Here is a 70,696-nt window from a genome sequence, read left to right as displayed (position 1 = left end):
AAGACACAGACAAAAACAGAGGAACAGAGATGCAGTCAGAAATAAAAAGGCCACCACAGGCGATGAATATTAACTGTTTATTAAACACCTACCTGGTGGTCCACACAGCAGGCTGATACAAAGTATTAGTGAGCCCTTGCACTCAAGGCACTGATTACTCTAGTAAGAGAATAAGACATAAGCATGGATACTGTCACCTACCATGTCATGAAAATTGCATTAGAGAGGTGCAAAGTTCTCTGTGAAGTCTGAGGAGCAATTGCTGTTAGGGTTTGGGGATCAAGGAAAGCTTCCTGGAGCAGATAGCATTTGAGCTGGTCTTTGTATAGAAAGTGAACCTGAAAAGTGAGAGAGGGAGGGCATTCCAGGCATAAGGAATGACAATGAGCAAAGACATGGATTCAGGAAAACACACAAGGTGCATACCAACTGGTTGTTTCTGAAGGGAAAAAAAGGAAGCAAGCAAGCATTTATCAAGTACCTACTATGTGCCAGGCTAAGCACTTTATAATTATTCTCCCATTTGATCCTCATAACAACCCTGAGAGGTAGGTGCTATCATTATCCCTATTTTAAAATTGAGGAAACTAAGGCAGACAGAGGTGAAGCGACTTCCCAGGGTCACACAGCTGCTGCATTTCTGAGGGCAGATTTGAAGTCAGATCTTCCTGCTATAGCCATCGTACCACCTAGAAGCCTTCTGGCAAGAATATAGAAACAGACAAATAAGCAGGAGACACAAATACAGGGTCACAAGAGAAGAGAAATGTGGAGAGGTCCCCTCAGAGTGGGGTAATAACTGACTTCTCTGTTACAGTAAAGCTAGAACCCCCAATACTTCAGGCTGCTGAGGCCAGGCTTGCCCCAGGCTCCTCCTTTCCCCAGCCTGGATGCCTCCAGCTTAAGTGGGAAAAGGCCAGGATGAGCAAGCATGTGGAGCAGATGTGTGAGCTTCAGTACCAGCGTCCTGGGGAGTTGTCCTGGGTCCTGGTAAGGCTCTCACCCCCACTTCATGGCAGGAGTTCACTCTGTGCTTGGGGGAGGGAAACTGCATCTCCTTCACTGAACCCTCAATGTCTTCATGAAATCTTTATCCTTCTCCCTGAGTCCCCTAACTAAGCTCTCATCCTCACTGAACACTCACCTTCCCTCATTCAAAGTTCTCATTCCTCCCACTCAGCATCCACCCCCTCCTTGATCCTTTGCCATTCTCCTCCTCCATTGAGCCTTCATCCTCACCATAATGCCTTATTTCTTTATATCCATATCCATCCTGGTTCTCTGAGCAGCCAGGATCCTCCTGTTTGGTCCTGCGTCCAGGGCTCAGGGTTTCCTTGATATGGTTTCTGACCACTTTCTTGCAGGTGTCACCTTTCTGGAATTCAGGTCCCCAACATGAGGGAAAGTATGACCTCTGTGGCCTCCTCTTTGCTACCCACTATGTCCTACAAATGCGGTGTGTCCGTTCGTCCTTGGGTGGCCAACTGGGTGGTCACTGGAGTGACTGGAGCCCCAGCCTGGAACTCACTACCAGGGAGAGACGTAAGTGACCAAAAGTGTTGATGGAAATAGGTAGTAGAGACTACCTGTGGTATTCTTTCACCTCCTCTCATTCTCCTTAGTCAGCCACGACTCTCTCCTATTTCCCAGGTCCCATGGTCAGACTGGATGTGTGGTGGAGACGACGAGTACGGAAACTGGACCCTACAATAATGGACATCCAACTTTTCTGGAAGGTAACACCCTTTCACAACCCTCCAAGGGTGATCCTCTCCAGTCCCTCCTCTAGGAAGCTTGGCCCCTTCCCAAGCTTAGAGAAGTGACACCAAGAAGCTGGGAATCTGTGAGAGACAGACAGGCCCTCAAGTCTACATAGGTTCTAGGTTGAATATTCTTGTCCCTCTTTTTAGATAATGCCAGTCACTCAATAAGCATTTATTAAGTGATGACGACATACACAGTATATAAAGACTTCTGGGGCTAGGAAAAATCTTAGAGATTATACAGTCCAACTCTATCACTTCACAGAGAAGAAAATCCAGAGAATGGCAGAAGGAACTTTTCATGGTTGCCCACTGGGCTAGGGGAAAAAATAGTAGGGTCACAACTCCTGGCTGTAGTGAGGAAACTGAGAATCAAGCTAGTAAAAGTCCTTAAGCCAAGATCGGATGATCACTTGTCTGTTACGTAGTAGAAAGGATTCCTGGTCAGATATAAGTTGGACTATGTTGCCTCTGAGATCCCTTCAAATTCTGAAATGTTGATCTCTTCTGAGCCTCCCAATAACTGTGAGAGGTGGTTTTTGACAGGCATTATTATCCCCATTTTACAGATGAAGAAACTGAGGCTCAGAGAAATTTGGTGATTCACCCAGGCTCATATAGCTAATGTCTAAAGCAGAATTTGAACCCAAGACTCTCCTGACTCCTAGTACAAAACCCTTTTTACCGCCTCACATTACCTCTAGGTTTGGATTAAATGCCCTCTGAGGTCCCTTCCAATTGTCCTATTCTGTGATTCCTTAAAGAGACCAAATCCCCTTGTGTATGTCTATACAGCCAATGCCCACAGAGGAAAACAGTGACAGGATCCAAGGTTATCTGGTCTCCCCGAGTCCTCCAAGACAAGGTGGGGAGTCCCCACCCCTCTGCAATACCACGCAGCTGAGCTGTGCCTTCCCGCTGCCAGCGAGGGTCCAGGAGGTCATCCTCACAGCCTACAACACAGCCGGAGAATCTCCCCCAACCACCGTCATCTTCTCAGAGTGCCAAGGTAAGAATGAGACTTCTCCTGCCTTATCAGAAGAGGCAGCAGATGCACTGTTTGATCTTCAGGCCCACAGCACCCCTCTCCTCCGGGTCCATCCTATTCTCTCCTCCTCGGAGATGAGGAGGGAGATGAAGAGGCAGCAGATGCACTGTTTGATCTTCAGGCCCGCAGTGCCCCCCTCCTCCGGGTCCATCTTATTCTCTCCTCCTCGGAGATGAGGAGGGAGATGAAGAGAGTCTGCAAGCCTCTCTAGGTAGAGTGCGGTTTTAGGCTGGAGCATCTTGAGGCCCTACTAGAGCCACATCTGGGTGAAGCTGAAAGTCCGGAATCAATTATTTGTTACTCCGGACCCCACTGCATTCATTGAGGGGGAGTTTTGGGGCTAGGAAGGATGCCATGCCCTTCCTTTACTTCCACAAGACAGGTTCTATACCATATCCACATCTGCAGGTGCCTCTCTGTCCAGCATCCACACCTCTGCCCCAGATGCTCACAGCCTCTGGGTAGGATGGGAACACCCCCGTGGCCAGCCCCTCCCCCGAGCCTATGTGATAGAGTGGTGCCTAGCTCCAGCCCAAGAAGGTGACTGCAATGGCAACTGGAAGATGGAGTCCAATGGGAGCAGCACTGGGACCCTGCTGGATGGTGAGGGCTCAGAGCCTACAGAGGAACTACAGCTCTTGTACTGAAGGTGGATCCCTTACAGGGTCGTCTTGTCCCATGGGCTTGGCTGCCCTCCCATTTCATCACCCCCATCCATTCTCCTGCTGGAATTCCGGGCAAAGCAGCTCTTGTCCCAGCCTGGATAAGCAGGGTCTCTTAGGTGATAGACTTTGAATAAGGAAGATCTGAGTTCGAATCCAGTCCCAGATACTTACTAGTTGTGTGACCCTGGGCAAGCCACTTAACCACTCTCAGCCTCAGTTTCCTTATCTGTAAAATGGGCACAAAATAGCACCTCCCAGGGTTATTACAAACATAAAATAAGTCAATATTTGTAAAGCACTTTGCAATCCTTCAAGCACCATATAAATGCTAGCTATCATCATGGTTGCTGTTCTTTTCCTCGGGGGAAGAAGAATCTCTAGATTTTCTCACACTACTTATTGTTTCCCCATCCCCATATTCAGAGATAGGAAGTTCTTCCTGATACATTTCCTCTGCCCCTCCTACTATAGCTGTATCCCAACAGTCCAGCTACCATCATTCACGTGCTTCTCTCTTAGCCAGCGTCAATGGTTGCAGAAAGAAAGTACAGTGGGTGGCCCCTCCCCTTCCCAGGACTTAGCCCCTGCTCTTCTTTCTTTGCAGAGAACATTATGCCCTTCCAGCTGTACAAGATCACTGTGTCCCCCCTGTACCATGGCACCAGAGGGCGCCCCCAGCACGTATATGCTTACTCCCAAGAAAAGGGTTTGCTATCAACTTACTCTCATTCCCAAACTCCTATCCCCCCTCCCCCAGCTTCCTCATGCCCTGGTCACATCCATCCCATAACCCATCCGTAGCCATTAGCCCAGAGAACACAAGCATGAGAGCCCGATAAGGCAACTTCCCCTTTGATTTCAAGCATTAGGCTTGTAAAAATCAGGCAGAAGACTTGGAAGAAATTCCATAGGTGGTTGAGGGCCATCAGTTCTAAAATGAGCTTCCCTTCTCTCCCCTTGGTGTCTCCCTGTTCAGGGGAAGGGGAAATGGAGGGACTAGAAGAAACCAGAAAGAAGGCTGAAGCAAGGGACAGCAGTACTCAGAGACAAGATCACACTGGCCTCAGGAATTCTCCCTCTGGCTTAATCTATGCCCCACCTCCAACACATATCTGTGGCAACCAGCTGCAAACACCTGGGAACTGGAATCCAGCCCCCTATCTGTTCTTCCCCCATCCCAGGGGATAGACCTAAAGGCAGGTGTTCAAAATACATCCAGGCTCCATGGATACCCCCTTCTCAATCCACAGCCCCATCCCATGCCCCTAAGCTGAAGCTGAAACATATCGGAAGGACCTGGGCAGAGCTGGAATGGGAGCCTGGGGCCCCAGAGCTGGGGAAAAGCCCCATCACCCAATACACTGTCTTCTGGACCAACACTCAGGATGAAGGATTCTGTGAGTACTACCCCCTGTCCCTCTCTGATCCCTACCCCCAAGGCAGCTAGGGTCCAAGGAATTTGGCCCACTATTCTTTCAGGAAGATCCCTGACATCCCCACCACAAGCCTCATGTCTCCCATACCCAATACACTATTCTTTGAACCATTTCCAGATCAAGGAATTTTGCCTGTCCCCCTCTGACTCAATCTCCCATTGCTGCTTCCTTCACTCAGAACCTTGGACAAGGGCCCCAGAACACATACCTGGTATTTTCAGGCTATCCCTTTCCAGGGCCTTCCCATATCCCCCACCCATGTCCTTTTCAACCACTTTTGGACCAATGTCCAAAACCAGAGATTCTGGAAGGACTATTCCCTGCCCCCAAGGGATATGCTTTTTCAGACACCAGGATCAGAGCCCAGAGTCCCAGAACTCAGAAGCCAGAGGTGGAAAAACCAGAGCCCCCATGGTCCTAACCCCAGGCTGATTGCCTCTCTCTCTCTCTCTCATTCTCTTTCACTACCATTTCACAGCCATCATCCTAAATGCCTCCTCTCGAAGCTGCATCCTCCGTGGCCTAGCACCCACCAGCATGTACCGTGTCCATCTCATGGCTTCCAATCAAGCTGGAAGTATTAACAGCACAGACCTCACAGTGATGACCATAGCCCTGGGTAAAAACAGCCTCCACGGGGGTGGCCAGAGCCCACCAGCCAACAACCAACCAACCTACAAGTACCTACTATGTGCCAAGCACCATTCTAGGTGCAGGGGATACAAGTCACAAAGGGAATGATCACTATGTGCAAGGAGTTCACATTCCAATGGCATAGACTCACTACTACTAGGACCAAACCCCTGTCCTAATTACCTGGGGAATATCCAGAGGAAAGACACATCCTATCCTAAGGGGAATTCCAGTCTGAAGTGGGGAAATATGGCCCTGCCTTCAGGAAACCCTAGTCTGAGAGGGAAAGTCATGGTACCAAATGGCACATCAGGAAGTGTCCATTCTGGGAATTTAGAAATGTTTCTGTGCTCGAGGATCTGATCTTCCTTCCTTTGGTGCTTCCTCCCCTAACCCCTCCCCCACAGAGGAGAAAGATATCAACGTACTCTTGATCCTGATCGGCCTCTTCTCTGTGATGCTTTTCTGTGTTATAATGCTGATCTTCCTCCATAAGAACCACAAGTGAGTGAGAGCCTGGGGCTGGTGGGACAGGGATGGGAATGGGATGCTGAGAGGGGAGGACAGAGCTCACCAGCCTCAGGGTCTGCCATTATCAGCCTTGCCTCCTTCCATCCATTCAGGCCCTCCAACTGGGCAGTCCTTCCTCACATCTAACTGAAATTTCTCCTAAGCCTATCTCCTCCCCTGTGAATCATGGAATCCAGGATGTAGGAACCTTAGAGAGGAGACTTTGGAGATCACTGGTTCTCTCTCATTTTACAGATGAGGCCCAGCAATTTGCCTGGCTTCAGATCCAAGGCTTCTCTCCAATATACTGGATTGAGGAAAGACACTGAAGGCCAAGCTTCATCCTATACAGTCTATAATGGGCCTATCAGGGTCTTAGCAAACAGGACTCAATTGCCCTGTCTTCTCTTCCCCAAGACCAGGGATTCAAGCTTCCCTTGACCTTGAAGCAAAGCTACGTCTTTTGGAGGACAAAGGGAGTCCCTCATCAAATATAACTCACAGGAACCCAGGGTCAGTTAGGAGAAGGGAATCCTTGACACCAGAGCAGGGCATCCCCAATGCCTGCCCCAATCAAGGTGCTCACTTAAACTTTTCCAGGATGAAGAATCAATTCTGGCCAAATGTCCCAGACCCAGCCCACAGCAGCCTGGGCCAATGGACCCCCACAATCCTTCCTGGGGTAAGACATAGGCTGGAGGGACGGATTAGGGTGGGACAACAGGACTGGGAGCCTAAGAGGGAAAATAGGTGAGGGGGAAAGATGGATACACTGATTCCTACTTCCCTACTGTATCTCCCAGTCCTCCCTATGTGCCTTCCCCTCTCCCAAAGGGAGTAGTCTCCTCCCAACTAACACTGGGCAACCAAAACCCACCTTTGGCCGCATGGAGGAGCCATTATCTGGGTATCCCCCTCCAATCACTTTGATGCTCCCATCCTTCCCAGGAGACCATTCATCTGTCAAGCCTAAGGGACCCTGCCATGCCCCCTGTCTCCAAGATCATAGTCCTGAAAGAGGAGGAGAAGAAACCACCACCACAGACAATGGAGACATATGAAGAGGCTAAGAACCTCCCCCACTTGGTCCAGGCTTACATTCTCCAGGGGGACCCATTCCTGCCAGAACCCCATCCCAGCTCCAATGGCTCCATCCAGTATGGGAAAGTGATGGGAAACCAAGGGTACCAGAGCCAGCACAGAGCCCCTTCTGGGCTCTACCTGCGCACAGATTCCACACAGCCCCTCCTGGTTGATCTAACCCCAAGTCCCAAACCATATGAGAACATGTGGTTCCAAAGAAGTCCCCCTGGATCTAAGGTTCCCAGCTTTCAAGGCTTCCCAGAAGAGGACAGTGATGACTCTGCCTTCCTTCCCCACTGCCCACAAGGACCACTCCCTGATTTTCCCCTTCTGCAAGGTCTGAGGATTGAAGGAGCTGAAGGACTGGGCAGCATTTAGAATCCCTTATAAACTCTCACTTCAACCTCCTTCCATGCTGTGGGATGTCCTCCCATACCTGGACCTGGGGTCAGGGTCTCCATGGGAGGAAGAATCCCAGAGTTTCCCATTGTTCTCAGAAGTAGGCAAGAGACTGGTTGCCCTAATGGGAAAGACAGTTCAAGACCTCTCCAGCTGAGTTATGATGAGGGTCTTTTATGCACAGTATGGGAAACCAGAGAGGAATCACTAAAAGAGCCTGGAACCTACCCATCCTCAAAAGAACTGCCCTCTCCTCCAGCCCCCTCTTGTCCTTGCCCAGAAAGATGTTCCCTGCCTCAGGGTAGCATGGCCCTGGCTGCCCCACCTGCATCAAGTCTGTTCTGTGGGCCCATATCCTGACAAGAAAGGACTATGAATATTTCCTAAAGTCAAAGACTCCTACCCTTGTCCCTTTTTGTACCTGCCATGTGACTTCCAAATGGACAATATTTTAAACTGATTCTTTCAGACTCTAAGGTGTGTCTGGGCTCTCTGTCCTTGCTGTCATCCACATGAGTGAAGGGGAAAGGGGGAAGTAGGGGAGGGCAAGGGAGAATAGGCATTATCAGTTACAAGCCTCATCTGAGACATTGTATGACATGGTGCTAGGGAAAGACTAGTGAAGACAGAAGAACCATGGAATCTTAGAGTAGGAAAGGATCCCAGATATTTTCTAGTCCAATAACCCCCCAATGCCTATTTCATAAAAGAGAAAACTGAACCCTAAAGAGACCCACATAGCTAGTGGCAGAACAGGGACCAGAACTCAAGGCTCAGACACATACACCATGCTGTCATGGATGGTATCTGGAGGCAACATTTTGTTCAGGCATTGTCCCAGCTCAGAATGGGGTTAAGTGGGGAAGAGGTTAGTTCACAGGCTCATACAGACTCGCAAAGAGCATATGAGGGCCAAGCACAGGTTATCTAGATAGCAGTTACCTCTGGACCCTGTCATCAGGAAAAGCCTCTGTGGGCACTCTCCTCTCAGCCACAATGGGATTAATTATGAATTAATGCCAGAAGGATCAGACGCAGAATATGGGACTTGGAAAAAAATCATTTCCCATGACTTCAGTGATTACCTCTGTCCAACTGATTCTTCAGTCACCAGCTCCAGCCCCAGTCTCTTTTCTGATTTCCAAACTCAGGATATAATAGTAGAATAAAGAGCACTAGATTTACAGTCAGGAGATATGCATTTTGTTAGTCATTAAATAAATGCCTACTACAGGCACTGTGATAAGTGCTGGGGGCCCAAAAAAAAAAAAAAGGCAAAAGAAAGTCCTTGCCCTCAAAGAACTTACAATATAATGAAATCTAATAACCCAGGGTGGGTCATTGAACTTCACCATCTGTAAAATGAGGCAGTTGTATTAGGGGATCTCTAAGGCCCTTCCAGCTCTGGATTTATGATCCCATTATCTCTACCTGTGAATACAATCCATCCGTATGCTGGATCTGTCCACTCAGCTCCCCACTCAAATTCAGCAGGTCCAGAACTGAAGCCATCTTGTGCTTCCACCTATATCTGCCTTTCCTCTAAACTGTTCTACTTCTATTGCTGCCCCCCAAGTCTCCACCCCCTATGTTTGAAACCCTGATGTCTTCTTTGAGTCTTCCCTGTACATCACATCCAGTTAGCTGCCAAGTCCTACTAAGTCTGCCTCCACAACATCTTTTCCATTTGTCCCCATCCTCCACATTCCCATTGCTCAGGCCCCCAACAACCTAGAATATTGTAATAGCTTCTCAATTCACCTCTCTACCTTCAGTCTAGGGGCAGCAAGGTGGATAGAGTGCCATGCCTGGATTCAGGAAGACTCATCTCCCTAAATTCAAATCCAGCCTCAGAAACTTAACTAGCAGTGTGACCCTGGGCAAGTCACTTAATCTTGTCTGCCTCAGCTCCTCATCTGAAAAATGGGCTGGAGAAGGAAATGGCACACCAACATCTTTGCCAAGAAAACCCCAAATCAAGTCACAAAGAGTCAGACACAACTGAAACAAGTGAACAATAACAACAGTCTATTCCTTCTGCAATCTATTTTTCTACTTAGTTGACTAAATAATCTTCCTAAGGTACAGGTCAGACCCCATCACTACCCTACTACAAAACCTCCATTGGCTCTCTATTGCCTCTAGGATAAAAATTCAAAACTCCTTAATCAGACATTCAAGGCCCTTCACAATCTGACACCAATTTGCCTTTCCAAGATTATTTTACTTTAATCTACACTTCAGGCCAACTGGAATACTCTGAAAATATTCTGAAGAATGTTTGTGGATCTTGGCCTATCCTCTCCTGATTCTATGCATTCAGAGTCCATTCCCTGTTCCTAGAATGCATTCCTTCCTCATCCCTACCTATCAATCTTTCTCTTCCTTCAAGACTCAACTAAGATACCATCTCCTCCACGAAGTCTCCTCAAATCTTCCCAAATTAAAGTTTTCCAGATTTTCTTAGACACCATGGGAAAGCTAAGATGGCAGGGTGATAGGAAAGAGTATAGTGAGCTCTTCTCCATAAACCTTTCCTAACATATCTAAAAAAGATTGAATCTTGAAGTGGAAATACACTATAAGCCACAGTGAGTCCTTTGTCCAGCCCAATTTGTCATAGAGAGAACAGACAGGGAGGTCTTTGGACACTGGAAATGGGTACAGCCAGGAGCACACTTCCTGGAGCATTCTATGTAAGTAGCTGTGCACAAGGGAAGGAGAAGATCTCAGACCCATGCAGGAAACCCCCAGACTCACACCAGGGCACCACCAGACACCCACAAGGGCACTGCAATGGGGACATGTGCCAACTGGCCACTATCCAGTCCCAGGTCACAAATCCAGCATGGAATAAGAAGGAGACCCATATAGGCAGGGCAATGGCTTTCCCCAGTAAGGAGGCTCTGGGTAATATACAGAGAAAGGAGCAAGTTCAGAAGCCAGCATCAGCCGACAAAATGGCTCATACTTTGGGTGCAAAGCAAGGTCTCACTTCAGCCTAGCCTGCAGAGAAATAATCAGAACAAAACCTGACCAAAGGGGAGCCTACAATTCTGCTATTCTGAGCCAACAGAGCTTTCCACTTGGCCTGTCAGGGTAGAATCCTGCAGCATTTACTCTTGCTTAGAACCAAACCCAGGTCAGGAACTCACAGAGCTCAGACCGGCAGTCAACAATCAGACTTTGCGCTGAGATTCTCGAATAACACAAACCCCTAAAAAGTAGCAACAGAACCAGCCCAGATCTTCCTTCCCGAAATGCCACAGAATCCAGCCCTAACATCAAGAATGAAGTCAGAAAGTTGTCTGGAAGAATGAACAAACAAACAAAAAAAAAACCTCACCATAATGAGAATGGTGATAATGAGCTATTATGGTGGCAGGGACACTCAGTACACAAACATAAAAGAAGAGAATGACTCCAAAACATCTACAAGCATTGCCTCAGAGGAAAACACAGCTTGGACACAAACTCAACTAGAATTTCTGGGAAAGATGAAGCAAGGATCTAAAAAATCATCCTTAGCTCTACTGCCTCAATGAACACAGGTCCAACATTTAGGTCTTGCTTCAGGAGAAATTCCCTGTCACAGTTATTGAAATCATATCCCCAAGTATCCTGTTTTCATGCCTAAGTGCTCTAGTTCATTATAACATCAACAAAATAAAAGGCAATTGGGAATCTGGATTTTTTTTCAAGAGAGAAGGAAGGTAACAGCACTGGAATTTTTTTGAAGTTTAATACATCAGTTAAGACAGTTGTTTTATTTAGGAATTAGGCAGAGACTGTAAGTCTGTGACTTGATTCTAAGCTGTGATTTGGGTAGGCAGTGATTTAGGACAAGTAGCTGGGAAGAGCAACAAAGCCAAGAAGCTAGGAAGCAACACTGGAGAGAATGAATTTGGGATCTGGGGTAGTTGAAAAAGAAGTCATGGAAGGGGGATGGAACCAATCAAATATAAACTACTCAACCACAGAGACTGTTTCCAAGGGATTTGGGGATTGTTTGAAATATGAGATAACACAGGTAATGCACTTGTAAACCTTAAAGCCCTATAGAAGCCCCACAGCCTAGAGCAGGGCCAGGCATATGCCAGACACTGAAAAGAGGCTTGTTCTTCATTCTGGAACCCAATTTGTAGTCATGCTAAGAGGGCAACTAAAGAGATTTCACCACTAAACATATGCCCCAAAGAGGGTGATAACTAAAATAAAGCTTCCTTTCCAAAATATACATAGCAGCACTTTCTGTAGTAGCAATGAAATGGAAACAAAGTATATGTCCATCAGTTAAGGAAATGAATGGCTAAATAAGGTGTAGCACCTGTACATAATGGAATATCACAGTGCTTTATGAAACAATGAATGTTGCATACAAAGAAGACTGAGGAAGACATGCACAAACCAATCCACACAAGGTGAAGTAAGCAGAACCAAGAAAACAACATGCCAAATGCCTGCAACTATGTAAATGGGAATGAACAACAGTGAAACCATGGAAACTGAATGCTGTGAACAATGACTAAATCTGTCCCCAAAGATGAGAATTCACCTCCCTCCCTTCTTTGCAAATGTAGGGGAACTAGGGAAAACTAACATTCAACCTGGTTCATTGGTTGGTTAGTTCTTCTGACCCTTTGTTTTGTTTTATTCTTTGTTATAAGAGATAATTCTCCAGGAGGAGGGGCATTTAGGGTACATTGGGATGTTTAAAAAAAAAAAAGATATCCATCTCAAATGTCTTTAAATACTTGTTGAATGAATGCCCAGAGTCAGAAATTCCTCTGGAATCATAGAATGTCAGAGTTAAAAGAACCCTCTTTCCCTCTTTTGCTTTATCTCCAATTTATCCTGCATATAGCTTTTTGTACATAGTTGTTCAAATGTTGTCTCCCCCATTAGAGTGTGAGCTCTTTGAAGGCAAGGATGTCTTTTGTCTTCCTTTATATCCCCACTGCTTACCACAGTGCCTGGCCCAGAGTGGAACCCTTAATTAATGTTTATTCGGTGACTCACAGATGGGGGAAACTGAGGCCCAGGTTGGAGAATAGATCTGCCTAAGGTCCAGCCGAAGGCTCCTGCCTCTCAAGTCAAGGGACCACCACCAGGATCAAAGATGATGATGATGATGATGGTGGTGGTGGTGATAATGATGGGTAGTATTTATATAGCCTTTCGGGGTTTGCATTTAGATACAGAAAGGGGGGAGCGCAGGTTTAGAAGAGAATTGAAAGACCATCCGAGCCCACTCCCTAAGACTTTTTAAAAGAAGCCACCGAGGTTCCATCGATGCGCTCGACCATCCTCTGCTCCTGGCCACAGAGGCACTCGATTGGCTGAGCCTGGGACAAGATGGCTGCGCCCATGTGAGTCGTCCGCTCGCTCCCTGACGTTCGGCGGCGGCGGCGGCGGCGAGGCCCGAGGCCAGGCTGGGGAGCAACACAGGGGGCCGCGGGGGCCAAGATGCTGAGGGGGGCGCGGAGGGCGCTCCTGTGGTGCCGAGCTCAGGCCCCGGCCCTGGCCTGCGGGCCGTCGGCCAGAGTAACCGTGGGGCCTCCGTGCGCCCTGCGACCTCCGGGTGAGGGGGAGGGCGGGGCGAAATCAGGCGGCGAGGCCAGCGAGAGCGAGACCTGAGAGAAAGCGGGCGGAGGGAACTGGGAAAAGCGGGGAAGGGGGTGGGAGAAATGGGGCGGACGGGGAGGACCATGAGCAAGGGCTAGGGAAGAAACCAGGCGGCGGGGCCCGAGAGTAAGATGGGGGAGAAGTGGAACAGTGAGGACGAGAAGGAAGACTAGGAAAGAAATCAGGCGGAGAGGTCTGGGGGAGACGAGGGACAGAGGAGAAGGGCTAGGAAGGAATCAGGCGGAGAGGTTAGGGGGAGAGGAGGAACAGAGAAGAAGGGCCAGGAAAGAAGTTGGGCAGGGGGGCCAGTGAAGAAGGGGGAGGGGATGTGAAATCAGAGAGAGAAACAGGAAATCAGTCTGGTAGCTAGACCAGTGAACACTGGGGAGGAGAGAAATGAGGCCTAAGGAAAGGTCAGGGGATGAGGAGGGGTATGCTACCCAGACCCCAGCAGTCTGGGCTTTTAGGGGCCACTTCCAATCCTCCTCCTCCCTTTCACTTTCTAGGAAATGGCCTCCTCCTCCAGGCAGCGAGAGCCTATGCAGATAAAAAACCAGGTAGGTGACCCCTAGAGGCTCCTGCCCAGACAGGGCTGGGGTTGTCTGAGAAACTGAATGGGAAAAGCCCGGCCCCAGAGGCTTTAAGCGTGTCTTGGGGAGGAGAGAGGGGAGACTAGGGACGGACTCAGTGTCCCCATAATGGATCCCATGAAGGCAGTGGCTGTCTTTTGCCTTTCTTTGTATCCCTAACACTTAGCACTGGGCCTGCCACTGATTAGGTATGGAATAAATGTTTATTGATTGACTGATTTAATTGGGATACATAGATAGAAACTCTTGAACTTTAGCACTAGAAAGAGGCCTTAGTTCCCGAACATCATCTGAGCCCCTGCCATCTCCCAGTTTTGCACATAACTAAGCTGAGACTCCTAGAGACTAAATAACTTGCTCAGTCTTTTCAAATCCAGTGATCTACTTGGCCCCCAAGCATCCCTGGGGTCTTTTGGGGTTCACTGGGTGTATGGGCAGGGGTGAGAGCTGATCTCCTATGGTTTCCTTCTGTCCCTCTTAGTGACCCAGTCCAGCCAGATGGATGACCTGCCTTCCTCCATTTTGCTAAAAGATTACCAAAACGTCCCAGGAATTGACAGGTATGTATTATGTAATGGTCTGGAGGCAGAATGTGGGAGAAAAGAGATGGAGAAAGCCAGTTTTGAAGAACTGGATCCCCATTATCACAGACTTTCATTCTTTCTGCTGTTCAAGCATAGGAAGCTGGTCCCAATTTGGGGAAGTGGTTGAATGGGACTAGTTGGTGAGGACCCAAGATAACCAGAGAGCAAGCAGAGTGATCTGGAGAGATGGAGGCATTGGCCATTCTCTTCACTCACTGACTTATCATTGTGACAAGTAGAAAAATAAATGATCTGTGGTTTGGGGTATGTTCGGATGATCTTTCCTATATTCTGGTTAATATTGAAGTCCTGCCTCCTGTAACAGGACAGCCTCAGTTTCTTACTGTCATCCCAGTAGATCATTCTGTGTGGTCCTCCTAAAAGCGTAATCTGTCATTCTTCCAATTCTTAGGGAGGAAACCTCTCTTCTCCAGAGAGTTTACTGATCTGCTTGGGAAAGAGGTTCTAAGTTACCATGATTTTCCAGACTGACCAGAAATACGGGATTCCCCACCACCACCGCCATCCTGTCTGAAGTTCTTTACCATTGTGGTCTCCCTACAGGGTCGATGATGTTGTGAAAAGACTCTTGTCTCTGGAAATGGCTAACCAGGTGAGTACTTTCTCCCCTTTTCCAGGCTTTTTTTCCCTCTGCCATTCATCTGTGGCTCATTGTCAGAACAGGTGTGCCATGGAGTCTATCGTGTTTTCTCTCTGGTGTTTGTTTCTGTTAGCTCTAAACTCAGGCATAGATATGTTGCCACACCAAGTGTAGCTTGCCATCGTGAGATTGACACCGCTCAGCAGAATTATTTAAATTATTTCTCTGGGTTCATTTGTTTTGTAAGAGGAGGTGGCTAGAGGATTACTTTGGCCTCAGGAAGCCTGGGTCCTAACCCTGGGCCTGCCACTTTGTGATCTTGGACAAGTCACAGTTATCTGGGCCTCTATTTCCTGATCTATAAATCAAGGAGAATAGGCTCATGGATTGTAGATTTAGAGCCAAAAGGGCCTTCACAGATCAGGAAGTGCAACCCCTATACAAAGGAGGAAACTGAAGTTTGGGAAGTACAATGACTTGCTTATAGTCACATACTAAGTGGCAGAGCCAGGGTTCGAACCAGGGTCCCCTGACTCCAAAATCAGTGCACTTAATACTGTATTACACTGCCTCCCCAGTCACGGTCACACCTCCTCTGTCACAGGGAAGTGAGAAATAAATGAGACTGAAGTGATAAAGCATTTTCTATACCCTATGTGAAATGATACCTGATTTATAATTAAGTAACGGGAGGGAAGCACAGGTCCTTGCTTCTGATGATGGGAATGGTACTCCTCTCGCTTTGCTTTCCGTCCCCAGTGTGATGTCAGGCTCGTGTCCACCAACCTCAGTACATTATTTATTAAGGATTAACCTCAAACCCAGTTCTTCTTGGTTCCAAGGCCAACAAATTTAGCCACTACACCATATGGCCTCTGACAGATAGTGGCTGTGTAACTCTCAGCAAGTCACTTGGGCTCTCGATGTCCTAGGTCAGAGGTGTCAAACTTGCAGCCCACAGCAGTGCCGATTGCAGCCAGAAGTAGGTCAAAATGTAATTCAAAAATATTTAACAAAATGAATGCAATAAAACATAGATAATATTACATTTTTAAACTAAGACATTATGCATCCCACAAGGGTCCTTATATACATTTAGTGGCCCCCGTTTCCCTTTGAGCATGATACCACTTCTCTAGTTAGATCTCTTAAGATTCTTAGTTTTAGAGAAGGTACCCTCAGAAGCTCTCTTGCCTCTGTACTCTGGTTGCTTTTTACTGAACTGCCTTGGAATCAGTCATCTGTAATGCCTGGGGAGCAGTGGTGTGACCTTTTCCAAGACAGCCCTTAGAGTACAGTGCCCCAAGAGGTTTGAGAACATGGGGAAAGGAGGTGGAGTGTGTTCTGAGGATGAAAGGGCTCAGACTTTTTGGTTTGTTCCCCTGTCAGAAGGAGAAAATGAAGATAAAGACAGAGCAATTGCTAACCCAGATTACCCTAAACCCAGAAGATACCACATCCCTGGAAGCTCGAGGTTGGTCCAAGGGTGAATGGAGGGTGGGGGCGGGGAATGACCTTCCTCCCAACGCACATTCTAGGGTCCTCTTCAGCTCAGATGGTTATAGGAGCTGAAATCTGGCTTGGGCAAGGAAGAAAGAGAGTGACCAAGAAAAATGAAACTATCTTCTGTACCCAAAACTCTACTGGAACAATATTTATTAGCCTTGGGTGCTGTGGGTGTCACAGTTCTGTGTAAAAGGATGGTGATCTCCAAGGCACCTTTAAGCTATTAGTCTATGCTCTGTGTTCCAAGGTTCCTCCCAGCTCTGACATTCTGTGTTCGAAGGGCTCTCTCAGCTCTAACATTTCTGGGTTTTAAGGTTCCTTCCGACTTGAATTTCATTCTGTGACTGTTTAAGTCCCCTCCCCTCTTTGGGCACAGTCTCGTCTGTAAAATTAAGGAATTGGACTTGAGTGTCTGTAAGGTCTTTCCAGCTCTTGTCATGCCACTATCCAGGTTCTTGTCCCTTCCCCCACCTTGGCTCACTCCCACCTCCTACCTGGGCATCCAGCTGTTTATTACAGTTTCTTTTGACTTCCTCTCCTGCCCTTTGGCCAGTTTCTGTTTACAAGATGGTGAGTTTCTAAGTATCAGAGAGACCCACATGCAAGGTCTGAAGGGCCTGCCTGCAGAGCCTCCTAGCCCTGTGTGGGCAAGGTGACCTCAGCTTTCCCACTAGCATCCCACCTGTCTAGTCTGAGCATCACTGGGATGGCAGCAGAGCCGTAGCACCACCTGTCCCGCCTTCCCCTGCCTTGCTACTAAAGTACAACTCTCAGGACTGATAGTAAAATGTCACGTAATTTAAACAGATATTTTCTAAGGGCAAAGAATGTACCCAATCCCTTTGTTGTTGATGAGACACCAATAGGATTATTAATTCCTGCCAAGAACAAAATGCAAGTATTAATTCAGTCAGCAATACTAACCCGTGGACCACGTGTGAGATGCTTCTTAGCCACGTTTTGAGAACGTTGCTTTAAGGGAGCTGGTCCTTAAGCTAATCCTACCCCCAACCTCTTTTCACCTGAGCACAGCTCACTTCAGCTCTAGTTTTGAAAAAGCAGTGTCAGTCTTGAGAGAGCCCCGTTAGTCAGTGGTTTCTTGGCAAGGAACCATCGCAACCCCCTCTCAGAGCCACTTTCTCCCACATCTGCCAGAGCTGGGTTGTCATTGTTTTGAGGGCTTTTCCTCTGCGCCATCTTCTGCTTTTTCTGCCCTGCTTCGGAAATAGTAACATCATGTACCCACAGAAATGAAGCAAGAACTTGACAGAAGGATATGTTGGGGGTACTGGGGGCAGAGTGGGAACTGACGAGTGAGGAGGAATCGTGCGCTGTTAGAGCTGGCAGGAGCCTTAGAGAGTATCAAGCATCCAGAACCTTCCAAGAGAAGCAGGCAGAGAACCAGAGAAGGGAAGTGATTTCTTTGTCCAAGGTCCTGCAACTCACTGGTCTCCCATCTGGCCCTCAAGTCTAGGTCTCTTGACTCACAGGCCAGGCCTGTTTCTGTTGCCCCCCACCCTGCCCTCCCATCCAAAAGGCTTGAAAAGGGCCAAAGACCACTAGGGCTCCCGCAGCCATTGGGATTGTCAGGCCACTGACAGGTTGCAAAATATTAGCAGTTTACTAGCATTGCAGAGTGACTAGAGAGCTGGTTTTGGTTCATGTCAGCCTCTGATATGTGTATACTGGCTGCATTACCGTGGCCAGTGCTCCAGGCAAACCCCTAAAACTGAAGAGCTGAGGATCTGAATCCTCTGGGGAAGTTTCCATGATAGGATTCCATCCCTACCCTACAGAAGAAATGGTGGGTAAGGAGGTCAAAGTTACCTAAGTCAGGTGGCATTTGGGCTTTGATCTCTGAGCTCACCCTCAACTCTGTCAATCAGTAAACATTAAGCACCTACTGTGTGCCCAGCACTGCTAAATGCTGGAGATACAAAGAGAGGCAAAAGTCAGTCCTTGCCTTAAGGAGTTTACAGTCTAATAGGGGAGAGAACATGCAGACAAGTTTGTACAAACAAGCTATATAGAGGATAAATGATAGATAGGAAATAATTGACAGAGGGAAGACCCTGGCATTAAGAGGGGTTGGGAAGGGCTTCCTGTAGGAAGTGGGATTTGAATTGGGAATTAAAGGAAGCCAGGGAGCTCAGTAGTTGGAGGGAAGGAAGGAGAACATTCCAGGTCTGGGGGACAGCCAGAGAGAATGCCCAGAGGAAAGAAGTGGAGTGTCTTGTTCATGGAACAGCCTGGAGGCCAGTGTCACTGAATCAGAGCAAGTGTAAGAAGATTCTGTGACTCTTGAGTTCTGGCTGCTTGCTATCCTCACCTGTTGTGGTTTGGTATTATAGTTATAAAACTGACAGTCAAGATCCGAAACTATGAAGAACACATGCAGAAGCATCACAAGGTGAGCTGCCCCCTCCTTTCCCCTCCCACCTTTAATTTCCCCTCCCATCTTCCCTTCCCTCCTCCTTCCATCCCCTCCTCATTGGAGACAGATCTGATAGCACCTGAGGTCAAGCAGTCCTGGGTTAAGCTCCCACTTTGGGGAGGGGTTCTCATTAAACATTTGTTGGTTGGGAAAATGTGTTCTTCTTTACAACTAAAGTAAACTGGATATAAAATTTTGGATAGCTTGGATTAATCCTATTTCTTGTGCATAAAGATGCACACCCTTGCTTGCAAATGGGTGTTTCTCCTTGACATCCAATAGGATTTTTGCCCAGACATCAGCCTCTGTCAGATACTCAGAAATTAACTGAGTTTTCCAACAAATCAAACTAAATGTAATTTTATGGAGCATAATTGTATGATTATGAAACATAGCTTATATTAAATGTCCTTAAAATGCTACTTGACTATCTCTGTCAGTTTGTGCTAATTAAGATGACACTAGGTGGCACTAGTTGTCAGTACACTGGCTGTGTGACCACAGAACAATTATTTGACCTCCCTGAGCATCATTTTCTCAAATAGCAAGACAAGCACCTAAAGTATGTCCCTTCCTAGGTTTTGAAGATAGTGAAATAGAGTAGGTGACACACTTTGCAAACCTTAAAGCGTTCTCTCAATACAGCTGTTCTTGTTATTCTGTTCCTTCTGGGGAGCCTCCATCACAAGGGAAGGCTGAGGCCCAGACCTTGACTCCAGAGGCTGCAGGGTAAAGTAGAAAGTGGGCTGGATTTGGAGTCCAGGGACATAGATTGGAATCTGGGCTCTGCTGCTTAACCAGTTAGGGTACCTCAGACAAACCTCAGTTCCTCATATAATATAAAGGGATAGTGTAAATGACTCTGAGGCCCCTTCGCCTTTACATCTGTGACCCTGAAAATCTCATTGGCTACAACTCTTGAGTTTCTCTGCCTCTGCAGCATTGAGGCAGTGGGTAGATCCTTAGCTCTTTCTAGCTCATATCTGAGCTTGCAGATGAAAAAAACTAGAGTCTGCCCATTGGAAATTCATGCATTCAGCAGCTGTTATTAAGTGCTAGGAGATGGAACCTTACATTCTACTAGGGGAACCGAAACTCATTCAAGAAACCAGCCCCTACCACTCCTTTGTAAGGAGGAGCACAAGGCTTGATTGTTAAATCACAAATGGCAAGATTGCTATGTAGAGTAATGGCAGCCTAGGTCATGAGACCACCAGAAAATCCCATTGGTCATGGACCAGCCTTCCCTCACTCCCTTGACAGTTGACTGTTCACTAACTTGATGCTTTTACAGGACAAGGCTCACAAGCGATCTCTGCTTATGACCATTGACCAGAGAAAGAAGCTACTGAAAAAACTTCGGCAGACCAACTTTGAAATGTTTGAGAAGATATGTAAAGAGCTGGATATTGAATACACGTTTCCCCCTCAGTATCGCCGACCTGCACACCGTCGATTTGTGGCTAAAAAGGCTTTTTGTATTAAGGTAAGGATCAGAAGTCACTTTAATTGGGCTGGTGTGGAATGGGTTAGAGGAATAAGGAGCTCTCTGTTAGCCTAGTAGTACCGTGGAATAGCCTTCGTGGGCTTTGGTTTAGATGACTTTTTGTCATTTCGGCTCTTAAAACAATTGACCTACCAGAGAGGTGGCAGGTAAGCTACCCTGCAGGTAAAAAGGATGGGGCTTCACTTCCATTAGGGGAAGGTGCCCTAAGGAGAAAATCTGAATTAGGGGGAATTGAGTGCTGTCTTCAAGTATGAGAAGGGCTGGCATGCCAAGCAGGTGACAGATTAGACTTTTCTGCTTAGCCTCAGTGGAAAGCCAGAGGGTGAAGAGAAAATGAGGTAGAGAGAGGCAGGTTTTGACTTGATCTGTCAGCGGGATGCCCTACCTCAAAAGGCAGTAGTAAGTTCTCTGTCGCTGGAGACTGAATGATGACTTGGGCTGCAAGGGATTTCCCTATTGGGACCTCTTCCTCTTGATCAGGACTCCTCCGGATTCCATTTAGACACTTCCATGGATGAGGTGTTATTTATCCAGAATTCAAGGACCATTTCCTCCCATTTTCTCCAATAGGTTTTCCAGGAGGTACAGAAGCTGAAGAAGCTGAAAAAGCAGGAAGAAGCACTGAAACGTGAAGGAGCAAAGAGGCCAGAGAGTCAGGACGCTTCGCTCTCCTAGCCCAGGCTCCACAAATCCTGTGGCCCTTTGTCTAATAGAAAAAAATAAATTAGGTCAAAACTTAGTGTTCTGTATGTCCTGGCTGAATATGGGGAAGGATGGAGTTGTAGACGTGAGAAAAGTGAGAGAGACTTCGCCAACTATGTAGCTGAGGGCTCTTCTGAGGGGCCTGCATCTGTCTACCAGCATGCTGGCTCCCAGGACACCTCGTTTTTCTTTTGCTTTTCTTTTTTTTTTTCTTTTTTGCAGTGTCCAAGCTGTTTTGAGTGTTTTAATGAATAATATGACAAGTCATTACATAGATTAAAACAGTTACTTTCTAAGGGCAGGGGCCCCTTCAGCTCAGAAGGCCCAGAGGTGTCATAGAAAGCACCAGATTGAGAGCAGGCTCTAGGTTTCTGTTCCAATTCTATACCTGCAGGCTGGGTGACCTAGAGGAAATCACTTCCATCCTCTGAGCTTCATTTCCTTCATCTGTAAGATGAGGGAGTTAGAGTAGATGGTTTAAGGTCCCTTCCAGCATCCTGTGATTATAGTTTCAAGGATTACAAGTTGGAAATTATATCTCAGCCCAGCAAATACTAATTAAGGCTATGTGTGCCCCAGCCCTAACCAGCCCAATCACACATATTTATCCTTGACCATCAATGAACAAAACATTATTGAACATCTACTGTGTAGGAGGCCCAATGCCAGCAAGAGCTGGGGAAATGGGGAGGAGGGTGGAAAGAATTGGGGTACAAAGAAAGAGAAGGCATAGCCTCTGCCCTTGAGGACCCAACTGTCAAGTTAGGGAAATAAGAAATACATGAATAAATGACAATAGGACATAAGGGATGGATGAGCGATGGGGATGGTAAATGTAGTTATCGTCCATAGCAGGGGAAAGTCACCAGGCTGCCAAAGTAAAGAAAACCGCCCCTGTTGGGGAAATGGGACCTGGAAGGAGGGGAAGGGATCTGACAGTCGAGGAAGAGGATGACCAACATAAGCAGGAGCAGAGGGTTCTGGGAAATGGTGATGTAAAACAGGGCCAAGAGCAAACTGAGGGTCCCGAATGAGAAGTTTAAACCTTATCACAGCACTCCCGACTATACATACGTGCACATTTGTGAGTGTGTGTATGTGTACCTTAAAGGGGGGTGTCATTAGCAGCTGGAGGCCCAGGAAAGGCCTGGAATAGGTGGTGCTTGAGCTGGGTCTTAAAAGAAGCCTCTCATGCTAAGTTGGAGGTCTCCCCTGCATTCTGGGCATGGGGAAAGAGCCAATTCAAGAACAGCTATACAACAGAGTACCTTGATAATAAGAGTCCATGGAGAGGAGGAAGGAGCCAGGTGAAAAGCTTTAAATTACAAATGAAGGACTTTTTGTGGTCCTGGAGGTAACTGGGAGCTGCTAGAAGTTACTGAACTGTCGGGTTGACATGCTCAGAGCTACACTTTAGGAAAATCGCATTGGCAGTTGAGGGGAGGGTAGATTAATGTGCGGAGACATTTGAGGAAGGGAGAAGAATTGGCTGTTGGAGTAGTCCAGGTGAGCTGGTGATAAAGGCCTGAATTTGGGTAGTGACTTAGTGTACCTGTACTAGACATCTTTGGAAAAGCCCTGAATAAGTCTTGGCAACTGATAATTAGCTGTATGTGGGGTGAGTGAGAGAGGAGTTGATGGTGCCCAACTGCGGAATCTGGGTGACTAAAAAATCAGTGGTGCCCTCCACAGTAATAGGGTTCAGACGAGGGGAGGGTTTGCAGAGAAAGATAATGAGTTGTGTTTTGGACATGTTGAGTTTCAGTGGAACACCAAGTTTGAAGACATTTGACAATTTGGGATTGGAGCTCAGGAAACAGACTGGAGCTGGATAAAGACATCTAGAAATCGACTGCATAGAGATGCTTATTGAGCCATGTGAACTGATGAGATCTCCAAGGGTGAGACTAGAGAAGGCCCAGAGTTAGTGAGATAGACATAGATGAAGATCCATCACAAGAGGCTGAGGAGTCATTAATGAAGAACCAAGGGATTAGAGAGTGCAGAAGGAGATCAATGGCATCAAAGACTGTGGAGAAGTCCAGGCTGAAGCCATTAGATTTAGCAATTAGGAAACCATGGTAATTAGAAAGAAGTTTCAGTTATGATGAGATCAGAAGCTAAGATTGCAAGGGATTTAGAAGAGGAGTATATGAAATGAGAAGGGAAGGAAAAGGGGAAATTTGGCAAGTGGCTGAAGCCAGTGAGTTTAGGTGTGAAGGACTGCTTTGCTGTAATGAAGAGCCATTTGAGATTAGCTAGCATAGATTTGTATTGGGCCCAGTCAACATTTCGATGATTCCCTCTAATTCAACTTAACAGTATGTGAGTAGGAAGGAAGGAGGTAGAAGTGATAGTAATCCGGGTCGGGATTTGGTTCGGCATGATAAGCAATAGGATAAGGAGCAAGAGATTCAAGAGGAGAGGATTGTGTAGGATTGGACTGGTTCACCAAAAGGTCAAGATTGGCAAAAGTATAAGCAAGGACGATGGCCTGGCACAGTACTAAAGGGTACAAGGATAGATTATAGGTCACAGGATCAAAGGTAAGTTTAGGAAGAGTGAGACATAGTAAAAGCTGGAAAAATAAAAGAATATGATCAGATAAAGGAAATACAGAGCTCTTGAAGATCCCTTCCTGGAAGAGAGGGACTCTACCTACGGAACATTGCATTTACTCTCAGCCTCAGTTAATATATTGGTTCATTTATTTTTCACTTTTTTTTTTGGTTGGGTTTTGGTTTTTTGGGGGGTTTTTTGCAAGGCAATTGGGGTTAAGTGAGTTGCCCAGGGTCACACAGCTAGTACATGTCAAGTGTTTGGTCTGAGGCCAGATTTGAACTCAGGTCCTCCTTGACTTCAGGACTAGTTCTCTATCCACTGCAACACCTAGCTGCCCCTATTTTTCCCTTTTTTAGTTCTTTGTTTCAAGGGATGGCTCACTATTAGAGGTGGTATAAATAGTCAGTAAACATTTATAAAGTACCTACTATGTGCCAGGTACTGTGCTAGGTCCTATGGATACAAAAAGACGCAAAAGAGCATTGTGATCTCTCAAGGAGTTCAGAATCTAATGGATTGTGATGTAAAAACAAAAGTCAATAAAAGTTCAAATCAAAGGGGATTTCGTCATTGGGGATCATCTTCATTAATGAACTTTTTTTTTCAAAATGGAATAATAGGTTTATACAGAATTTGCAAAAAGACTTCCTAGTGGGCAAGTAGGTTATCTCAATGTTATAGATGAGAAAATTGAATGATCATAGATCTAAAACTAGGGGCACCTAGGTGGGCCATCAGATAGAGCCCAGGGCCTACAGTCAGGAAGACTCATCTCCCTGAGTTCAAATCTGACTTCAGATGCTTGCTAGCTGTGTGACCCTAGACAAGTCGCTTCACCCAGTTTGCCTCAGTTTCCTCATCTGTAAAATGAGCTGGAGAAGGAAATGGCCAACCACTCCAGCATCTTTGCTATGAAAACCCTAAATGGAGTCACAGAGAGTCAGGAGGACTAAACAAGATCTACAGCTGGAAGGGACCTTGGAGTCAAGTCCTATCCCCACGTGTTGTGTAGATTAGGACACTGTGGCTAGGAGAGGTGAATGAACCAAAGGGAAAGAATCCCAAGAGGACACACCTTATTAAGTATGAGGCAGGATTCAAACTCGGCTCTTCCAGCCAGACTGAGTCCAGCACTTTATCCACTACGCCACACTGCCTCTAAATGACTTACTTAGTGGCCACACATCTCTCTAGTAACTATCCAAAGTAGATTTTGAACCCAGATCTCCTGACTCTTAATTCTATGAAACTGAATTGGTTGAAATGGTTGAAATGACAGTAAGGGAGAAGTCTGCTCCTTCATTTAGCAGACTGAGGTCAAAACTTACTCCCAAGTTTCTCCCTTACTTCCAAGCCTGTGCTGCCCACCCTCCGAAGATGTCCCCCACCCACCCACCCACTCCCACCCTCCCCCTAGGGTCTGGTTCAGAGCCGACCTGCTCCCATGGGCAGGAGCCAAGCTGCTAGTCCCCCAGGGGCGGGCGCGGTACAGCAGGACAGCGCGACTCTCACAGTCAGAACCTCTGCCTCAGTTTCCTTATTTGTTATAGTCCCTTTTCTGTAATTAGGTGTCTTTCCAGTATCACTTCCTTTCACTGGGTGTATCTTGTATATACTTTTCTTCCTGGTGCTTTGTCCACCTCCCTGAAGAAAGTCGCTTTAGGGCAGGGACTCCCATTGCGGGGAGGGGTGGTAGAGGTTTGCATGCCTAGACAGTAGGTGCTAAATAAATGCTTGTAGAATTGATTCGGAATCAGTGGTTTAGAGATCATGTCCAAACTCCTCCTTTTAGAGATGAGGAAACCGAGGCCCAGAAAGATGAGAGATTGATGCCCCAAGGTCACACAGATAAAGGAGGATTAACTGGACTTGCCCAGGGTCACAGCTACTAAGTGGAGTCAGAAGTCGAACCCACGTCCCCCGACTCCGAGCACAGCTGTCTTTCTATCTCAGTTCTCTGAAATGAATGAAAGCTCAAACCCCAGGCCTTGCCCCTCCACAGGAGAGGCAGGCTGGGGCTTCCACAGCCCCTCCACCCGACCCAGAGAAGTCACCGGGGTCCCGACTTGCCTCCAGGACCTTTAAATGTCGGCTAACAGGACTTCTCCCGCCCTCCGCCCTGGCCCCTTTAAGACGGCCACCTCCCAGCAAGAGGCGCTCTGATTGGCCGCTTCTCCCAGGCCTTGGCGCTACCTTGGCAACCGAGTGGCTGGGACGCCTGTGCAGGGTAGGAACGCAGCACTCGCTGTTCTGCCGGTGCCCGGTGCCCGGTGCCCCGGATCCCCGCAGCCAGCCCCGGCCCCCGCCCCCGCCACTCCCCAGCCGCGGCTCCGGCCCCAGCCCCGCGGCGCCATGTCGGTGCGGTCGCTGCCCCTGCTCTTCCTGAACCTGGGCGGGGAGATGCTCTACATCCTGGACCAGCGCCTGCGGGCGCAGAATATCCCGGCCGACAAGGCCCGCAAAGGTGAGAGCGAGCCCGCGGAGCCTCTGCTCCAGGGGGCCCCCAAAACGGGAGGCTCTGCTCCCTGAGACCTCCCGCCAGGGGCCGGGGGCACTGCTCCCAGGGCCCCCTAAAAAAGGAGACTCTGCTCCCAGGGCCCCCCCCAAAAAAACCCAGAGATTCTGCTCCCCGGGACCCCCCCCCAAAAAACCCAGAGATTCTGCTCCCAGGGAACCCCCAAAAAAACCCAGAGATTCTGCTCCGTGAGACCCCCCCCAAAGCATGGAACCTATGCCCTTGAGACCCTCAAAATCAAGGGATACTTCTCCTAAGACCCTTCCCAAAAGCAGGGGGCCTATCTCTCCAGACCCTTCCCCAAAGCAGGGAATCTTCTCAGGTGATGCTCCCTCAAAACACCCTCCAAAGCAACAGACTTATCTGCCGGAGACCCCTCAAAAGCGTAAGATCCTTCACCATGAACCATCCTCAGCTGTTGTTTTTTAATTATTCCTCAAAAGCAGAGGACCCTGGTCCCTGAGACCCTCAAAATTAATGGATGCTGCTCCTCTAGACCCCTTCCCCCCAAGCCAGGAAAGCTGCTCCCTGTGACCATCTCCTCAAAAAAATGAGAGACTGCTTCTAGACTCCCTCTTTAAACCCTATACCTTGAAACTCTCCCTCAAAAAAATCCTCTCCCTCCAAAACCCTCTGCAGGTCTTGTATGTTCTCCAGAGTGAAAGAGGTTGTCCTTGGACCCCTTTCTCAGACCCTGATCCCTCCACAGCAGCCTCAGACCTTTATCCTCCAGTTTCCTTTCCTCACAATCTGCTCCCCTGATCCCATCTCTAAAGACTGGGGGAGTTTGCTCCACCAATATGCCGTCCAATACCTTCCATCACCTCAGGCTTTCCATTCAAATTCTGTTCCTTAGATACCACCACTCAAAACTGGAGGACCCTGCTTCCCACCACAGACCACCTCCCTTTAAACTCTGTCCCCATTATCTTTTTTTGTTTGTTTGTTTGGTGTGTTTGGGTTTTTTTAGGCAATTGGGGTTAAATGACTTGCCCAGGGTCACACAGCTTGTAAGTGTCTGAGGTCATATTTGAACTCAGGTCCTCTTGACTCCAGCACTGGTGCTCTATCCACTGCACCCACCTAGCTGCCCCCGTCCCCATTATCTTATCCTTAGAACCAGGAGACCCAATACCTTCCGGTCAAAACTGAAAACACTGTTCCCCTGACACCTTCCCTCAGACTTTACTCCCTCAGCACCCTCCTCTCAAACTGGGACACTACTCAATCACCCAACCTTTTAAAACTGGATGACTCTTGTTTCCCCAAGATTCCTGATCTTATACATGTGGTCCCTCTGATATCTGAGAATTCCTAATCCGTCTTGATTCTCCTCCTCCAAACTACAAGAACTTGCTAACAATGAAATTTATTATTATTATTATTATTTACTATATTATGATAATAAAAACTGAAATGTGTAACAGTGATTTAAGTTGTGCAAAGGACTTTACCTATCTTATCTCATTTGCTACTTTGACATTACCTTCCAACAACTCCTATTCTCAATAAGAGCCCTAGTTCCCATAGTTCCCTGTTCTTCACTGGTCAAGACCCCAGTGTGTTCCCTTCCTTTGCCCTCAGCCCTTTTTTCCTTAATGATCCTTATTCTCTAGCATGAGACCTCCTGGTACTCCCATAACACAGCTTTCTGCAACCTAGGCACCCTCCCAACAACCTAGCTTCCCAGCTAAAAAGTCTTGTGTCTCCATGCTAAGATGCTGTCTTCCCCATCCTTTTCCCACAAGAGTTGGAACTGGTCCTACAAGTTATCTTTAATCATAGTAATTATTGTGGAAAATTGAAGTGCTGTGCAGCATCCTATGGCCAAATAAGACAATTTAGGGAAGTCTTAGATCTTCCTGGGGAATTCCTTAGCCCCTCTGAGAAGTATGGGAATTGTCCTGATTCAAGGCATGGATTCCTGAGATTGGAAAGGTGACTGTCCATTTCCAAGACACCAAATCTGATCCCAAAAGCAATGATAGTAAAGAGCAGCATGGTACAGTGGAAGGAGTACTAGCTCATGAGTCAGTATCTGGGTTCAAATCCTGCCTCTGGCTTCCTTCTTGTGTGACCTAAGGCAATCTGATTAACTTCCTTGGGCTTCGATTTTCTCTATAAAATGAAAGGGTTGACCCTGTGAAGTCTGTTCTAGATGTATGATCCTATAAGAGTCCCAACTGTCTTTTGCTTGCTTCCCCTTACCTACAACCCCACCCCAACAGACCTTTATAATCACCCTTTTCTACAGACCCCTCATTCATATACTGTCCAATAAAAAATTTACCTATATATGCATTTACATGTATGATATGCATATGTACACATACATATATATGTAATATTTTTCTTATCGGACAGTCTTAAATTATCTCATGGAAGCCACCCCTGGTCCAGCATCATCAGTGAAGATGTTTCAGGCTCCCCCCTTAGTATGGTCTTTGTTTCAGAATTCACCAGAAAGCAAGTTCAGCCTCAGTGGACCAATGTCTGAGGGTTGCCCACTGACTGTTGTGAAAGTTTAAAGGAAGAGTAAGAATGTTGTTTCTTTAGTCTTCCCCTCTTAAAAACACTTATAAAAATCAGTTTCTACCACATTTTTGTATTCCTCATTTTACAAGAAGGGAAACTGACCTCATAGGGAGCTTAAATGACTTGGCTGGGACTTTTAAGAATGCAGACAGCAGGGAGTTATCAACTAATTGGTACTATCTAGGTTAGGTTCTGTTTTAATATTTATTTTATATATTTTATATTTATATATTATATTTATGATTCCAAATCATCTCTGGACTCCTTAGTCCAAAAAATACTCCTTAAAATTGAACTATGAGTTCAAACTCACAGAGGAGTAGAACCAGAAAGAACCTAGGGAAGGTATGTGGTACATCTTTCCTCTTTCTAAGGAAATACAAGATGGGGCAGCTAGGTGGTACAGTGGATAGAGCACTGGCTCTGGAGTCAGGAGGACCTGAGTTCAAATCCTACCTCAGACACATAACACTCACTAGCTGTGTGACTCTGGGCAAGTCACTTAACCCCAATTGCCTCAGCAAAAAAAAAACAAAAACTGAGGAAATACAAGGCCTCCTAAGATCAGTCAAGCAACCGATATTTATTGAGTGCCTTCTATAATTACGGTGTGTGCATATTGAGCATACTACTAAGGGATTGCAGTCATGGAAGATGTGGTGAAGCCTAAGACAGTGTAGTGCAATGGGAAGATTATTGGATTCGAGTTTGTTTCAGATCTTTTACTTAATACCTGGTGATTTGATCTCTCTGGGCCTCAGGTTCCTTATCTGTAAAATGAGGGAGTGACTAGATGACCTGTATGGAACTCCTAGTTGTAATTCAGTGATTCCATAAACTAGACAAAGAAGTCAGCTAGAGAATTAATAGAGCTATGGTTACACTCTGGTCTCTGTGCAAATGGGCATTCTGGAGCCTGTGGAAGAAACTAGCCATAAAAACAGCCCCACAGAGACATCTGCTGGACATGGGCTTTATTGCCAGTGGACTCATTCATTCAATACCTGCTCACTCACCAACTACCTCAGCAGTAAGTAAATAGATTGAACGTCCTTCAGACAGGATGAGCTCTTTGCAGCAGCACCTTATTCCCAAGGACACAATGTAACAGGGACAAAATGGAAAGTCCACAGCTTTTCAATATTTTTTGAGTCCCAGAAGCCCACCGTTCAAACCTGCCTCCTAAGCAAACATGAAAGAGAGAAAGAAACTTTGATAGAATGCCCAAGACATCACTATCAGCTTCAGAGAAGCCAGGCTCGTGGTGCTGCTTCATAAATCTTTCACCCCCAGAACACCATAACTCTCATGAAAGGTGGTGAATTTTACAGTTGCTGATTCTCTAGGATGTAATCACTTTGCTGCTAAATAAACCATAATACTGGAGATTGTAGTTATAAGCTATTGTCTTGCAACACTGTTGGCTAGAATTAGCCCCTTGTATTCCATGTAAGTCAAAAAGTTACAAATGCTGTTTTGTCATAACATTAAAAACACCTTCTGGCTATAAATGCCTCCAGTAATTACTGATTTCTCAGTAGATATGTGTACCTGCACTTATTTAAATCTCTGAGCAAACTAGATTAGAGATAAAAATACTTTCTCATACATTTTGGTTCATAATCAATGTCAGATGGACTTCAGTAGAAAAGGAGAAAGAATGTTTTAAAAACTACTTCAAAAGTAAAACAAGTAGGATTTTCAAGAACTTTTCAAGCCCAGTGAATTTTGCCTGATTTGATCTTCCTTTGAGTGAGTGATCCTGTGAGTATCTGCTTGACTAGCTATCCTTGGGAATATTCTATTCAGAAATCCATTTGTTGCTTAACTTGCCTTGCTTTGCAAATGGGAAGTGTGGTAAATACAGATATTGCCCTCTTGTTTTATTTACTTTGCAAGCTGCCCAACTTGAAAGGTTCTAGCTGAAGGGAAATCTTAACTGTAGAAGAAGTCAGGCTGCATGTCTATACATCCCACTGTCTGCCTCTTGTTCTGTTAACACACACACACACACACACACACACACACACACACACACACCCTCTTCTGTGACACGTTCTTCATAATGAAGAGTTATTTTCAATGTTGCATGCCTGTATAGCACTAGAGGAGATGTCTTCTCAAGCTATTAAAAAAAGAACCCCAAGCTGAACCTTCTGATAGCCGAATCTGCTGAACCTTTCCTTTCCTTCCCTTACTACTACTCTGTAGTGCTGAAGCACTCTAGGCATTGTCCCTGCCTAGGAAATGTCAGTAACGCTTCCTCTCTTTCCTGTAGAAGGTGCAAATGACAGGCAAAGCTTTCTTGACAAATGTGAAATGCTAATATTTTTTAAAATGACATTCTATTGGTTGGCTAGTTAGAGTTGGTATCTTTTAAAAACTTCATTTGAAAAAAAAATGTCCTTGCCTCATGAACTGGTTTTTTTTTTTATATGCTTCGTGTAGATGAATGGACAGAGGTGGACAGGAAAAGAGGTATGGTATCTCTTAGCTGCATGTCTTAGATCTCCATCCACAAGTACATAGTCCTCCAAATGTAGCAGTAGTCACTCACAGAGTGAAAAGCCTTGAGCCTGGCACCAAGACATTTTATTTTCTATTAGAGTCTCAAAAGAAATAGATCCGGTAGTGCAAATGAGACCCCAAGAGCACTTTGCAGAGGAATCTTTGTACCTCCCTCTGCCTACCCCTGTACTGAGGGGACTCTGTCCTAAAGTACTGCAGGGCCTAGGAGGATAGTAGTAACACCTGTGTTTTGGTAGGATTGTTTTGTAGTCCTTGGAAACAAGCTTACTGTGGTATCACGTAACCAACCAGGGCATGGTTTCAATGAGGAGTAACGTTCATTGCCTGAACTACTTTCCTAATCAAATCTCAGTGTCTATTGAGCAAACTACGGAAATGTAAGCATGTGGCTGCATTGGATGCAGAACGCACGAAATTCATCCATGCTGTATGGTTTTATTCCTAATTCACCAGTCTCCAGCTAACCTGCATCTTAATGCGGTCCAAGTCCTCTGGGCCTGATATCTCTATGGTGATGGAACGTTTAGAAAACCTACTTTTCAAAACAAAACAGTAGATTTGTCTCAGCATTTCAATGACATAAGGATATTGGGCCATTTGCCACTCTGATGTATCTTAGGAGTCTGCTCTGGATGATGTTTTGAATTTAATCCAGTATTCCCAGTGCTCTGACATATGCTAACAAGTATCTGGAGGAAATCATTCTGGGCAGAGGGGGTCAAACTCTTCATAGAGGAGTCAACACTCAAGTTGAGCCTTGAACAAAGTTAGGGATTTTGAAAAATGAGAGCAAGGAAGAAGTGCATTCCAGCCTGAGCAAAGGTTGAAGGAGGCTGAAAATGGATTGTCCTTGTAAGGAACAGAAAAAAGGCCAGTTTGACAGGACTGTAGAGTATGTAAAAAGAAGCCTGGAAAGGTAGGCTGGAGTAAGGTTGTAAAAGGATTTAAGTGCCAAAAGGAATTTGTATTTGATCTTAGAAGCATCTAGGAGACACTGGAGTTTATCAAGAAGAAGCGTGAGATAGTTACATCTGTGCTTTAGAAGCAACACTTTGGCAGCTGTCTGAAGAAGAGCTTGGAGGGGAGAGAGACTTGAGGCAGAGATACCAGTTAAGGGGCTGTTGTAATTGTCCAGGTGAAAAGTGATGAGGGCCCAAACTAGAGTGGTGGCCATGCTAGTGCAGAGAAGGGGAGAGATTCAAGAGGTGTTGTAGGGATAGACTCAACAAGACTTGGCAACTGATGGATGTGGGGGGATAAGGAAGAGTGAAGAGTTGGGAATGACTCCAGTATTGTGAACCAGGGTGATGGGAAAGTGAGTGGTATCCTTGACAAAAATAAGAAAAATTAGAAAGAAGAATGGGTTTGGGGATGGGGTGGGGGGAAGATAATGAAATCTGTTTTGGACATGTTGAGTTTGATATATTGATGAGATGTCCAGTTGGCAGTATAAGCTTGGTGCTCAAGAGACCAGGGCTGGATATAGAGATCTGGGAGTCATCTGCATGGAAATGATCATTGAACTCTTGGGAACTGAGGAAGCCATCAAAAGCGAATGTGCATAGAAAGCAGAAAAGAGCCCTGCATCGCACTTGACATCTGACCTATTTTTTTTTGGGTCCAGTCACTCAACCAGTTCTGAGCCTATCTAACTACTCTTATCTAACCCACATCACTCCCTCTTAGCTACAAGAATAGCATAAGATACTTCTTGTCATAGGATTTAGAGTTCAAAGGGCCCTTAGAGGCCATCTAGTCCAGCCCTTCATTTTACAGATGACAAACTGAGGCCTAGGGAGGCACAAGGCTTGCCCAGGGACATCCAGGTTGTAGTGAGGAGCAGAACTGGAATGTTAGCCCAGGTACTCTGACTCCAAATCCAGCGGACTTTCCACTGCGACACACCGCTATCTGTCTAGGGCCTTACTTAAATCTTAGTATACAGTGCTATATAATGTCTCTAGCATTCCCCTGATTTTATGAGTCTCTAATTAAACAGCTGTATTCCCTGTCAAAAACGGAAATTAGGTTAGTCAAATATGACGGTTTCTTAATGAAGCTTTTCTGGAATTTTATTGATCATTATCGCCCTTTCTACAGACTCAGACCCATCATTTTAATAGTGTATTCCAGAACCGTGCTAGGAACTGGATTCAAACTCACTAACCTGCGGTGTGTAGATCTCACTTTCCTTTTTTGAAAATCAGAACATTTGTGCTTCTCCAGTCTTGTAACCTCTCTTCTGATTCCCCAGGGTCCTTCAACAATAGCTTGACAGTGGCCCAGCAATCATACTGGCTAGGATCTGGGATCTGGGGTTTTGGCAAGGAGAGGAAAGTTGTTTTATTGTCCAGGGCGGGGGAGTTTTATTGTTTTGGTTTGGTTTCTTTTTGTCTCCTGCAATGTAGTTTCTCTAGGTCTAATGACTAGAACTAACTAAGGACAGCTAGGTGATAACTTACCAACTTTTCACTTATCTTCAACTCCCTGTTAGCTGTTTTTGTTCTATCCTTCCCATTGCGAATGTCAGCCTTTTTGGAAGAAACAGAAAAGCAAAGTAATCGCTGAGATTTTCAGCCTTTTCACCGTTATCTATTATTTTCAGACCATCTACCGTCAGCAGGAGTCTTCCCCATTCTTTGATCTACTTTTTGTCCCCAGTATAGCTGACATTATTACTGGGCCATCAGACTGCTCTTTGGTATCCATCCTCATTTATTATCTGCCTTGCTTCTACCACCTTCCGAACATTTCTTTTTAAAAATTTGGGTTGGTTAACTACCCAAGTCAAGCACCTCATTCTTTTTTTTGGCAATTTCTCCCTTTTCCTCTTTATCCTAATCAGTTCTGGTTGGGTCCATTAACTGGCATTCTGGAGAGCTCTCCTCCTTAGGTCAATTCACATACCAAATATTTTGAGCCCTACCCATCTTTTCTGAGGCATTTGAAATATTTCCCAAAATCTAGAGTGGCTTCTATCACAAACTCTTTCACTGGATAGTCCCTTACCCTTACGATTCATATCATTATTACTTCAACAAACACTTTGCTTATCAAAAAATAGCAGAAGAGCAGGACCCCTTACTGTATCTTCTACCTTTTGAAGGATGAAATTGTCATTAATGCAAGCTAATAGTTCCTTAGTTGCTTGGCTCTTGAGAGATGAGAAGTCCAGCAGAGGTCCATATTACTGAAGCCCCAAATCGCTACAATGCCAAGCCTTTATTCGGGTTTGTTATCTGGTTCCCAAACTCATCAAATTCCTTTCCGTCCAGGTTTATGGTAGTCTTTTACAACAGTGTCACTCTTGTTCCTTTGAGCCTCACCCAAATGCATTCTCAGATTTCCTCTCATGAGTATATCTTCTTAATAAACAACACGGCACATCCACCATTTTATCTCTTCTATAATTTCTAAATAAAATATACTTCATGGCCAAATTCTGTTCAGGAGTTCCATCTCACCAATTTTTATTGATCCATCTGAAGTCAGATTTGCTTTCTTGTGTTTGAATCTCTAGTTCATTCTGTTTATCACCCATATTTCTGTACATTTCTATATAGACATCTGAGGCCATGTGTTTTATTGCTGCCTGTCTTCTTGGATATCGTTTCCCATGAATAATTATGCCTCTCTTCTGCTATTCTTTTTTCCTTTAATCTCTGGTATCAGGCTTGTCATATATATATGGCCCATTTTCCCCCTCTCTCTCCCCTTTCAGTTTAAAGGTTGTCTTCATTAGAGTTGCAAGGCTCCAAGCAAACATATTTTTACCAGCCCTTGTTAGGTGCACTGTATCCACAACCATCAATCCTGCTTTTAAGCTGTAGTATGAAATTCCAACTCCTATTCTCAGACAATGTCCTGACAGAATACCTCCCAACTCTACCTTTTTCTTAACACCTTCAATCCACGGTAGTGGTTAAAATTTTCCTCAAGACTCTTAGGTCTTCAGTTCCTTGTCCAAGACTTTATAATCCTTAGTATTGCCTTCTCAGAATTCCCTTTTATACTGTCATTTGTCACGACATGAATCACCAGGAGGAAATAGTCATCATCAGTTTTAACAAGACCCAAAAGGCACCCCATCCTGTCCCTGCTACACGCTTTGTGAAGAGAGCACACTTTCAGTGTTGCTATCAAGTCAGCAAATCACTGCTCATCTTTTCTCCCTGTAGTCATTACGGGATGACCTCTTATTTGATGGGGCTTTTGGGTCCACGTCATTATTCCCTGGAACACAAGTGGTTTCTTCCTAAAATGACCCAACTTCCCCTTTCCATGAAAAGAAGCTCTTATCTATTACTTAGGTCTAAATATTCATTAGGCCTTCCTGTTCTGTGTCATGCTTTCCTGTCTTCTAAGCCCCTGACAGATTCCTTGTATGTCCTTTTACATCTTTTTTCTTGTTTATTTCTTCTTTGAAGCTTTTCTTCCGTGTTTTCAGGGAAGTATTTATTCATTCTGGTAATCTGGAGAGTACAGATGTATACCTCCATTCTTTTTGCCCTCTCCTCTAGCATGTAGACTAACTTGCACTTTGTACAGTAGAGGTTTTTCTTTGTCCTGTGAGATTGGCAAACATGACTCAATTTCTGCAGGTGATAGCATATTTCTGCTTGTCTTCCATATTTGTCTGAAGCGAGACCCTTTGTCTTCTTTTTAGTGAAAGACTCAACTCGCTCTTGTGACCAGCTCCTATGGCTAAGTGTCTTGACTCCGCTGACGATTCCGAAAAGACAATTTATTTAGAGCAGGCTCCCAGGCTTTCCTCAAGATAGGGCAAGGCTATCCTCACAGCTGTCTTTAATTATTAGTTAGCTTATGCCTGCCACATCTTAATATAGTCAGAAGCAAGCCACAAGCAGACATCCAATTATCTAATTCAATTTAATTACCCACCTTGTTTCTTCTTGTCACTGTACTTCCTTGGTTGCTTGGCACTCTCAATAATCCAACTCGCATTACTGGCAAAGCTTTATGGCTTTTATCAAGATGGCTCTTCTACTATGCCAAACCGAAAAAACAACAATAACAACAGAAGTACCTAGCATACATCACAAGCAGTTCTTAAGAAACAAAGCTGTCTGATAATGGAGTGGGCTGCTGCATATGGTAATGAATTTCTCATCACTAAAAGTTTTCACCCTTCAGGCAGAGCTTATATTGCATGTCTTCTTGGGTCTCTTTCAAATACGTCTCTCTATATATACTTTTCTGTGTTCCCCTTAAGCAATATTTAGCCCATACTTAGGATTCTGTTGATTCAGTGACTTCAAGGCTTATAATTACATTCAAATAACCTTTTACATATATATCTCCTTTGCTCAAGTCCTATTTTGATGCTTCATTGTGGTATGGAAATGACCTTATGTTCTCAAAAGTCGTGCCAGCGGATTACAAATTCTGGAAAGTCCTATAAAGGTAAAAAAGTTTTAAGTATGGGCCTGGTGATGTATGTCTAGTATGTCTGTTGTCCAGGGATCAGCCTAGCTGACAAAGAATCTTATCTCAGTTCCTGAAAGAATTGGCAGATATTAATGGAAGGAGATACCACAAGACTGGATAAGTGCAAATGTCCCAAATTTTTTTTAAAGAAGAGTACAGAGTCTACTCCAGTTCAGTGATCTTGACTTCGGTTCTTGGAAAATTTTTAGAAAGAATCACTAGAGATAATTAGTGAATATCTAGAAAAAGAAGCAGTGATTCCAAAAAACTACTAAGACTTCATCAAGAGCAAATCACCCCAGACTAGCTTCATTTTCTTTTTTGATAGGATAGTTAAACTAATAGGTTGATGTTATATATCTAGTTTACTTAGATTTTAGCAAAACTTTTGATAAAATATATCATGCTATTCTTGCGTACATGTTGGAGAAATATGGATCAGTGGATTATATTATCTAGAACCCAGACGTGAGGAACCAACAGCCTTGAGGCCACATGTGGCCTTCTAGATCCTTGGGTGTGGCCTTTTGACTGAATCCAAGTTTTACAGAACAAATCCTTTTATTAAGGGGATTTGTTCTGTGAAGTCTGGATTCAGTCAAGGGGCCACCCTTGAGGACCTAGAGGGCCACATGTGGCCTCGAGGCCAAAAGTTCCCCACCCCTGATCTAGGTAATATTATCCAGATGGCCCACTCAAAGAGTAGCTGTTCTATAGCATGTTCCATAGCATGGTTCCCTAGCATGAGGTCTCCAGTAGAATACGTCAGGATTTATTCCTTGGCCCTGTGCTCTTTAACATTTTTATTTGTGACCTGGATAAAGACATAGAAGGCACACTCATTAAATTTGCAGGTCACACAAAGCTCAGAGGGATATCTAACATACTGGATGGCAGAGTTAATATCCAAAAGGATCTCGACAGGCTAGAGTATTAGGCTGAATATAAAGATGAAATTCAGTAGCAATGAATGTAAAGTCTCGACACTTGGGTACAAAAAAATCAACCCGTGTATATAAGAGGTTGTATGGATGGGCAGCAGTTGGTATGAATAGAATCTGGAGGTTTTAAAGGACCTCAAGCACAACATGGGTATGCAGTGTGATATGCAGCCAAAAATGCCAATGCAATTTCAAGCTGCATCAGAAGCACAGCTTCCTAAAGCAGGAAAGTAATAATACCACAGTACTCTGTTCTAATGAGACCTCATGTGAAGTACTGTAGTTGGCATAAGGATTGGAGTGAGGGACCAATTAGAAGGCCATGGTAATAGTCTAGGCAAGCAATGATGAGGGTCTGAAGTAGGGATGTGACTGAGTGGAAAGAAAGGGACACATTATAGAGATGTTATAGAAAAAAGACTAGAGCTTAGGAGAGAGGTCTGGGCTAGATAAATAGATAAGACGACCAGTTGCATAAAGCTGATCATTGAACCCATGGGAGCCAATCAGATAGTGTAGAGAGAAAAGAGGAGAGAGCTCAGGACAGAGCTTTGGAAGATACCCACAGTTAGTGGGCATGACATGGACAAAGATCTGGCAAAAGAGATTAAGGAGCAGTCAGACAAGTAGGAGAAGAGTCACAGAAATCTAATGAGGAGAGAGTGTGCAGGAGGAGATGCTCAACAGTGTCAAATGCTATAGAACAAGAAGGACGAAGATGAAGTAGAGGCCAATAGACTGTACAATTAAGAGATCCTTGGTAACTTTGGAGAGAGCAGTTGCAGTTGAATAACAAGGTCTGAAGCCATATTGCAGAGGGTTTAGGGAGAATAGGAAAAGAAGGAGAGATGGCTTTTCCAAGTTTAGATGAGAAGGGCAGATATATGATGACAACTGGTGGGCATGGTAGGATCTAGTGAGGATTTTGTAAAGATGGTGAAGCCTTGGGTATGTTTGTAGGCATTAGAGAAGGTGCCAGTGGGTTGGGAGAGATTAGAGATTGGAGATGATAGGGAAGACAGTCTGCTGGAGTACGTCAGATCAAGGGTTTGTATAGAAGGGTTGGCCTGGACAAGTGGAAGGACGACCTCATCATCAGAGGCTGGCATGAAGGAGGGCATAGTGGGGGAATATGTCAGAGGAATGTGAGATGAGTAGGGGAGAGAAGGGGGCTCTTGGCAAATGGCTTCAGTTGTTTCAGTAAAGTATGTGGCAACATTCTCAGCATCAAGAGTAGGAGGAGAGTAGCTACTAAAGGAGGCTAAAGGAGAGAAAAGATTTGGAGCAGCTGCTGTGGTGAATGGGATAGGGTCTCAGGGAGGAGGAGTAGGCTTGCCGTCCTATAGTGAGAGTCTAGTTGAGATTAACTGACCTAAAGTAAAGGTGGATCCAGTTTGCACTGTTTCATGATTTCATCCAGTTCCATTCAGGATCATGTGGTTAGGGACCAAGGAGGTTGATGGTGAGAATAATCCATGGTTGACGTTTGTCCTGGTTTAATTGGCCATCGTATGACATAGGAGCAAAGGAATCAAAATGAAGAATCGAGGATAGCGTCGAGTTGGACTGGGGTCAGGAATGAGAAGAGTGGAGAGTGTGACCAAAGCAAGGATAATGTTCTAGAATGATGCTGAGGACCAGAGGGATTAGAGGTACTTCTATTGCACTTTTCCTGGGAAGGGAAGGGCTACCTCGTCCATGCCCTCTGCCATCATCCTGGAAGGCTGCCCCTGAGCAGATGCCATCTGGCAATGGCTCCTGCAGCAGCTGTGGCCAAAGCTGCTGAAGACCCAGAAAGGAGTGTTCTTGTCACCAAAGTTCTTGGCACCATCCAGTGGCTCGGCATCAGAAACTAATAGAATCTGATCAGTAGAAATGAAACCAGAGAAGAGGCATTGCCGTCTGCTTTGCCAGTGTATGCTAAGGTCCACAGGACTTCTCCATTTGACTTGCAGCTGTCCCCCTCATTGGCGCATGAGCTCCTTAAGGATAGGGACTGTCTTCCCTTTCTGTTTGTGTCCTCAGCTCTTAGCACAATGCTTTGCACATAGTAAGTGCTTAATAAATGCTTTGCTCATTCACACTGTATGGATCTTGTATATACATGTTTGTTTGCTTGTTGTCTCCGTCATTAGAATGTAAGATACCTGGGGGCATGATCTTGTTTTTGCCGGTCTGTGTATTCTCAGCATTGCTTAGTAATGCTTATAGACTGATTGCAGCATCTGGTGCTCCCCTATCTCATGGTTTTATAGATACCAGTAATGTGTTTTGATCACATGACCTCCTATTTGAGTGTCAAAGACTGTCATTTGGTACAAATAGATGTATAAGATTGGGGCATATCATCTCTGGCATGAAATGGACTACTTAAAAACATGGTCATTTTTGTGGTCTTAAAATGAGATATTCTTTAAAGAAACAGCTATTTTACTAAGCCTGTGCTTTGGAGGGCATTATAGATAAGGGGAAGATAGAAAGATGAAAAAAATAATTATAATTATATTATATTATATTATAATTATCATACAAGAAAGAACCCATTGAGTGCATAAGAAAGGGGCAGTGTTGTAAGGGTTCTGAGGAAGGAAAGATTCTTCTCATTGAGAGGACCAGGAAGGCTTTTGTGGAGGAGGTAACATGTAAACCAAGCTTAAAGAAGGATTTCAAGAAAAACAGAGATGAGAGTATTCTAGGCAGAGGGAATGGCATGGATAAAAGTACTGAGTTGTTTAGAGAAAGACAAGTAAATTAGTTTGATTGGAGCATGATGAGTTAGTGGTGTGAGATAGGGCTGGAAAGATAGAAAGGGAGTTGATTCTAGAAGATCTTGTGTGTCTTGCTAAGGAGTTTGGACTTTATTCCATAGGTCACTGAAGAGATCAGACATGTGCATGAGGAAGATTATTTTGTCGGAGCTGTGACGTCATTTAGAACAGGGAGATACAGGAGACAGATTATGAGACTACTGTAACAACCCAGGTAGGAGCATTCATTGAAGGTCTAAGCAAAGGTGGTAGCAATGGGAATATCACCAGACCCCAGCCCTAAAGCAGTAAGGGTTTTCTCTCTCCTCTGACATTTCATCTTCCTTGTATCCCATCTGCAGGGAGTCAGCTCTATTTGTGCTCTTGCCTCCTCTCTGACGGTGTTCTTGGACTGCCCTCCTCAAAAGAGCTATTATAACCAGGATAGACTATTCACATTGCAGAAGGAAAGGTTTGACTTCCTTTTTTCCTTTGCCAGCATGGTTAACTCATTACCTGGGGAGCCTAGCTCTCCTTTAGAATTGCTTCCTTTGGTCCTAATCTCTTTTTTTCCCTGGATTCCTGCAAGGTGCTCAAAGGCCGCAGAGAAACGAAAAGTATCCCAGAGCTAGCTGATAGCTATTTCTAAGTTTCACCAGACTCACAGGGTTGTCAGTGCTATTTTGTAGGGTGGATTCTCACTACTTTCCGCTCTGCCCTAACCACTATTATCTCTGAGAAAAGGACTCTATTCTTTTTTAAGCTTCCTGGTGGGGTCTCATTTGTGTAATGATGGGTAAGTCACTTAACCTCTCTAAGCTTGAGTTGTCACATTTGTAAAATGGAGATAATCACATTTGCACTGTATACCTCTCAGGACTGTTATGAGGGAAGTGTTTTTAGACCTTAAATTGTTAGATAAATTTGAATCATTAGCCTCAAAGCAACTACTTGCTTGTTTTTTTTTTCATTGTTTCGGAATAGTTAAGCTATGAAGGAAACAAAAGATGTGTGTTTTAGAATAAGAAAATGCCATGAGCTTGAAGGTAATGAATTTGATGTTGTTGGGTTTTTTAACCCATTAAGGTGAAATGTTAGTATATATTAAGATAAAGCAAAAATGAAAGTTTGGTTTGTTTTTTTTTTAAATAAATACTTAGTGGGAAAGGAATCAAGGCCAAGGCCAACAATTATCCTACTATGTGATTTGAGGCAAGTCTTTCTGCCCCAGTTTCCTTATCTATAAAATGAAGGGATTGCACCAAATTATCTTTCAGGACCCTTTACTGTTCTAACAATCTAGATCTAAATTATAAGACATGGGTGCAGCTAGCTGGCACAGTGGATAGAGCACCAGCCCTGAAGACAAGAGGACCTGAGTTCAAATCTGGCCTCAGACCAAACACTCAACACTTACCAGCTGTGTGAGCCTGGGCGAGTCATTTAACCCCAATTGCCTAAAATAAATAAATTAATTAATTATAAGACATGAGGAATGAATATATGATGCTGATTTGATATTGGTTATTTTCAAGTGAATAATATGGTTGCTAGAGTAGAATTCAAAATTTAAGAGGTATGAAGTAATGAGGATTGCCACACCATTATTTTGTGGCTTGTAGGAAAAAAAAATTAAACCTGTTATTTTAGCCATGGCCCTTCCATCCAGAGTTGGAACAGAATTGACCAATTAGAAAATGTTTTAAGATGTCTTGTAACTTTATTATTGCTTACAGATAAGGAGGGACTTAAATATTCATTATTACAAATATTTCCTACCCAATTTTGAGCCCTGAAAACTCTGACTTAACTATATAACTTAGCACCTGCTATGGGGAAGAAGAAAGCAGCCATGTGAGCTTTCTCACATTTTGGAGTAATAATTCACCTTCCAAACTCTCCTGTTTCTTCAGTGCCATGCCTTCCTCCTTGTGACCTAGGTTGAGAGTCACCTCTGACTCTTCCTTCTTCCCATATCCAGTCAGTTGCCAAAATTCTGTTGGATCTGTTTCTATCCTATCTTTCATGCCCATCCTTCCTCTCCACTCATACTTCTGCTGCTCTGGTTCAGGCCCTGATGTCCTCTTTGGGCTGTGATAGGCTAATGAAAGGCTTCCTGCTCTCCTTGCCTCCAGTTTCTCCCCCTCCAAGCCATCCTTCACACAGCTGCTAAAATTAGCTTCCTGACGCACAGTTCTAACTGCCATGCCTTCAGTGGCCTATAAAGTTCTTATTGTGGTGTTTAAGTCCCTTCACGATCTGGCTTCCACCTCCCTTCCAGCTTTATTTCATATCATCCCCTTTACTACCTTCCAGCTACACTAGACTGTCCTTTGAGCATAGCCTGTCTTCCGCCTCCATGAGTTTGAGCAGGCTGGCCACGGTGCCTTTGCCACTTTGCCTCTTCATTGCTGCCTTTAGGAATCCTCATCTTCCTTTCAATTCAACCAAAATGTGTTAAATGTCTACTACATGCAGGACTCAGCTTGGGTACCAGGGGTGCTCTCTCCCTCTTAAAATCTCCTTGGAGCATTTTCCCAGGATTTCTCCTTTACGCTATCACCCCCGGCTTTGTACTGTTCTTTTCTATGAAAACCTATTCCTCCTCCTACCCCAGAAGGCTGCAGATCCTGGAGAGCCTAGGCTGTCCCTCCCTCATGCCTAACATAGTGCCTTGCCCATTGGAGCCTCTTAATAAACATTTGTTGTAAAGGAAATAAGATCTTTGAGTAGGGATCTTCTAAAGGAAGAAGAAACACCTCTCTCATATTGTTGTTGTTGTTCAGTCATTTCAGTCACGTCCATATCTTGGTGACCCCATTTGGGGTTTTCTTGGCAAAGATACTGGAGTGGCTTGCCATTGCCTCCTCCAGTTCATGTTACAGATGAGGAAACTAAGTCAAACAGGGTTCAGTGACTTGCCCAGGATCACACAGCTAGTAAGTGTCTAAGGCTGGATTTGAACTCAGGTCCTCCTGACTCCAGGGCCAGCTCTCTGTCCACTGCAAGGCTTTCCTTCCACTGTTTGTAAGCTGTGTTTTCTATTGTAGCACTCCTCTCCTGGTAGCGTTTCATAAAAAGTGCAGCCCAGGCTAGTGCATCCTTTTTGGATGCTTCTGAAGAGTTTCCTCCTGCACACTACTCAGCTAGGTTCTGTTTTTTCTTTACAGTTATGAATGACATCATTGCAACCATGTTCAATAAAAAATTTTTGGAGGAGCTATTCAAGCCCCAAGAGCTCTATTCCAAGAAGGCACTGAGAACCATCTACGATCGCCTGGCTCATGCCTCCATCATGAGACTAAACCAGGCCAGCATGGACAAGGTGAGCAGAATCTCTCTGTTCTCTGGCTTATATTTCTTCTGCCCTTCCTTATTTTTGTTTTATTGCCTCAGACTGAATTGATAACCTAAACTAAATAATCTTCTCCTCTTCTCCAACTTAATTCATTTTCATTCTTAGCTGACTTCCAATTCTTCTTGGACCTCCAATTAGGTGTATTATTGCAGAAAACCAGAAATCTCAAAACCACCTTTAAATTGAAATATTTTCAAAATTGTTTCAGTCTAGTAACATAAAATTGTCACTTCAGGAAAACAAGTTGGAGCATTTCAATCTGAGGAATAGTAGTTCTGCTTAGAGGTGCTGCATTATGTAGCTTATAAAAATCTTGAAGTCTGGCACTGTGGATACCACACTTGCCAGATGTTTGCTTCCATCCTCAAGGAAATAGCAGATGCCTCAGCCCACATACCAAGGAGATCTTGAGCTGTGGCATATCTTTGGAGCTTCATCCAATCCTGCAGCTCGACGGGGACCCCACTGTCATTTGATTCATCTTGGCCTCCAGTCACTTACCCTCCCATTCTCACAGAAAGGGCCTCACCTCCCACTGCACTACAGAAGTTGGTGTTAACCTGCCAGAGACGTGGCTGGATCAAGAGTCAAGAGACCTGGTTCAGATTCTGGCTCTGACATTGACTACCTGTGTGACCATGGAAACAGCAGTCAACCACTCTGAGCTTTCACTTCATTTATCACAGGGAGCTAATAATATTACCCTCTCCATCTTACACAGTCATCAGAAAGAAAGTGCTTTGTAAGCTTTTAAAGGGCTATAGAAATATAAAACGTTGATACTCGGGCGATCATCAAACACCTATAGCATAATATAATTAACATAGCCCATTAAGTAATACAATAATAAGACGATTATCCAGTGTGAGTTGCCATATTGGAGGCAACTAGGTAGCACAGTAAGTAGAATATCGGACCTGCAGTCAGGAAGACTTCAAATCCAGCCCAACTCACTAATTGTATGACCCTGGACAAGTCACTTAACCACTGTCTGCCACTGAAGGTGGAATTTTAGTTGGGACTTAAAGGAAGGCTGGGAAGTCAGTAATCAGAGTAGAGGGGGGAGAGCATTCTGGCCTTGGGGGACAGCCTGAGAAAACGCCTGGGCTTGAGAGATGAAGGATCTTGTTCGTGGAATTGCCGGAAGTCCAGTGTCACTGGGTTAAAGAGTACATTTTGGGGAGTAAGGTGTAAGAAGACTGGAAAAGTAGAAGGGAGCTAGGTTATGAAGAGCTATGAATGTCAAACAGAACATTTTGTGTTTGATCTGGGAGGACACTGGAAGTTTATTGAGTGGGGAGTTTGGAGTTGGTGGGGAGAGGAAGTATGACATGGTCAAACCTGTGCTTTGGGAAAATCGCTTTGGTGGCTGAATGGAGGGTGAGCTAGAGTAGAGAGAGACTTGCGGCAGGCAGGCTCGCCTGCTGACGAGAGTGTGGCAGAGTCAGGAGACAAAGAGATGTATGGGAGAGATGTTGCAGAGGTGAAGCTGACAAGCCTTGGCAGCAGCTGAAGGATGAGGAATGAAAGGTAATGACGAATCCAGGATTGCTCCAAGCTTGCGAGCCTGAAGGACGAGACGGATGGTGTTGCCGTCTGTAGTAATGGGGAAAGTAGCAGGGGGGTAGAGTTTAGAGAGAAAAATAATGAGTTCTGTTGTATCAGTGGTGGTCCCTAAGATCCCTTTTAGTTCTACATCTATGATCCCATATCCTTTTTCTCTCTCACTGCTCTACTTCTAAAAATACGTGATTTATACCTATTGCCTCCCAGTGCCTCCCTTTTCTCCATCCTTAGCCCTTTATAATCTGGTTTCTCCTTACAACTCTGCTGAAACTTCTTTCTTCCATTCAAATTTTCTTGACCTCTCCAGTATATTTGACACTAATGACCAGCTTCCTCCATCCTGAAACTGTCTTCTTTTGGCTTGTATGACCTACCTCTCCTCCTATACCTGTATTTCTTTCACTGACTCAGAATTACAGAATCTCAGAACTGGAAGAGACCTCTGAAACCATCTAGTTCAGCCTAAGAATGCCTTCTACAGCATCCCAACAAATGGCCATCTAGATTTATTTTGAAGACCTCAAATGATGGAGAACATATTACTTCCCAAATCATTTGGATAACTCTAGTTGTTGGGAGATTTTTTTAAAGTCTGTAGCAGTGGTGGGGAACCTGCAGCCTCGAGGCCACATGTAGCCCTCTAGGTCCTCAAGTGTGCACATTCTGTGAAGTTTGGATTCAGTCAGAGGGCTGCACACATTCTGTGAAGTTTGGATTCAGTCAGAGGGCTGCACTTGAGGACCTAGAGGGCTACATGTGGCCTCGAGGCTGCAGGTTCCCCACCCTGGTCTATAGTGAGATAATCCTTTTACTGTTTCTTAATTCACTCTATTGAACTTCCCTTAGCAGCTATTCCAAACCTTCTCTCCTCAAGCCTCCCACACACCCCTTCGCCTACAATACCATCAAAATACCTCACCTCAAATGTTACTGAGAAAAAAAGAGGGCATTTGCTATTCACTCACTCTTCTTTTTCCCTCCATCACAAAATAACTTGACATCATCCTTCCTCCTTTATTCCAGTCTGATAAAGAGGTCGACCTTCCCCTCACCAACACTAGCTCTTCTAATTGTACCTCTGATTCTAATTCTATCTGTAATTGCCTCCACAATCATCCTTTTTGTCTCAAATCTTCAACTTCTCCCTATCTATTGCCTTCTTCCCTCCTGCCTATAAACTTGCTTCAGGTCTTCTCCATCCTTAAAAACCTTGACTTGGCCCTACTGTCCCCTTAAGCTATTGTCTTATCTTTCTGTTTGATTTCAGAGCTCAGCTGGAGGTGTGGGGGACAACACTATCTCTGCCCTGTTGCCGCCACTTTCTCTCTTCTCACTCACTTCTTTTTTTATGCTCCTCTGCATATTGGATGTTTTTGTCTCCTTCAGATCTTCTTTTCATTTTCCTCTCTGAAAATTTTTTTTATTTTATTGAACCAACTTTTTTTTTTTTACAATTCTCTTATTTCCTACTGACTCAGCCTCCACCTCCACCCCCAATACAAGTCCTCCCTTAATATACTGGCCATGTCCAAAAACATGTATCGCATTCTGTACCTCTGTTCTATCACCTTTCTGTCAACAGGCATGAAGCATGCTTCATTATCAGTCTTCTGAAGTCATGATTAGTCACAAGTTGTTTTCATTTACAATATTGGGGTCATCATGTAATTTCCTAGTTCTGCTCATTTCACTTTGTATCAGTTCTCTGAATTCTTCCTATTTGTCACTTCTTACGTTTTAATATTTTGTTTTTTCCTATTACATGTAAAAACAATTTTTAACATTTACCTTTTAAAATTTTGAGTTCCAAATTCTCTCCCTTCCTCCTTTCCCTCCCCCTCCATTGAGAGTGCAAGCAATTTGATACAGATTATACATGTGCCATCATGCAAAACATATTTCCATATTTGTCATGTTGTAAAAGAAAACAGACCAAAAAAAGAAAAAACCAAGAAAAATAAAGTGAGGAAAAAATATGCTTTAATCTACATTCAGACTCTATCAGGTCTCTCTCTGGAGGTGGATAGCATTTTTCATCATGTGTCTTTTGGAATTGGCTTGGATCATTGTCTTGATTAGATTAATTAAGTCTTTCATGGTTGATAATGGTACAATATTGTTGTAAATGTGTACACTGTTCTCTTGGTTCTTTGCATCAGTTCATAAAAGTTTTTCCAGGTTTTCTGAAAGCTTTCTACAATCATTTTTCTTTTTTGGCTAGGCAATGGGGTTAAATGACTTGCCCAGGGTAACACAGCTAGTAAATGTCAAGTGTCCAAGGCCAGATTTGAACTCAGGTGCTCCTGACCCCAGGGCCAGTTCTCTATCCACCTGCCCCTGCAATCATTACTTACAGCACAATAGTATCCCATCATAATCATATACCACAACTTGTTCTGCCTATCCCCAATTGATGGGCATCTGCTCAATTTCCAATTCTTTGCCACTACAAAAAGAGCTGCTATAAATATCTTTGTACATTTTCCTTTTCTGCCATATTAGCCAATCTGATAGATATGAGGTGGTACTTCAGAATTGTTTTAGTTTTCATTTCTCTAATCAATAGTGATTTAGGGCATTTTTTCACATGGTTATAGGTAGCTTTGATTTCTTCTTCTGAAAACTGCCTTCCATATCCTTTGACCATTTATCAGTTGTGAAATGACTCATATTCTTTTGCTTTTCTTTTATTGTTTCTTGATGCCTCATGGAGTTATTAGCTTCCACTTTCCCAATTCTAATTTTTAAGGAATTATTATCTTCAGTGAGCTTTTATACATCCTCCATTTGGCCAGTTCTATTTCTTTAAGGAGTTCTTCTCTTCAGTGAAATTTTATACCTCTTTTTCCGTTTGGCTAGTTCTTCTTTTTAAGGAGTTCTCTTCAATGTTTTTAGGCCACCTTTACCAAGCTGTTAACTCTTTTCATGATTTTCTTGCATCACTCTCATTTCTTTTCCCCATTTTCCCTCTACTTCTCTTATTTGATTTTTAAAATCCTTTTTGAACTCTTCTGGGAATTCTTTTTGGGCCTGAGGTCAATTTACATTTGTCCTTGAGGCTTTGGATGTGTCTATTTTGACTCTGTTGTCTTCTTCTGAGATTGTGTTTTGATCTTCCCCATCACCATAGTAACTTTTATAGTCAGGTTCTTTTTTGTTGTTTCTCCTTTTTCCAGCCTATTTCTTGAGGTTTAACTTGATGTTACAGTTGGGCTCTGCTCCCAGAGTAGAAAGGGCACTGTCCCAGGCTTTAGGTTTTTTGTGCTGCTATTTTCAGAGCTAGTTCTGACGATCTGTAAGCTTTCAGTTCTTCCAAGGTAGTGTGATCTAAGGAGAGATGTGGGCACTGCTCTTCTGGCCTGTGCTCTTGTCTGTGAGTAAGCACAAGCGCCACCCTTTTCCATCCTGGAACTGTGGCCAAGGTCCTTGTCACCCCTGCTGCTGCATGCCCTAGTGTGCTAGTACTTCTCCTTGCCCTGGGACTGCGACCAGGAACTATATATATAGTCAATGCAACAGAGTCCTGCACCCAGTGCCAGCAAAAGGTCCAGTGTAATCTTCTGACCAGTTGTCCAGCCTCCTTAGCACCTATGGGCTGAGAGCTCCAGAAGCTGCTACTTCCCCTTTAGTTATCCCCAAGGCCTGCTGTTGGTTTACCAGGGAGAGGCCTCCAATGGACTGTGCTCCATTCTCACCCCAGTGAGCAGACCTTTCCTGCCAACCTTTCAGATTGTTTTGGGCTGGAAAATTGTTTCACCCTGTCTTTTTGTTGGTTCTGCCACTCCAGAATTCATTTTGAGGCATTATTTTAACGTTGTTTGGAGAGGAATTTGGGAGAACTCAGGTGAGTCCATGCCTTTACTTCGCCATCTTGGCCTCACCCCTATTTGTCACTTCTTATAGCACAATAGTTTTCCGTTAACTTCACGTACCACAATTTGTTCATCCATTCTCCCTTTGATGAATACTCAGTTTGTTTCTAGTTCTTTGATACAGCAAAAAGTGTTAGTGTAAATATAATTATACACTTGGGTCACATAGTCACAGATTTTGAGGGTTAGAAGGCTATGATATAGTTTTCTACTGGGCTCTTTATAAAACTGTGAATCTTCATCATTTGTCCTTGGTTTCTAGTGTCTTAGTTGCTGTCAGTTTATCAGAGACCCTTCTAAGACACTGTGGGAAGATGAGAGGTCTTCCTTAACTACAGAGTTTGCTAGGTCTTCCTCAGGTCAGTGGGATTGGAGGAAGAAGACAGACTTCAGCTGAGGGTGCCATTCTTTCCTCCTAATAAATTCTTTCTCAGGGGACTAGCTGGAATTGCTCTAATCTCCTGGGCCTGAACAGTATTTTGTCAGTGACCCACAGGGCATATCCAGGTTTCCTTAGCCAACCCTGTCAATGTCATTCCAGTTTATCTAGTATGGACTTTTTGCATTTAATCTGAAGTCTTTGATTGATTGCTTGAATAGAGATGTTTAGGCCTTGTTCACACCTCTGGGCTTGATTGATTCAATCAAGATGTGGTCTCAACTGATACTGAGTTTTGTCTCTCACTGAGGCAGCTAGAATAGTGCTCTGGACTTGGAGCCAGCAAGACCTGAGTTCAGATCCAGCCTCGTACATTTATAAGCTGTATGACTCTCAGCAAGTCACGTAGCTTCCTCAGCTGTAAAATAGGGACGACAAAAGCACCTATCTCTCTTACTGTTGTTTTGAAGATAAAATAAGATAACGTTTTTCAAATGTTTTACAAACCTTAAATTACTATATAAAAGCTATTTTGTGTTGTAGTTATTAGTATGTAATTAGTTATTGTTATTATTATTGATAAATATATCAGGGCTAAATGAGGTAGAATAATTATAACCCCATCTTCATACTAGACAAGAAGTAGTGAGGGTAGAAACTAGGGGACAATACTGTGAAGGCAGAATCTGAAACTAAGTGAATATGGGGAGTGAGGAAGAGGGAAATACCAATGATGCCTTGGAACATGAAGCAAGGTAAGTAGAAAGATGATGGTACCCTCAGTAGAAATAGAGAAGTCTGGAGGAAAGACAGGCTTAGAGGACAATTTAATGAATTTCACTTTGGACATGATGAATTTGAAATACAGGAAAATTGAGGAGATGTCTAGTAATAGATAATGTGGGACTAGAGTTCAAGAGAGATTTCTGCTTGACATAGAAATCTTTTCTCAAATTTTCTCAGATCTGGGAGTCATCTGGGTAGAGGTGATATTTAAACCTATGGAAACAGATGAGATCATCAAGGGAGAGGCATAAAGGGAAGAAAGAAGAGAGCCAAGGGCAGGACCCTGTGGGACACCCACGCTAAAAGTTGCAAAAATGGATGATCCAGCAAGACTTAGGAAGGTCAGTCAGACAGCTGGGAGGACAACCAGGAGAAAGCAGGGACAAGAAAGCCAAGAGAAGAGATAATGACTATCCAGCTAGGAAGGACTGGTCATCAATACTAGAAGCTGCGAGGACTCAGAAGAGGCCTCAGATTTAGCAGAAGAAATCACTGATGACCACAGAGAGTACATTTTTGGTCATTTGGTGGAATCAAAATCAATATTGCAAGGAGTAGAGAAGGAAGTGGAGGCAACAAATATAGACGACTTGTTCTGAGAGCTTGGCACTGGAAGGGAAGAGAGAGAGCGAAAATTTGAAGGTACAGCAGGATCAAGGGAAGCCTTTTTTAAGAATAGGGGAGACCCGAGCACGTTTGTAGGCAGTAGGCAAAGAGCTAATAGATAGGAAATAATTGAATGTAATCGGGAGAGAGAGAATGATGCACAGGCCAAGCCCTTAGAGAAGAAATGAGAGGATAAGATTGAGGGCACAGGTAGAAGGACTGGCCTGGACTGGTAGAAGTTGGCTTAGACCTCCTACTCAGAGACAGAAGTAAGTAAGGAGAAGGGAGGGGGTGAAAATAAACAGATCTTCACCCACCATCTCCTCATGTACAAACACACACACACACACACACACACACACACACACACATACGTGTGTGTATGTATAAATTTATATATACATATATACACATATATATGTGTGTATATACATATATATACATATATATATGTGTATATATACATACACACACACACACACACACACATATATATATATATATATGGTGTCCCAAAAGTCTTAGTGAAGTTTTAAGCTTTAATAGCTGTATATGTTTAACGCATACCATGTAGGAGATAAGGGAACTAGAGATGGATGGTCTCAATTTTCTCAGTAAAGTAGAAGACAAGAACATTTGCTCCTTAGTAGACAAGAGGAGATGAGAAGGCATTTGGGTTTTGAGAAGAAAAGATAAGATATAGAACAGCTACTGAAAAGACTGGGATAGAGAATAAAGGAAAAATAAAAGTTTTTCTGGGTGCTAGTGAGGACCCAGTGGAGATTAACCACATAGAACTGATCCAATCATTCTGGAGAGCAATTTGGAACTGTGCCCAAAGGACTGTAAAACTGTGCATACCCTTTGAACCAGCAATATCACTTCTAGGTCTATATGCTAAAGAGATTATACGAAAGGAAAAACATTTATACCAGCTCTTTTTGTGGTGGCAAAGAATTGGAAATTGAGGGGATGCCCATCATTTGGGGAATGACTGAACAAGTTGTGGTATGTGAATGTAATGGAATACTATTGTGCTATAAGAAATGATGAGCAGGCAGACTTCAGAAAAACCTGTAAAGACTTACATGAACTGATGCTGGGTGACATGAGGAACCAGGAGAACATTGTACACAGTAACAGCCACATTGTGGGATAATCAACTATGATTGACTTAGCTCTTCTCAGCAATACAATGATCCAAGATAATTCCAAAGGACTCATAATGGAAGATGCTATCCAGATCCAGAGAAAGAACAATGGAGTCTGAATGCAGATGGAAGCATACTGTTTTCTCTTTTTTTGTTGTTTTTTGTTTTTTCTTTCTTGTGGTTTTTCCCTTTTGTTCTGATTCTTCTTTGATGATATGACTAATGTGGAAATATGTTTAACATGATTGACATGTATAGCCTATATTAGATTGCTTGCTGTCTTGGGGAGGGAGGTAGAAAAATTTGGAACCCAAAATCTTACAGAAATGAATGTTGAAAACTACTTTACATGTAATTGGGGGGAAAAATAAAATACTGCTAGATAAAAAAGAAAGAGAGAGATTAGACTATATAGTTTGCAGTGAACTTAGTTGTGTGTCTTCTTCCAGCAAGACTCAATAGATACAGGCTGAGAAGGTGGATAGTGAGGCGATCCAGAGCTGGGAATTGGCAGTAGCACAAGAGAGTGAGGGATGATGGGGTGCAGGACAATATAAGTTGAAGTGATTGTCTATAAAGTCAAGGAAGAAAAGAGGGGCCAGAAAAGGGGTAATAAATTGAGAGAAGGAGGAAAGATAGGGGGACTTGTAGTAAGGATCAAAAACAGGTCTAGCAAGAGGCAGAAGAAATGGAAGGATAAGAGACTATGCCCAGAGATGGGGTTTCACTGTCCAAAATTAAAGCGATGCCTCAGTTGTGATGGTGTTCTAAGGTCTGACCAACCATGCCTGGGGGTCACTAAGGTCGAGTAAAGCTGTAGGTCACAGGTGGTGAGATATTTGAGGAGACCTCAAGCTCCCAACTATGAGGACAAGTTGAGTTGGGGAGATGATTGTGAGCTGGTCTCAGACTTCTTGAGAAAGGTGAGAGAGGGACTGTGGGAGTGGCTTAATCACAACAGCAAGGCTGTGGCCCAGATCACAGGATCACAGATCAGGAGTTGTTGAGGGGAGGGGGAAGTACTTTGGAGGGCATTTGTTTCAATCCCTTCATTTCTCAGGTGAGGAAATTGAGGCTCAGCACACTTTAGTGACTTGCCCAAGGTCACACAGGGAGAAGTAGCAGAGCTGGGATTTGAACTCAGGTTCTGCACTCCCCCAAGTTCAGTATTCTGTGTTTAATCACTGTCTCTATGCATCTGACTCATAGATCTTCATGTCCAGGCCAGATCTCCCCTGAGCTTCAAGCCCCTATCACCATTGTCTATTGGACATTTCAAACCAAATGTCCCAAAGACGTCCTAAACTCAACATGTCTAAAATTGAACTCATCTTTCCCCCAAACCTTCTAGTCTTCCAGATTCCCTATAGGTGCTATAGAAGGCACCATCATCCTTCCAGTTGCCTGGGTTCTTAACCTCAGCATTATCCTGGACTCCCCATTCTCCCTCACCCCTAATATCTAATAAGTTGCTAAATCTTGCTGTTTTTACTTCCACATCATCTCTTCTCTTTACTCATAGAGCTAACCAACCACCTTAGTTTGGGCCCTTATCAACTCTCACCTTGATTGTAATGGCCTCTTTTGTCTCCCAACCTCAGGCCTTTCCCCACCATAGCCTTTCCTGCTGCCAAAGGGATTTTCCTTAAATGCAGGTCTGGCCATGTCACTCCCATATTCAATCAGCTGTTAGATCTAGGATAAAACAGAAACTCCTCTGTTTAGCTTTTAGCAACCTTCGTATGTCCCCAACCCTTTCTTTTCAGCCTTATGAGACATTTCTCCCTCTTCCGCACTCCGAGATCCAACTAAATTGAGCCTTCTCTTTATCCATTGTGCATGACCCTCTACTCCCTGTCTCTTTGCCCTGGCCACAGCCATTCCCCATGCCCATCTCCATCTCAGAATCTATCTCTTCCTTCCAGTCAGTTCAAGCACCACCTTCTACAAAAAACCTTTTCTGTCGCTTCTAAATGCTAGTGCCCTAGCTGCCTTGTATTTAATCACTTTGCACTTATTTGTGTTTATTCTCTTCGTAATTATTCTGTGTACATCTATATATGGATTCATTGTGTCCCTATTAGAACATCAGCTCCATAGGAGCAGGAGTTGTTTCATTCTTTGCATTTATCCCTATAGCATAGCATAGCACAGAACCTGGCACACTGGGGATTCATAAATGCTTGTTGACTGATAGATAAAGGGAGATAGAATAACCCCCAAAGCAGGAAAGGTTATTGCGTGATGCTGGCGGTGGCGATGGGGAACCTTGGACACTGCCACCTCCTATCGTGGTCTCTTCTTCCTTTGTGTCTGGGGATATGAGTCACAAAATTTCAGCTTGAAAGGAGCCAAGTCCAGCCCATTCCTGAGAAATATTCTCCTCTAAAGCATGAGACAAATTCGGCCTTTGCCTATGGAGCCTGCCCCTTCCTGGAGTACCCCACCCCTTACAGAGCTCTCCTGGGCAGGAAGAGCTTCCTGCTCCCCTCCACCCAAAGCAAACCTTCCTTCCACTGCTCTTCATATTACAGAAACCTGACGGAGCCCCTTCATCACCTTAGTTACTCTTGTCAGACACTGTGGGCCAGAGTGAAGAGTGGAGCCAGAAATCACCAACACCTAGGTTCAAAACTTGCCACAGACCCTAATTCTGAACTGTATGACCCTGGGCAAGTCACTTCTCTAAGCTTCAGTTTCCTTGTTTATTTGTGAAATGGAGATCCTAATAGCACCAACCTCCTAGGGTTGTTGTATTAAACAATAAAATGTACATAGAACACTGTACAAGCGTAAACATAAGTGCTACATAACTGTCGCCTATCATCATTACTATTATCAATATTAATTATTATTATTATTATTATCCATAAAATGGGCTGCTCAGAGCTCAACAAAGTGCTCCACATGTGGCCCTGCCTTGTGCAGACGACAGTGGAACTGTCCCCAGCAGACACCTGCCAGTCTTGCCTGTAGCCAGGCAGCAAGTTTTGACCAGCCTTTTTAACTGCCTTAGCAAGCACGCTAGTTACTAGATAACATTCATAGTGAGCTCGTAGTCCCCTATGGAGAAGCTTTCCCTAAAGAGGGTGCTTGGGAATACAATCTTCCCAAGAGGACAAAGTTTCAGTGAGCACAAGAAGGTGGAAAGAGTGAAAAAAGAGAAGATTGGGGATAAAAGAAAGTTTATTAATTGAGCAGAGTTTTAGAGGATGTCATGGAAGGGGAGAATAGAGCAGTGCTTTGGAAGTGATAACCTTGAACTGAATGGGGATAGGAAACCAGAGAATGTCCCAGGACGCAGAGATGCTGAATCACTGGGATAATGGGAACAAGACCTGAAAATTTGCTGGCCAAAGGCCTGGGAAATAACCATTGGTTGGAGCTTCTGCAGGCCATTGTCTTATGATGGTGGAGTAGAGTGTTCCTTCCCCAAATACCAGGGGATCGGGGGATGGGTGAGTGGCAGGAAGTTTATTCTAGAAGTCTGGGTCCCCAGAGTAAACTTAAATGGTACCAGCCTAAGAATATGGAGAATGAGGCACTTATTTGGAGAGGTGTTTGAGTCTTTGTTAGTCCTAGTATCTGTCCCAGACCCAGTCCAAGATCTAGAGAAAAAAATGAAGATGAGATCAAGAAAAGACATGAACAATGTAAATGTATGATTTATCATTGTTGGCGCTCTCTCCCAGATCGCACTGCTTCATGCATTTGGAAATGGTCTTCATGAATTGCAGTGGACAAGAAAATTAATCACCAACCTTCTGCTGATGAGTCTTTCCAAATTTAGCTGGGCTAATCCTGAGAAAACTGATACACAGTCATGCCCAAACCTGTAAGTGAAGCTTTTCTAGCTGGAGAAAATCCAAGGTCGCTTCTATGTCACAATGAGACAACGGAGGATTTTAATGGAGGAATAATAATAGGTGGGGCAGGGGATAGAGCCCTGGGTTTGGAGTCAGGAAGACTCATCTTCCTGAGTTCAAATCCAGCCTCAGATACTTACTAATTTTGTGACCCTGGGTAAGTCACTTAACCCTATTTACTTCAGTTTCCTCATCTGTAAAATAAGCTGGAGAAGGGAATGGCAAACTACTCCAGCGTCTTTGCCAAGAAGACCCCAGATGGGGTCATGAAGAGTCAGACATGATTGAAATGACTCAACAACCACAAAAAATATTAATAGTGCAATATCATTATCACATTGATTTATCAGCCACTATGACTTCAGTAATTTATTTTTGTGTTTATTGTGTGGGTTTTCAGCTCTATGACTTGATGACCATGGCTTTCAAATATCAAGTGTTGCTATGTCCCCGGCCTAAGGATGTATTGCTGGTCACTTTCAACCACTTAGATGCCATCAAGGATTTTATCCGTGACTCCCCAACCATCATGAACCAAGTGGATGAAACCTTTCGGCAAGTAATTGAAGTAAGGACATTATCAATCAATAAACCTTCAGCCCTGTTAACATTCTTGTAAATTCCATGGCCATGGAGGCCTACAAGTCTCCTAACCAAATTCTGAACTATCTGAGAAGAAGCTACTATCTCAGGAAACATTTTAGGCATTAGCTTCAATTGTTTTCCCTTGTCAGTGACCACAAAAAGCAGTGTTTTCTGTCCTCTTTGGAGAGGAGTTCCTGGAATCCTCGAGGCACTGAGCTATAGTGTACAGGATCTCCAGATGGCGTCTAATCCAACCTCACGCCCAGAGATCTCTTCTGTCACATCCCCAACCAATGGTTCCTCCAGCCTCCCCGGAGGTCGATAGTGAATGTTCTACTAGGTGTCTCCTGGTGTCAGCCCGGGAGCAAGTCTCTTCTCCATTCAGCTTTTGTCTCCTCTTCTGTAAAACTAGGGAATGGGGAGAGAGAGGAGGGGCTTAGGAAGACTGTAAGATGTCTCCCTTAGAGTTAGAACTCTGCTTTTTATTAAATTCTGGGGTGTGCTCTCAGGAGCTTTTGGGGGGAAGACAAAAAGTACTATAAAGATATTTTAAAGATATCTATTCTCTGATAATTTTTCCATGCTAGTTTCATTTTATTTTTTTTCTGTAACTGTTCCCTTGGGTAGCCCAGCTGTCATGGCTGCTGCTGCTCTGCTTTGCTTTTCTGGTCCATTCTGGATCCTTCATTTCACTGTGCACCCCTCCTGCCCCTTCCCAGAAAGGTCACGGGCCTTGTTTTCTCTGCTCTTTGGCAGGTGTATGGTTGTCTTTCTGCTGGTGAGTTCCATCTCATCAGACAGACCCTGCTGATTTTTTTTCAAGACATGCACATCCGGGTAAGTGGATAAACAGTCTCTTACAGGGTCAGTGAGCCTTAAAATGGAGCTGGTATCAGAACACAAACGTGTGGGTTTTGAGGACCCACGTTGAGAGGCAGCAAGGTCCAGGAAAACACTCTGTGGAGGGCAAGTACAGGGGATAGCACCCTGCCCTTCAGGTAAAGGTTTCAGATTCAGCCCTGCAATTTACTAGCAAGAGCAAACCATGTGAGCTTTCTGGGCTTTCCTCATCTGTAAAACAAAGACACTTGTACTGTCTACCTCACAGTGTTGTGATAAGGAAAACACTTTTTAAACTGTAAAGTTCTCTAGAAATGTGAGTAGTTGTTAATAGCAACAACAATAATAATAGCATTAATATAGTAAAGGTCTGTAAGTCCTACAGAGTCATCTATAAGTATAATTTTGTCAGGGTCCTTTTTTTATTTTATTCTATTATTATATTCTATTTTATTGATTCCTGTTTTTAAATCATACTATCAATCTTCTAGGAATAAATATCTCACTTGTTTCAATTAAACATAAAGACCATTCTGCCTCCATTTGCAGGACAATGTGAGGTAATCTCCAGAGATCACCTACTTAATCACCATTCTTTCTACAAGTGAAATTCTGATTGCAAAATACAGGATCTATGGTTAAATTAAGAAATACAAGTGGCTTTTAATATGGTTGATTTCTGACAGAAATTAACACAACTAGCTTTTTTTTAAAATATAGTTACATCTCCAATCTTATTTTCCATTCCTCCAGACACCTGGTCCTGACAACTCAGTGCTCTGTTCCTACCCCTCCTCACCCCATTCCCAAGGGTCCTTTTCAGACACTCAGTGCCAAGCACAGGGCCTTACATATAATAGGTGCTTCATAGATGATGCCTATTTAAAAATGGAAAGTCAAGCCACTTTGTAAGATCACCTGATGTGAGAATATTGTGTTTCACTTATAAATCCAATTTTAAAAGTCCTGAGGAAACCACAGTGCCAAACTTCCTTTGAGTCATGCCGTATAAAAAATTAGTAATAGGTGATATTAAAAATAGATTTCTTTGCAGTACATAAATAGCTTTCGTTAACGTGATTCGCTTGTTAGAAGTCTCTTAACAGCTTTTAGTCTATGACACATCAAAGTCCCAGTGAACAACAGGATAAAAATTGGCATTAAGGATTTTCATTTGAGAAGGCTGTAAAACACGAATTCACACCTGACTCCTTTGTGCATAGTTGCCTTCCTCCTTATTGCTTACACATTCTCCTTACACTGATGACTGCAACAGCCCCGAGTTGTAGCATACTTAGCAGTCTCAGAAATGATTTTGTATACATTTGATTCTTAGAGTACTCACTTTGCTTGATACTAAAAGTGATTATGTCACTACTATATTTTTTCTAGGTGTCCATATTTCTAAAGGACAAAGTCCAGAATTCAAATGGCCGTTTTGTGTTGCCAATATCTGGGCCTGTTCCATGGGGAACCGAAGTTCCTGGACTCATCAGGTGAATTCTCAGCAATAATGATTTGACAGAGGTTCTTAATACCTTTTAAACAATTAACTTCATGAGTACAGGACAGAGGAGACACAACTTGATATCATGTGAGCATCTTAGTGATTAAAAATTTAATATAAGCCACCAGTATGATATAGCTATCCCTTCCCCCCCCCAAAAAAAAAAAAACTAAGGTTCCATTAATAGAAATTCAGTGTCCAAAGCAGGGGAGGTTATTTACACAGCTCTGAACAGGCCAGATTACGTCCTTGAGTATTGTGTTCCACAAGACAAACAATGATCAATCATCCATGGAAAGCAACCCAGAAGAGGGCGACCAGCATGGCAGGGGACTGAACAACCTCCTGTGTGAAGATTAGTTCAACAGACTAGCCAGGGTTAGCCTGGAAAGAAGAAATCTTAGTGGAAACATGGTAACTATCTTCAGATATTTTAAGGCCCTTCATGTGAAAAATAGATTAAACTTGTTCTGTGGGAATTGAAAGAAAAGAATTTAGACTGGTAGGTAGGTTATGAGGAGGCAGATTTTGAATCAATATAAGAAATAACTTTCTCTTAGTTAGAGGTATCCAAAAATGGAGTGGGTTAGTGGGTTCCCAATCACTGGATATATTATGCTGAGACTTAATGAGCATTGGTCAGAGAGGATGTAACTCTTGGTGATCTGTGTATTAGACAAATATTTGGACCGTGTAACTTTCAGTTCTCTTCTTGTTTTTTCCTCAGTTTTCTTTGAACACTGAGATTTGTTTTTGTTATCAACTGAGGCCTTAGTCATTGGCCTTAACTATACAGAGTTCAATAAAGTTTCCTTCTACAGAGCACACTTCTACCCTGCCCCACCATCATTTTTCATTCTACCCTGTGTGTTTATAAAAAGGATTAGAGCTTATCCAGTAACATTGGGAGCAATGTTTTATAGGCAAAAACAGCAACTCGTTATCCTCTGGTATAAATAATAAAGCACCTAAAGGTCTTTGCCCTTGGGATCATTCTGAACATTTTGTTATGTTGCAGACTGTTTAATAACAAAGGAGAAGAAGTGAAGAAAGTGGAATTTAAGCATGGCGGACACTATGTCAGGGCACAGAGTGAAGGTTCTTTTGATCTTTATGGAGACAGAGTCCTCAAACTAGGGACAAATATGTAAGTAAACGCTGTCTTCCTGAAAGAACCCAAGTAGAATGGTTTTTAATTAAAAGCCTCTTTGAGCCTAGCAATAAAAATAGAGTCAGAAATGGCTCTCTTCCTCCTGTGAAATGCATACAGATCCTTGATCTTGTCATAGAAACTAAGAATACTAGCCGAAAAAAACTCTGTAGATAAAGAAAAAGGCACCAATCAGCCTGGAAGAAAGCTGGCCCCAGCCTCTAATCATGCCCTTCAGCAAACAACCAAAGAGGTATTGACACTATATTGTTGTCTGCCTTGAGGCTGTGCCAGGCTGAAGACCACTGGGCCTTTCCTTTGGACTTGCAGCTAGAGCCTCCAGTATGTGTTTCTCCCCTTAGTGGAAGGTGAGCTGCTTTTTGTATCCCCAGAATTTGCATATTTTTGTTGTTAAGTCATTCAGTCCTATCCAGTTCTTCATGACCCATGGACCATAGCACACCAATACTCTCCATGGGGTTTTCTTGGCAAAGATACTGAAGTGGTTTGCCATTTCCTTCTCCAGTGAATTAAGGCAACAGAGATTAAGTGACTTGCCCAGGGTCACACAGCTAGTGAGTATCTGAGGTCAGACATGAACTCAGGCCTTCCTGACTCCAGGCCCACCGAGCTGCCTCAAATGCACGTTTGCACATAGTCAGCACTTAATAAATACTTTCTCATTTATTCTTTTTTTGATCCAATAGTGTGCATTTTTTCACTGACACATAATTATCACATTTGGCCCTATTTAGGGATGACTTTAAAACATGAAGGGAGAGACTTCCCAATTCTGTGTTTCCTTTTTTTGGTCACCCCTGAAGATTTGATATCCACTGAGTAATCCAGCATCCAAATACCTTCCCAAAAGCCACAGACCTAAGACCATAGTCTTCATTCATACTCAATGCCTCAGAGTAACCAATGTGGGAACTGCAACGGGGAATAATTAGAAAGCCTGTGAAATGATACGGGAACCAGGAAAATAACCACTTGTTACTGATACCAGGTACAGCATTAGTCGGCCAGTGGAAACACATGTGTCTGGAGCATCAAAGAACTCAGCTTTGAATACGAAGGTGGGCTCCTTTCTACCATCCAGCGTTAATCCTGTCATTTTACCTTTAGTCTGTGTTGAACTTTAGTCTCAAACAGACGTTTCCCTCAGAGCTTGTGCTCTTCTCGGGTCCATCAGAAGTGTCTGCCCATTTAGAATGCGCTCTTCCTAACCGCCATTTAAGTTGTGCAGTTTCAGTGAAGAGATGTAAATAATTTGGGCCTTTGCCTGACAAACCCAGACCCCACACACCAGGTTCATGAACCAGTGCCCTTAAGCCAGTGGTTACTATAGCTTCATACGAGCACTTCTGTGGAGCCTCTTTTTCTAAAAGTGCTTCTCTGTGTAGTGATATGGTACATGAATTCTAAGCAAGGTTTTAAGTTCCCTTACATATAAATTCCCAGTGCTTTGGTAAATAGCTAGTTGTGGAGTAAATAACTTTTACCACTGGATCGGTCCTTTAGTGCCTCTGGTAGCATCTCTCACCACTAGAGGGCAGTGTGAAAGCTCATCTAAAATGAGGCTTGGGAGCAAGCCCTTGTTCCCATGGATGCCGTTGATAGCACCAAAAGAAGAAAAAGAAAATAAGTAGACCCTAAAGTAAAAGGCAAAACTCTCATCTTTACCAAGGAAAAAACTCTGTAAAGAAAGGGTGGGCACTGCTGCAACCGGGGCTTTATGTGGCCTCTGTCTCAGAGCATGTCACTGGAGCCATTCCAAAACCTGTCATGGAGGCCTAGTGCATGTCAGCTGGGCTTGTCAAGTGAAGTCCCCCTACTTAGGGTTCAGATGACTGCTCTCTTATGATGAAGAGCTTGCATCTGCTGCTGTTAGAGAATGGTTAGAGGCATTCCCAGGCTTTCTGAATGGACCTAACTCATCCCAAAAGTCACATTTTATTTTCATTCAAGCTATATTTTCCTTTATTTGAAATGTTAACCCCAAACCTGTGTGATCTGTTATAGTATCTGAGGCTTATAAGTATGAACACCTTCACATAACTAAAAAGCATGAAATTGTTTTAATAGGAGAGGACTGCCCCGAACCCTCTTGCTAAAGAAGAACTGAATTTCTTGGCCAGGTTGATGGGAGGAATGGAAATTAACAAAACCAGTGGCCCTGAACCTGGATTCCGGTTGAATCTGTTTACCACTGATGAAGAAGAAGAGTATGTTTTACTCCTATTGATACTTTGGTGGGTCAGTCAGGATAGGTACTCTCTCCCTCTACCCCTTCAGAATACAGCCCTCCAAGCTTTCTGCTACTCTGCTGAGAGAGAGAGAGAGAGAGAGAGAGAGAGAGAGAGAGAGAGAAACAGAGACAGAGAGAGAGAGATTATGTTTATGAATATAATACTTGGATGATACATTTGTTGTCCTTCATCTTGCTGTATGAGTGGCCAATCTCCTGGTCATACACATCCTATCATAAAGTGTTTTGTACCCCTTCTCGCATATGTCACACATATATGGGAGGCAGCAAGACATCATGGAGAGAGCATTTGACTTAGACTCAGTAGACCTGGCTTCATATCTCAGCTCAGAAACTTAGTGGCTGTATAATCATAGACAAATCACTTAAGTGCCCAGAGCCCATTCCCTCATCTCTAAAGGGGGACGACTCCACACTTCTCTCTGAAACAAAGGCCCATCTTTTTGATGTCACCGTCCTTATGATGCTGAAAGACCACTTTAGAGCAGTGGATTGGTTATTAGAATAATGTGATGTGGGTATGCTGAGGCTGCAGCATAAATCCAGTAAAGAACTGAGGGGAGAAACCACATAAAAGAAATTACCAAAGAAACATGACCCAGAAAGGAAATTGGCTAGGGTGACTGGGGAATGACCCATGGCCTCCAGTGCTACCCACACAATGTCAAGAGATCTAGGAGGGTACCCCACATGTCATGGAGACTAGGACACAGGGTGAGATGTGTGACCTGCAATGGTGAAGGAAGGACCTACTGGAGAAAAATAGGGATGATGTACCACACAGTGAGGAAAGGCACTCATCCAAAGCACTATTTAAATGTGAGCTCTTCTTGGTATTAGAAACGTGCTGCAGCTACTTACCCTCACTGAGTGTTCTTCCTTTGACCTCTGAGTTACTTGCAATTTTGATTTTCTGAGATGCTGTCCTTCTATGATTTGTGGCCACATGGTATTACTAATAACGTTTAAAAGATGGGCTTTTGTGGTACTGAGCAGTCTGGAATTAAAGTGCTACGCACTGCTCCCGTGCAAGTCTGGACCTACCTCAGGACAGCAAGCCCAACTGAGCCCAGAAGTAAGCAAAAGGAGATGGGTAAGGCTTCCAGTGGGAACCTGTGCAGGGCTTTAATTCCAGACCGCTCAATGCCACAAAAGCCCATCTATTTCTATGGAATAACATTATTTTCCTAGGCACACTGTATGGTTGCAAATCATAAATGGCATGAATTCAAAAGAATCAAAAGTATATGTGTATAGTTATAGTTATACCTTTATAACCCTTCTACAGAATCAGCATGGAGGTAGATTACTTTCCCCAAATTTACCAGTCTCATGATGTCAGTGGCTAGTGACCCTGAAAAACAGAAGGCAAACAAACTAACTCAGCAGTCTGCTCATCAAACTACATATCATGGTCTTGGAAATACATACTCTTCATCCACTTTATAATTCTAGTATTGATGGTCAAACTAGTCCATTTTATTTCTATTGTTGTTCAGTCATGTCTGACTTTTCATTACCCCATGGACCGCAGCACACCAGTACTGTCCATGGGGTTTTCTTGGCAAAGATACTGGAGTAGTTTGCCATTTCCTTCTCCAGTGGATTAAGACAAACAGAGGTTAAGTGACTTGTCCAGGGTCACACAGCTAGTAAGCCAGATTTGAACTCAAGTCTTCCTGACTCCAGGCCCAGCATCCTATCCACTGAGCCACCTAGCTGCCCAGCTGTTCTATTCCTACTCCATAAAAATAGATGGGGCTAGCAATTAAGCGACTGCCCATCAGCAGCTGCTGCACCAGCTCCTCCAGTACGGCCTTAAATGAGGGGATATGGCTGAGAGCAGTAAGCAGCGTTGTAAGGAAGCCCTGGCCATACTGGGGAAACCTGCAGGAAATTAGCAACCAATCGCTTTCTTCTTGTGTTTCTCTTGAGAAAGCATGTCTAAACTCTAAAATGGGTTGTTTTTCTTCCTACCCTTCATCCTTAGGCACGCAGCATTAACCAGGCCAGAAGAACTATCCTACCAAGTCATCAACATTCAGGCAGCCCAGGTGAGTGAGTACAGGGCATCACGAAGCAGCTTGGAGAAGGAGCAAGAGCCTTATAACAGGACCTGCTTTGTATGGAAAACAGCTTGGATGGGAGATAAGAGCTGGGCAGAAAAGAGTAAGAAGCCTCCTCAGCCAAACCGAGAATTGTAATAACGAACAGTGTGGGAGAGAAGAGGAGAAGGGCACATTCTTGGGACTCCCCCAAAGAAAGAAGCCCCCAGTTAACTTGAGGCCAGGAAGAGCATTGGATTGAGAACCGGGAAACCCAGCTCCTAGCGCTCCTGCTTCCCTTTACTTGCCAGGTGACCTTGAGTAAATCTCTCTCTCCACCTAAGTTTCTTCCATTTCACAGTCAAAATCTAGTTCTTTTCATCATTTCAAATCTTGAACTTTAAATATTATTAATAACCTTTAAAAGCCAATTCAAAATCCAGCTTCAGACACTTGACACTTACTAGCTGTGTGACCCTGGGAAAGTCACTTAACCCTGATTGCCTCACCAAAAAGCAAAAAAAAAAAAGCCAATTCAGTTTAACAAATATCTATTTTAGTTCAGTAAACATTTATTAAATGCCAGCTGTGTGCCAGACATTGTGCTAAGAAAAATGAGGGCAGCTAGGTGGCACAGTGGATAGAGCACTGGCCCTAGAGTCAGGAGGACCTGAGTTCAAATCCAGCCTCAGACCAGACACTTGACACTTAACTAGCTGTGTGACCCTGGGCAAGTCACTTAACCCCAATTGCCAAGGAAGGAAGGACAAGAAAGAGAAAAATGATGTCCCTGCCCTCAAAGAGCTTGCAATCTAACAGGAGAAAATAACACACAAAAGGAGGCTGGCAAGCAGGTGTGGGGTATGGGGTGGAACCAGGTAGAGCAACAGATGAAAAGTAGAGTGAGCTGAAGGACCAAGTACTGCCCTCTATAAAGGAGGGCTTTGGAAGGAATTTGGTACCCCACTCTGCAGCCCTCCAATCAGAAGGGAACAGAGACTGAGGGCAGTGGTATCTAAGGCTTGAGTTAGCAGCATGGTGGTGAAGTCAGAAGTGATGAGCTTATCCTGGGAGGGGCATCTCATTCTGTGAAGCTGAAATCAGGCCAGACAACAGTGGGGTGAACATTTACTACCAGTAAGGTCCAGTGCGGGTCACTGAAAGGCCAACCCCCAATGGAAAACAGCCCCTGCCCTCAGAAGGCTTACAGTATAGCAGGGAAGATAAGACAGGCAATTTCTATACAAGCCAGAACATAATCAGTACCATTAGGGAGCTATGAACAAAAACACTGTTTAGGTTAAGAGAAGGAAAGAAACCCCATAGTCAGAGCAGGTGGAGAACTAAAGTATACCTACTACCTAGAGTTGTTAGTGACCTGACATAACATTCTGAGTAATGAGATAGAATTGTTCTCTCAGAACAGACTTCCTCCTAGACCCTGGGCCAACCATGCATCCTCGCACGCTTTCTGCTCATTTCTGCCTTTACTGTCATTAACAGGACCAGCAAAGAAATGAAGAGCTCACTCGGATCATGGGGGAGTTTGAGGTCCACGATCAGCCCCAACAAAGCACCAGCAAAGGAGACGATTTGCTGGCCATGATGGATGAATTGTAACAGTAACCTGGCAAGCTGGGGGTCCCACCTACAGCAGACTGCTGGACCATAGCTGCCTGAGGCTGGACTAGGACCCTCAGAGATGCTGCTAGTTTTCTACCAAGTGGAGCTTTGATGTCTTGTACTTTTTTGTAGTGTGACCAACTGCACAAGCTTCCTTCCCAAAGGCGTATACACACACACACACACACACACACACACACACATACAGCTAAATTCATTCTGATTTTCAAACTTGATCTTTCCATTTTCTTCCCAATGTTTCAGCAGCCATCTATGGCTGAGCAAGCTCAGATTCCAGCCCCAGAGTACATAACGGCAGGATTGTGTGCGCCTCCTCTCAGCTTTGCTCCCTCGTCTCGCCTGTGGGAGGTCTGGATCTTGTCAGCGTCTCTGATTCTTAATGGGGGAATCCAAAGGTTTCTGTTTGTGTTCTGCCTTGTAGGGGGTTTGGAAAGCTCTCTTCTCTCTAGTGTAGTAGGAGCAGGAATCTCAGGGAGGCAGAGTAATCAGGGCTGTGTCCTAAACAGGGACTGGAGAACATATGGAGATATACAGATATGTAGCTCTGTGTGTGTGTGTGTGTATGTGTATATATATATATACATATATATATATACACATATATATATATGTATGTATACATGTATATATATATGTATGTATGTATATATATATATGTATGTGTATATATACATATATGTATACGAAGAAAATATTTTGGTTTTCAGCATGGTCTGTGCTTCTTTCCCCCAGCTCTTTGCCCACTGCTTCTTCTATCTTTGCCATCCCCAGGCTGGCATACCAGAAAACCAGGAGGTCATGAGATGTGTCTCACAAGGCCAATGCGTTGTACTCAGGAGATTGAGATACCACAGAGAGCTGTCACTTTGCCTTTTGATTACCAGCCAAGCAATTTCCCTTCCGGAGGAAAAGATTCCTGAGTCTAATTAGGGCTCACTTAAAGTATTCATAGGCTTTGCCCTCTTTCTTTTCAGGAGATTGAAATCAATTCAGCCTCTTGCAGTTGAAGCAGGAATGATCTGGGGAGCCCCTCCCTCCCATCTGCCTGACTGTAGCTTGTGGAAGTTAGCCCATGGAGCATGCATGGGGATGGGCCTGCACCTCAGCCCCTTCAGGTGAACCAGATGTGCTCTCACTCAGTGCTGAAGGATTTACACTTTAGAATGAGGCAGTAATCCCTTATCTGTCCTTATGAACCATGGTTGGTTCAATTCCAGATAAAGTATATAGATTAGACTTAACTTATTTATATATAGGAAGCATCCAACTTGGTGATGTAGGACCTCACGAGAGGTGACTTGGCTTCTTCCCCTCCTGTATCCCCTTTACCTGTCATGTCCAAGCTAAAACAGGCCTCTTCTTCAGTGAGAACAAGGGTAGGGGTCACCCCATTTTCATCTTTTAAAGGCTCTCATCAGACCTATTCCTAGAACTGTGGGCTGTGCCCTGGCACTGGGGGAGGGTTTTGATATGAGTGAATAAGTTCTTTACAAACCAAACAAATGTAAGTTGCTTCCTGCTCATCTGTCTCACAAAAGCACATCCCCCCCCCCCCAATAAAGTATGTGGTAGATAGGGGGTAGCATGCACTAACACTCTTCAAGGGTTTACAAAGTGCCTTCTGTTCAGCCCCTTCCTTTGACACAATTTGGGCTCCCTTTGAAGGGGGTAGTTTGGCTGGGTGCTACGCAAGGAGGAAATGCTCCAGCCTGTTTAAAGGCTAGCTCCTAGCCCTTTGTTTCGGCCTGGCTAAGCGTACTCTACAGAGCCAGGTTTTAGAGGCTGCCAGGAGCGCGTCCTCTGGGCCCTTGAAGGCGAGCCACAGACTACCAGCAAGAGGTGGCCGCCTCCCAGGAACCCATTCCTGAGCAATGCCAGCGATTTCAACACATCTGTCTTCTTGGTAAATAAACAAGACACAGTCTCTAGCCCTGAGTAGCTCTTTGATGAGGCAGTCTTTTGGCTTATTGCATCCCTCTGGACTTACATCAGTGCTGAGAAAGTGAGTGTAATTCCTTTGTGTGGGGCAGTAGGAGTATTCAGAGACCACAAGGGGACCAGGGGGAAGTCAGAAACAACAGAGAGGGTGGGTGGCAGGAGTAAAACGCTCCGAAATCTGTTCATTTAACCCCAAACCAAAGGGAGCAGAGAGAGAATGGTGTTACCACGAAACCGCCTTTTCAGGGCAGTTCAAGACTGTTGCTATAAGGAGACCACCCAAGCCCCTATAGGTTTAGCTCTCAGTTCCAAGTAAACAGTATGATAGTATTGGCTACCAGGAAGGGTGTCCTAAAACTGAGCGGGGTGAGGAGGTGTCGAAAGTGAGACAAATGAGAATAATCTGCACCAACACATCCTTAGCTTCAGTCTAGGCCAAAAGCTGGTCCAGCATAGTCCAATGGAAGGAGGACTACATTACACAAGTTCAAATCCCAGCTCTGTCTCTTATTCCCTTTGTGACCTTGGGCAATAATCTCACCTTTCTAGGTCTGTTTCCTCATCTGTTAAAAGATCTGAACTAGATGACCTCTAAGGTCTCTTTCTGATCTAAATCAGTGATCCCATCATCTTGTGGGTCACCCAAGAGTACCCAGGCCTTCCCTGGCTGTGTTCTAAAGCAAAACTCTCCTTTTTCTGAAGTTGTGGACAAGGAAGCATCAGGAAGTGGGGTCTGCCATACCAAACAAATCCCAAAAGAAGCATTAACCCTTGTGACCCAACCCCAAAGCAGCCCAAATGCTTCTGCCCACTCCACCGCTCCTCTGCTCTACAACAGAGCCCAATTTCTCCATGCAGAGGACAGTTTTTGTAGGTGGCTGCCGCCCAAACCAAAAAATGGCCACCTAATTACCTAATTATCTTCTAGATGAGACTGTCACATTTTTTAAAAATTATAACTAAAATTTACTTCATCCACTTCAGTCAACAAACATTTATTAAGCACCAATGTGGAATGCAGCATGCCCGACACTGTATTTTAGTCATTTCATGGGTTGATGTATCCAAAAAAAGAAAGCGCCTCTCTTGGTGCTGCACCATACTGTTTTCTGAGACACATCTTTCCCACCAGGTCTGAATGCGAAGCCTTTCCAGCTTGGTTAGACCTGAGAGAGCCCATGCTCTGACTGATGGCAAAATCTTGGCAAATGAAGGGCCACCACACCCCAGTAGGGCAGTGGAGCAGATGGCTGCCTTTCGTGGATCTCAAAGCTTTTCCACTGACCTTTTCTCATTGGATCCTCCTAGGCTAATGTAGTGAAAAGAGCCCGGGACTTGGAGTTAGCAGAGACCTGGCCCCAAATCAGCTCCAGCACCTTTCACATGTAGGTCATTTAAGCCCCCTGGCCTCAGTCGCTTGCTTCCACTGCAACGGGAATAATACCTACCATCCTCAGCAATGAAAATGGACTTTGTAAACAGAGGAGCCCTGTCTGTGTCGAAACCAACAACAAGCAAGTGAAGTGGGCGATGTGGATGTTGTTAGCCCCATTTCATGGATGAGGGAAATGAGGCCCCAGCAGGTTTCGACTTACCAAGCCGTAAGCAGTAAAGTCAGGACCTGGCCGAGGCTTTTCTGATTCTGACTCCAGGGCACTAACCATTCTACTACGCTGCCTCTCGGCATTCCTGTCGCAGGAGGTTATAGCAATAGAAAGAATGTTAACGCCCAATGGCAGAGTACGGAGCAAAGCCCTCACCTCTGCCCTTTCCCAAACCACAGACTGAACACTGACGCAGAAGAAATTTGTGAAAAAAACAAACAAAACAGTCATCATGAAGAGGGCAGTAATCCCTAGTGGATGGAGGTGCTGGGCTTGGAATCTGAAAGACCTGGGTTTAAATCCCATCTCTGATTCTTATTAGCTGTCACCATATTATTTAATCTCTCAGCCTCAGTTTCTTTTTCTGTAAAATGAGGAGACTAGCACCTACCTCACAGGGTTGTTGTGAGGTTCAAATGAGTTCCTATCTGTAAAGAGCTTTGCAAACGTTCAAGCATTAAATAAATCAGCTTTTGCCATAAAGATGCAAATTTCAAAATATCTACCCTCACTTTTGCCTTTTTTTCCTCCCCCTGTGTGTGTGTGTGTGTGTGTCCCCAAAGCTTGACACAGTGCCTGGCACAGAGAAGACACTTTTTTCCTTTTTTTTTTCTTTTGCTAGGTAATGGGGTTAAGTGACTTGCCTAGGGTCACACAACTAGGAAGTATCAAGTGTCTGATGCCAGATTTGAACTCCTGTCCTCCCGACTCCAGAGCCGGCGCTCTATCCACTGTGCCACCTAGCTGCCCCTCAGAGGAGGCACTTAATAGAAATAGGAACTTGAGGATTGATTGACCCGTCCTTCCTCGGCCGCTGCATGGCATCCATCTCACAATACGTCCAGCAAGGAATGGGTCGCGGGAAGGTGTTGAGGAATCAGGTTGGGGAAACTCCAATTCTTCCTGAGTCACATCTTCATCACATGGCTCTGTGATTGGATTTGAAGTCAATTCCCAGAATATCAAGACACACCCATTTTCAAATATAAATAGGAAAGGGCCACGCCTAGTCAAAGCAATCTGAGTTGTGGGATGACCCCAGCATCTCACCCCCACCCTTTGGGTTATCTCCAGTTTCTGGGTATTTGGCATCTGTCCTCTACAACCCAAGTCAAGGCTGCTCTTCAATTAATAGGAAGCAGAGTTGTTAAGGAATACAGGAGG

At 44.3% G+C, this 70,696-nt stretch overlaps 3 protein-coding genes across 5 annotated transcripts in view; all 3 read left to right on the top strand.

Annotated features, from left to right (window-relative positions):
* Positions 1 to 8,013, top strand: part of CSF3R (colony stimulating factor 3 receptor) — a 24,403-nt gene extending 16,390 nt beyond the window's left edge. The window contains 11 exon segments of the mRNA XM_020983643.2: positions 818 to 990; positions 1,365 to 1,542; positions 1,651 to 1,736; positions 2,559 to 2,772; positions 3,220 to 3,414; positions 4,081 to 4,182; positions 4,727 to 4,873; positions 5,391 to 5,531; positions 5,953 to 6,049; positions 6,656 to 6,737; positions 7,004 to 8,013. Coding sequence (XP_020839302.1) covers positions 818 to 990; positions 1,365 to 1,542; positions 1,651 to 1,736; positions 2,559 to 2,772; positions 3,220 to 3,414; positions 4,081 to 4,182; positions 4,727 to 4,873; positions 5,391 to 5,531; positions 5,953 to 6,049; positions 6,656 to 6,737; positions 7,004 to 7,516 — 1,928 coding nt within the window. The 3' untranslated portion in view covers positions 7,517 to 8,013.
* A 4,867-nt stretch (positions 8,014 to 12,880) lies between these two features.
* On the top strand, positions 12,881 to 21,123 carry MRPS15 (mitochondrial ribosomal protein S15). Of its 2 annotated transcripts, XM_020983644.2 has the most exons (8): positions 12,883 to 13,118; positions 13,669 to 13,719; positions 14,234 to 14,312; positions 14,901 to 14,949; positions 16,327 to 16,411; positions 18,795 to 18,853; positions 20,172 to 20,363; positions 20,955 to 21,123. In XM_020983644.2, the coding sequence occupies exons 1-8, from the start codon at positions 13,004 to 13,006 to the stop codon at positions 21,057 to 21,059; spliced, it is 735 nt and encodes a 244-aa protein (XP_020839303.1). In that variant the 5' UTR covers positions 12,883 to 13,003; the 3' UTR covers positions 21,060 to 21,123. The 2 variants fall into 2 exon arrangements, with proteins under 2 accessions (XP_020839304.1, XP_020839303.1); XM_020983645.2 differs by lacking the exon at positions 13,669 to 13,719 and having other exon boundaries at positions 12,881 to 13,118.
* A 4,732-nt stretch (positions 21,124 to 25,855) lies between these two features.
* Positions 25,856 to 70,033, top strand: OSCP1 (organic solute carrier partner 1). Of its 2 annotated transcripts, none has more exons than XM_020983648.2 (10): positions 25,856 to 26,112; positions 43,534 to 43,688; positions 56,348 to 56,515; positions 57,289 to 57,369; positions 58,765 to 58,868; positions 59,898 to 60,026; positions 61,039 to 61,108; positions 62,118 to 62,257; positions 64,292 to 64,355; positions 65,850 to 70,033. In XM_020983648.2, exons 1-10 carry the CDS (start codon positions 26,001 to 26,003, stop codon positions 65,964 to 65,966), a joined length of 1,140 nt encoding a protein of 379 aa, XP_020839307.1. In that variant the 5' UTR covers positions 25,856 to 26,000; the 3' UTR covers positions 65,967 to 70,033. The 2 variants fall into 2 exon arrangements, with proteins under 2 accessions (XP_020839307.1, XP_078001582.1); XM_078145456.1 differs by lacking the exon at positions 25,856 to 26,112 and adding an exon at positions 40,502 to 40,598.
* Positions 70,034 to 70,696: the final 663 nt, after the last annotated feature.

The sequence above is a fragment of the Phascolarctos cinereus genome, unplaced genomic scaffold (assembly GCF_003287225.1).
Source record: "Phascolarctos cinereus isolate Bilbo 61053 unplaced genomic scaffold, phaCin_HiC Scaffold_726;HRSCAF=1367, whole genome shotgun sequence".
In the NCBI taxonomy this organism is placed as follows: Eukaryota; Metazoa; Chordata; class Mammalia; order Diprotodontia; family Phascolarctidae; genus Phascolarctos; species Phascolarctos cinereus.
This window is presented reverse-complemented; position numbering and strand designations above follow the sequence as displayed.

Coding starts and splice junctions, on each gene's coding strand:
- MRPS15 (XM_020983644.2), top strand. CDS start 13,004: ATGCTGAGGGGGGCGCGGAGGGCGCTCCTGTGGTGCCGAGCTCAGGCC. Junction 13,720..14,233: donor CTATGCAGATAAAAAACCAG/GTAGGTGACCCC, acceptor TGTCCCTCTTAG/TGACCCAGTCCAGCCAGATG. Junction 14,950..16,326: donor CTCTGGAAATGGCTAACCAG/GTGAGTACTTTC, acceptor TTCCCCTGTCAG/AAGGAGAAAATGAAGATAAA.
- OSCP1 (XM_020983648.2), top strand. CDS start 26,001: ATGTCGGTGCGGTCGCTGCCCCTGCTCTTCCTGAACCTGGGCGGGGAG. Junction 43,689..56,347: donor ACCAGGCCAGCATGGACAAG/GTGAGCAGAATC, acceptor GTGGGTTTTCAG/CTCTATGACTTGATGACCAT. Junction 56,516..57,288: donor CCTTTCGGCAAGTAATTGAA/GTAAGGACATTA, acceptor GCTCTTTGGCAG/GTGTATGGTTGTCTTTCTGC.